Here is a 72,089-nt window from a genome sequence, read left to right on the forward strand (position 1 = left end):
CTAAGAGGTAGGAATTCAAATCTATCCTTTTAATTTCTTGTGGGATTAAAAAAAAAAATAGGTTGTTCTTTGATCAAAAAGTTTGGTTGTAAAGGATTATGGGTTTTTTTTTAGACTAGCTGAGAAAATGGTTTCCCATACAGCTGTTTTGGAGCAAAATGGAAATTTATTTTATGACTCTAAAAATGGGGTATGGGGGATTTTGCACTCTTGTGGCCATTTCATTTAGTTTTAATAAAAAATTTAGAAGAAGAAAAAAAAAAACATATTATATTATATTTGACCTGTGCGTAGCTTCGTGTTAACCCTGCGTTTGGGGTTATCGTTTGTTTTTTTTTATTAAACTAGGCGAGTTTGTTTTTGAATAGAAACGGAGCTGTTGTTTGGGGTTGGAGGGCGGGGAGCGGAGCTCCACCCGCTCCTCCTCCCCTCCCCCGCTAGCTCCCCTCTCCCCCGCTCGCGTCCCCGTTGATTCCCCCGCTCGCGTCCCCATAGATTTCCCCGCTCGCATGCGAATTGCAACCGGCGGCCGCGGCACTGCGGTGGCCGCAGGGGCCGCGGTGGCCCTGCGGGCACCGCAGTGGCGCTGCCGCACGGGAGAGTCCCTGCGGCTTGGGGCTCGCTAGGGTTCGGCTGTTATTTTTTAAAATGTTTTTTTTGACATGTTTGCGTAGTGTTTAAAGTATGTTTAAAACTCGTCGTTTTTTATGGGGTTTTCTTGGCATCAAAAACAAATATATATATATTATGGTTTATGCCATGGGAAAGGTATTAAAAAAAAAAGATTTTGGTAGAAAGGTTCATTTTAATGGAAATTAGTTTTATTTAATTTTTATTTCGCTAGATATTGTTTATTTATATATATATATATATATATGTATATATATATATATATATATATGTATATATATATATATATATATATATGTATATATATATTATATACGAAGTTTGTGTATATATAATTTAGTGGATTTATTTAAGAAAATAACACTTAATTAGTCATGTATTGTTAAATTTATTTTGATCACGTTTAATTTTGGAACCAAATCTAATAGGGAAGTATACTTGTAGAAGAGACCAAATATTGTCTGTATTTGAAGACCCTTGAAATAAAACCCCATTGCTAACGTCATGAAATATGTTTTAACAAGAAGTTGTCCTTCTTTTAAATAAGCATTGTCTATCGAAGTTAATGATTAAGATCTCCCGATAATTTTACAAATGAAAACTAAAGTATAGGAGAGTATGAAATTTGAATCAAAATTATCCTTGCATATTTTGTTATTACATTATCGGTATGTTAGTAGTATGCATGTAAATGGGATATCGTATCGATATAAAAGGAAAATGTTGTAAGTATAAGTTCCATATTTGCCTTGTTTGGGGTGGCAACATACATTGGTGTTTTTGTTTTCAGACCTTGTTATCTAGATAATTGTGTCGGTCAAAGCCGAAGTATGCCCCTAGTCAAATTATCGACAGTCATTAGAACCTGTATTTACCTTGAAGTGTCAGTTGAAATCCGCTCCAGGAGGGACCCATTATGTGAATTCTTACCAAGGTGTCTGTTGTTTATTGGTTGTAATTCACCTAAGTGGCAAGCATGTAAAAGACTTATAAATCATGTAATTCTAACGATATAATACCAAAAGGGTCTTGCAGTTGAGCAGACCCGGAGATGTAGCCCATCCGGGGTGAACTCCGAGATCATATCTGTGTTATGCGATGTTTATAGCATGCATTGTTTTATGTTTTAAATTATCATGAATGGTTGTATTCTTGCATAAGTGTATGGTGGAAATTTAATGAATTCAAATTTAAGTGCATAACATTATTCATATGGATAAATGTAGTTATTTAAGTTCATAAAACGTTGTGAATTATGAATATGGCAAAGTATTTAAAATATTGTAATTAAAGTTGTAAAAAGAAAAAAAAGTAATTTGATAATGTTAATTTAAATTGTAATAGTGGAAGAAATCTAGTTAGAATTACTTCATTGGATTAATTTGTTAGTAAGTATGTTAATGGATTGAATGTAAAAGGGAAAAACAAAGTTAAAACTTATGTCACAATTCCCAGATTGAGATTAAAAGGATGAACATCATATAAACATCTATCTTATTACCTTAGTGAATGAATTCTCGCCATGTTAATTATGCTTCATTACATTGGATGATTTGTTAAGTTAATTCACGCTTTAACCTTAACTATAATCCTCACCAGAGTAATTTGATAATCGTGTGGGCTCAATTAGGCAATTCATGTTGTATATTGGATGAATATACTTTGTAATTTATGTTGTAATTACAATCAATAACCCTCACCAGATTACTTCTATAACTGGGTGAACTCAACTAGAGAACCCATATGTTATCCTTATAAAAGGAATCCCTCATGTTTGCTAAAATTGAACTAGCATGGGAAATAATTGATTAGTTGTTTATACATTAAATCTTAGTAAAAGTATCTCTCTCCTATTAATTTCATTTAACAAAAAAAGAGATATGCAATAAGATATTTGTATTTTAATCCTAATAGAAGAACGTCATTATGATCTTATTATGCTAATCTTGAAATGACAAATGTCATCTAGTTAACGATACTTTAATGTAAAGGATGCTTCCGTTTGTCCTAAGGCATATCCATCTTAATGAAGTTAGTCCATCTCTTTGTATTATTAAAACTTCAAATGTATTCTATGACTACTCACATTATACCTTTCATAAAAGAACTTCAACTCATCAGTTGGCTATGCACGAAATCAAAAGAAGGGATCTCACTCTTTTAGCTGTAGTTAATCCTTAAGGAACGAACTTTTCTTGTTAACCATACTTTTTAATATTTAAGAAAGATATCAAATGTGGGTGAATATTTTATAATCAAATGTAGAAATCCTCGCTTTACTATTCGTAGTTTAACCTTAAATGAATGGATCTCAATAGGCATATTTTTAAACATTAAAGGATGAAATCAATTGTGAATGGATACCACAAACCCAAGAAATGGACTTCATTATACTAAACACATGAACCCTTTTGGGGGCCTCTTAATGTAATTATGAAATTAAGTGCATCGAACAAATAACCTATCAAAGGCCTCCAATCCACCCAAAGTAGATGGATGCTTCCTAAAGATTTAAGGTGTTAAACCATTGAACACATATGTAATCAAGACCTTTGCGTAATCTCATAATTAAGATATCTTGTTTAATGGATCTATTGACGCATGTTGAGTTAGGTGTAAGGTTATGTAATCACGTTGGGAAACTCCTTAGGATCGTTTTAGCCTTCTGCTGTGATATCTAAGTTGTCAGATAACTCCAATGTATTTTAATGTCGTGTCTAATTATGAACTGAGTTGACTTCAAACTATCTTAGTGTTGTAACTTATAATTAACTACTCTTAATATTATAAAAAAAAAAAAAAATTTACACTCTATTTGAGTGTTTTTAACTTAAACCCTTAGGGGTTTCCTGGCGAGGCATTACATGTAGGATATGTTGGAGTAGGGATGGATTAGAATTAACTTTGATGGGGCATCGAGAGGTAACCCGAGCATCGCAAGTGCTAGATGTGTTGCTCGGGATGATGAGGAGAAGGTCAATTTTAAAGGGGCACAAAGGTTGCAAGATGGACGAACAATAAAGTTGAGGTGCAGGTTGCCTTATTAGCAATGGAATTGGCCAATAACATGAATATCTTGAGAGTGCATTTAGAAGGTGATTCTAAAGTGGTGGTGGATGCAATTGTGAAAGGAATGTCTCCAAGCTAGCAGATTAATAAACTCATTTCAATTATTTCTTCAAAACTCAACGCTTTCCAGGATTTTTTGTATTTCTCATATTCATAGGGGGGAATGAGGTGGTGGAATCATTTTCCAATGTGGCATGTGAATTGGATAGATGTATGACAAGATGGTGGGGGGTGATCACGCAGTTGTCCAATGGCATTCTTATGTGGCCTGAATGTCTTTCATCCTTGATTGTTTAATGTGATGTGTGTGATGAGGATATTTAGTTCTCTTACCGTGTGCATCAGTTGGCTTGACTGAAGTGGGCAATTAATGTTTTTTGTTGCAATGACGGTGAAGCTTGATGTGAGTGCATTTATGGAGAGAGTGGGGATGTGTGTGACATTCTTTGCGTCTTCAGCAACATATGTGATTTTCTCATGGAATAATTTGAGGTTGGCACTCTAGATTTGCAGTCTGCAATGGAGGCTAATTTCACATTGAAGACCTCCAAACTTCTCACAACATTTTGGGGAACAATCACGATGCGCACGCTGAAGAGCCTATTCCTCTCTAAGGACCCTTTGTTGATTAGGAGTGTGTAGTTTGTCCTTAGTGAAGAAGTGGGTATGATTGGGCACCGATACCAGACTTATATGGATATGTATTCCTTATTATAGTATGGGGACTTGATTTGGATTCCTCATGTGAGCAGGTTCATAGGGTAATGAAGGCTATAATTCCAAAGGAGTTCCTTGACAACATGGAGTCGCTCCTAGAGTGGGCTATACCGGGTGTTGGCTTTGATTCTTATGGGGTGCTGGAGGTCCACCAAGATTTGAGAAGCAAGTTTATCCCCTTTCTCAAGTGGCGAGAGGCAATGAAGGTAAGATTCAGAGCAGTGGTAAGGAGAGGGTGGGAGGCACTGAATGTTAGGATTCCCAAAGATACTGAGAGGGGGGTGAATCAGTATCTAACCGGTTAATGGATTTTCTTAACTTATTAAATGAATTGCATGCCAAAAGAGTGTACCAGTAAACCAAAAATAATGCAGTAAATAAGATTAATAACCACAACATAGAAAGCACACCATAACACAATATTTTTAACAAGGAAACCCAGTGTGGGAAAAACCTCGGTGGGATTTGTGACCCACAATATTCGCTCACTGGCCACTAAGTGAACATTACTTACAATAGGGGCCTACACATGTAGGAAGGCCAACTGCCTAAATCTCACTGCTTAAATACAAAAGGGAAGTCTCATTGACTTACAAAAATGGATTATGTAAATCTAATATCATGTACTGCTTCGGTTCAGCATCTTCTATGCCAGGTTCAATACCGGTTTAAGCTCATACAACTTCCATAAACCTTATTCCACAATCTGCCTTAATATTCGCATTTGCCTATTCCATACATCCATTACATTCTTAAATGATCTACAAGATCTCATACTTATATGAGTCCTTTTACAATTCGCCTTGTCAGCTTTACAAAAAATATTTTACAATTAAATACAAAATAAAATCCTGTCGGCTGGGGTGCCGGTAAACATCTTTACCGCTACCAGTGCCTATTGGTGCCATAGGATTGTAAGGTTGCCATCAATGACAATACCTTCAATCACCTACAATCTCTCATCGGAGTGTGCATTTGCCAACAATCTCCCCCTTTGGCATTGATGGCAACTCTCATGAGAAAAAGCCAAAATTGTATCCAAAAAGTGTTGTCCAAAAATCTTACCAAAACTATGTGCTCCCCCTGAGCAAATGATCTCTTATGTCAATCATTTTTCTCATCCTCTACTACTCCTCCTTTGGCATCAATGAAAAAGGCTGTCATTCAATGTCACTTGAGTGTAGTTCTTGTCTGGATCCCTGTAACTGGTTGGATACAATCTGATACAGATCTGCTAATGCAAAATTTAGGCTGTTATAGAACCTCTCACTATCTTTTAGTGCTACTTCTGTCCTTTGGATTGTACCGATGAGTATGCGCATTTTCTCTTCCGCTGTCTTAAGTCCTAGAACAAGAGCCTCAGAAATCTCTTTTCTCAAAGAGATGACGATATCTAGTTTAGGACCTAGTCTGCATTTCAGTTCTTTTGCCTTAAACTTTAATCTCTCCTTATCTTTTTCAAGTTTCTCAATTTTCTCTTCATAGCCAGTAATTTCCTGTTCTACTACCGATATGGAGTATGATGAACCTATTAAATTATTAGCAATATTATTGATTTCCTTCTGTGCTTTGCTAATCTCTATATCTATATCCTCTGTTAAAATGTTTGTCTTACATGTGTCTCTGTAAAATTTCTTGAAGCCCAAAATTGTCTTTCCTAGTGCAGGTAATATTGTATCAATATGTTCCTTACTCTTCTTTACTATCTCCTGAAAGAATTTTTCCTTCTCTTTATTTATTTTCTCTCTGAAAGTCTCCTTATTGATCTGATCAATTGTTAGTAGGTTGTCAGTTATGTACTTAGACAATGTGTCTAATTGACTTAAAGAAACTTTGTTTTCTATGTTACACTTGGGTGCAATCATCTTCAAAATTGATATGATGTTCATGCAAATTAGGGAGTTGGAGGAGGTTATTTGTCAAGCTCGAGTGGAGGCTAAGGATGGGGAAGTGGTAGGACAAAGGCTAAGGCCAAGAACTAGAAGCATGAGGGTCGAGTTGGCGGGCAGGGACCATACCCTGGCAATCTCTTCGGGTAGTTGTATGTGAATTGCATTTTTTATGTTGGTTATGTTTGGGAGTTTATTCCATGTCTTTGTGATTTTTGGATTATGCCATAAAATTTTTATTTAATCATGCTCTGTATCGACTAAATACAATTTTGTGCGAAGAGATACTATAGAAACTTTGTGGATTGGCGGTCTGTAATGATGGTTTTGGGTGGGTGGTTCGACTGGTTGGTGGTTTGGTGGTACTTTTTAGCAGAAATCGTTTCCATATTTTCAAGATGTAATTTTCCTTTTACTATATTAATAAAAACTAATATTATCAATCAAAAAATAATAATTAAATTTGAGATTAATATATAATTATATAATTATATAATTACATATTATATAATTATATAATTATATAATTATATAATTACATATTATATAATTATATAATTATATAATTATATATTATATAATTATATAAAATTTTTAACTTAAATTAGGACTATGCTTTTAAGAAAAATATATATTTTCATTATAAAATTTGTACTATATTATAATTATTATGCTGACTTTCAGGCATTCCCTACATGAAGTGAACCACCTACGTATTTAAATCAATGGTTCAAAATTAAGAAGAAGAATACAAGACTATAGAATCAATTTGAACCACTTATATTTATATTAATTATAAAAAGGAGAAATTTTATAAGAAAAAAATAAAAAATATACATTTTAATATTATTTATTAGAAAAAGAATATGCATAAAAGAAAAAATCTATATTTTATTATTATCTACTTTTAATCAAAATATCTCTTAATATTATTCTCTTTATTAGGATATTCTATCTTTTTCAAGTTTCTTAAAAAATAGGGTTGACCCCACAGTGTGACGGTTGTCACAAGCCCTATTGATAAGGCAGTCCCATGTTTGATTCATATCCCCTATATGGTGAATGTAGGTTGGAGGTGGAATGTAACAGTGTGTTGGGCAAGCTACAAGGTGGATCTCATGTTGCAGAAGGCAATGAAGGTGAGGAGACATGGTGACATGCCACACAAGTTGACGCTAGACATGGGACAACAATGATTGGTGTAGACATAGGATAGGTGGCAAGGAAGGTGACAAGCCCATAGTGGAGGCTTCAAATTAGTGGTTAGGGTATGAAGGAAGAGTAGAGTAGCCACATAAGTATGGAGGAATGATGGTGGCTGGAGGTGGAAGGGAGGATGATGGGTGGCGAAAGTGTTAAGGAGGTTGGTGGGTGGAAACAGATGGAAGTGGAAGAATGGAGATGAAAAGAATAAGGGAAATAAGGTGACAAAGAGGAAGAAGGAGAGAAGGGCCGAGATAGGAGGCACAACAGGGGTTGAGGAATAAGAGCATAGGAGAAGGATCTTGAAGTCATAAGGAGAATGAGTTGAGTGATAAGGGTGTATGAAGTGATAATGAGCAAAAAGAGACAAAATATGGAGGTGTTAATACCTTGAACTCAAATATATTCAATGTGGAGTCCCCCTCTATTTCCCCATTGGTTCAAAGCTCCAGTCAAAAGCCTTCAACGACCAAAAAAAAAAGTTTCTTAAAAAATAAAAGAAAAAATATTGAAAAAGAAATAATCGGCTTTATTTAATTTTAATTCTTCTTCTTCTTTTCTTTTTCTCTTAGGAGTTAATTTTTCCTTAATTTTAATTATTTTTGTCTTTTTATGAAATTACAAATAATAATTTAAAATTATTATAATTAATTTAATCTATAATTATCTGTCTTATTAAAATTTTAATTATGACTAAATAATTATATTTTGAATTAAAATCTTTCTTTTATTACTATTTTATTTTGTGAAAGTACCAAGCTTATGAGCCCAATGGCCCAACGAGAATTTGAACCTTGGTGGCGGTTTCACCAAGCAAGTGTTCTAATTGTTGTACTACATGGGTCACCCCAATATTATCTTATTTTATTAGATGTTCTATTATTTATTTATTTATTCTAATTCTTCCACTTCTTCTTTTAAGGATTATTTTTTTATTAAGTAAAAATTGTATTTTAATTATTTGTGTTTTTTTATGAAATTTTAAATAATAATTAAAAAATATTAGAATTTATATATTTTGTCTTATTAAAATTTTTATTTATTATAGAGTAATTATATTTGAATTTTAGTCTAATTTATATAATAAAATAAATTTCAACTTAACACCTAAATTAAATGTTTGGAGCGAGAGAGCAAGAAAGAGCAACTAACTTTTGATTACTCATTTCATGCCAATAATTTAAGGATAACATGTGTCCTTGGGGAGTTATGTTGATGGTAGAATGTCATTTGATTATTATCTCCATCTCTCTCCTTTATATATATCTCCTTACCTCTCCCTATATCTCTCTCTTTTTCCCTTCTATCCTTCTCACTCTATTTGTCTCTCTATCTCTCCCTCTCTCTATCTCTCTCTCGCTCCCTATTTTTATATCTCTCTACTTCTATATCATCTCTCTCCCTATCCCCCCTCTATATATTTGTACATATTTCTCCCTCTTTATATCTATCTCTATATCTCTTTTACTCACACACGTTCCCTCTTTCTTCCTCCTTATCTCTATATCTATATCTCTCTAACACACACTCCAACCTATTTCTCCCTCCCTATCTTTATTTTATCTCACTATCTATAGATCTTATACACTCATCTTCCTTCATCTCTCTTACTCTCTCCATATCCCTATCTACCTCTCCATATATCACTTCATATATCTTTATCTTTCTATCTCCCCCTCTCTAATTCTCACCCTCTTTCTATCTCTTCTTCTCTCCTTCCATCTCTCCCTCTTTTTCACCCCCTTTATAATTTACAAGTTATATTTACTCTCTAGATCCTTTCTATCCCTATAGATCTCTTCTCTCCCTCTTTCTATCTTATCTCTCCCTATCTCCCTGTCACTCCATCTTTTTACATCTCTCTACTTTTTCTCTCTCTAATGTACTCTCTCTCTCTCTCTCTATATATATATATATATATGTGTATATATATATATATACATTCCCACTCTTTCTCTCCCTCTCTCTAAAGTGTAAACCCTTCTCTCTATTGCTTGTCTTTGTCAGCTCCTTTCTCTCACTCTTTCTCCCCTCTCTCTCTCATTTACTCCATATCCTCTCTATATCTTCCTCTATCGATATCAATTCCCCCCACTCTCTCTCGGGGGAATCCCTCTCTTTATCTTACCCTCCTCTCTATTTATCCCCATCTATCCCTCCCTCATTCCCTCCCTATCCCCCTATCTATCTCTTTGTCTCAACCTCTTCATTTCTCTTCATGTATATTTGTATGTCTCTCTCTCTTTCTCTTCCAATATATATCTATCTCCCCTATTTCTCTCACCATCTCTCCATCTCTATTTTTCCATTTATTTATCTCTCTCCCTTTTCTTCTCTCTATATCTCTAACTCTCTGGCTCTATCTCACCATCTATACATATCTATCATCTCTCCTTGTTCCTTTATATCTCTCATTGCTACCTCTTCCTTTATATATCTCTCTATCTCTTCCTCTTTTTCTCTCCCTCTCTATCTCCTCTCTTTCTATCTTTATCTCCTCCTCTTTTTCTCTATCTTCATCTCTCTCCCTAATCTCTAAACATGCCTTCTTCTATCCATCTATCTCTCTCATTCTACCTCATTATGGACCTCTATATCCATATCTCTTTTCCTCTCTATATTTATATCTCCCTATCACTTATTTCAAATATCCCTCTATCGACATCTCTCTCTATCACTATATCTCTCCCTCTCTATATATATCACTTCCTATCTCTATCTTTATCTTTTTATATATTCATCTCCCTCCAACTATTTTTTTTCTCTTCCATGATATCTATGTATTCCTCTCCCCTCTCTTTGTTTCTCTCATATCTCTCTCCTCTCCATTTTCCTCTCCCCATTCTCCATCTCTATCTTTGACTCCATCTATATCTCCATCTTCTTCATCTCTATATTTATCTCTTTAGCCATCTCTCTCTCACTCTTACCCCTCTATATATCCCTCTTTCTATCCCTATCTCAACCTCTCTCTCACGCTCACCCTAGTGCAAACATAACATGAGCTTGTTTCTAATTAAACTTGATTATCTTGTCGATTCAAAGGTTTCATTTTAGTTATGATTAAATCGTTGTAAGTGGATACATAGTTGTTTTTAAGCTATCACCTCTTAATTAAGTCCTTTGTTGCACAAACAACATCATGGCCACAAATTGACCTCATGCACTACACAAATTTATCCAAAAAATAGACCTTTTTTTTCCCAATTGACCTTCCACACCTCTTCGACATACCCATTGTACACCAAAGTGCAATTGCTAGTTTATATTATTTTATTAAAATAAGACTTGTAGTTAATATTACATAAATATAATTATTCTAATATAATTTTAAAATAACAATAAATCAAAATTAAAACAAATATTTTTATTACAATTCAAAAAATTTAAATAAATTTTTTTATTACAATACTATGATGACAAGTACTCGCCACTACGTGGCATTTGTTTTCTAACAAATAGTTGAAATTGTTTTAGTTTATCTAAGTTTATTTAAGAATCTTAAAATATATTATTTTATTTATTTATTTTATTCATAAAACTTTTGGTACATACAAAATTATTCTATTTTACCTGAAAACTACTTGAGACTTGTTTGATTTTTATTTACTTAAAGATTATTTTAATTAATTTGAGAATTATTTTATTTTAAACATTTTTTTTTTTTTTGTATTACTCATATTTGAATATATCTAACTAAAAATCATAAAATACTTTATTTACTTACAAATCACTATATTTTATTAATAAAACATTTTACATTCTTTACTTTATTAAATTTAAAGAAGTTTTTTTTAATTTTTTAATGAAGTTGTTTTTTAATTGTATAGATTTGGTTAAATTTATCAAAACTATGCTTTAAGATATCAAGAATTATCATCACATTCCTATACGTTTTGTAATGCCCCGCCAGGAACCCTAAAGGATAGCAACACAACAAGGCAACTAAAAGGCGCAATAAATTTTTTTTTTAAAGATTAAGGGAAATAATCATAACCTTGCTCAATAATTAACATAAGCGGAAGACTAACATTACATCCTAAAGGGTTACCAACGAAGATTACTTCCAAATAAAAACCACATCACAATATTAATCCAATCTTCCATTTAAATTAAGGAAAGCCAATTACGATAAAATAATTCATATTCATAAATTGATCTTCAAAAGATAGGCTTACAGAACTACAACATACATACTTCCAAAGATTCATTTATACAAATAGGAAAGATAACTGAAACAATATACATCCCATGACTTAAATTACAATATTCCATAAAATTACATGGCTTCCATAGAACAATAAATTTCAAATTTTACAAGTTGTTGATACAATGACCACACGGCCTCAAGGTACAAAATCAGGAACATAAGTGCTACATGAAGCAAGAACCAAGATGCACCGGCGAAGCCAATCCTCGCGTGAAGGTAGGAACAAGGTATCCGATGGGAAGTGGCACTACCACCCGACCATGTGATCCCAAAATGGAACCACCCCACCGTGCTAGGAGATAGCAGACGACCCTCAAGCAAGCAAGAAAAGTACAACAGTACACATGACTCCGCAGTACACAAGTGACTCGACTCGCAAAACACTAGCGACCCTATAGAGAGAGTGTCATCACATGGCTTAACATGGTTACCCTAGGAAGGTCTCCATAGGTCCCGGCCCCCATCATGGGTTATCCTGGTAACCTCTCCCGAACCCCCAGCTCCATCTAAGCATCATACGGACCCTACCATCCTTTCGTGAAGACAAGGTGGTAGGTTTGCCATTCCAGGCCTTCCCAAACACCTTGAGCCTATACAAGCACTCAACCGTGTACGGGGTGCATTATCTTAATTAAATTAATAACTACCCACCCCCTAAACAAATTATTAGGTTATCACTTAATAGCTGACTTTCGAGGGGTTATCCTTCCATCCACTTTGGGTGCGGCCCCCGCCCGAAAGCCACTCTCTCTACTGGTCACTATCTGGATAAGACTATCTATGAGAACTCTATGGTGGACTAACAACCATAAATTATCCAGACATAACACAGGTGTAGGACTCACAGTCACAAACCCAGAGTTAACCATAAGGGACATAACACATAAAAGCCCACTTCCTCAAGGTTTGAACAATGACACCTGACCAAGGGCAAACATCGACAACATAATGACCATTTTAAACATAATGCGACGACATTAAAACGACTAGACTGCAATGATAAAAACACTACAAACAATCTTTCTTTGAGCAGTCAACATTTAAATCAAATTGAACAAATGTATACAAGCTATTATAAAATAATTCCAAAATAACATCTATTTGACGAATACAATCCTCATACAACTATTTTATAATACTTGGATAACAAACACCAATATTAAATTTAATCCGACTTTCCTTAATTCCAACATTACTACTAACCTCTAAATCATTTTATTTATTTTCACGATACCAAGCAATTAATCCTCATTACTAAATCAAAAGAATTACTAATTAATCTTAACATCATCATAAACTACATTTAACACGTTATTATTATTTAATATTAAATAATAACATATTGTCATTATTATCAAAATAACAATATATTATTACTTAATACTAACACAAAATAACGCTTATTGAATTTATTAAAAATCGTTAACATAATATTGTTATTTAATATTAAATGATAACATATTATTATTTTTATTAAAATAACAATATCTTATCACCTAGTATTAAATATACAATAACACTAATCATCTTACTTACCACTAACATAATAATTATCATTTTCGTTTTTTTTTAAAACTAACAAAAAAAACATTAAAAATAAACAATTTTAAAACACCCCGTGGGCCCCCACGCACCCACAGGCAGCAAGCGCTGCCTTTCCCAAACTGGGAAATGCAGCGAGCTGCATTCCCAGCTTGGGGAAAGCAGCGCTGCTGCTACCCACGCTGGTGATGCAGCGAACACAGGGAAAAGGGAAGGGGGGTGTGTGGCTGGGTCGAGCCCAGCTCCCCGCCACCGCCCCCAATGCAATTTGGTTTTAAATTTAACCAATTTAATTTTATTAAATTTAACAATTTAAACCCTGTTCAAATAAAAAACGACAGAGGCTTAAAAGAAACAGTAACTCAAGACACAGACAGAGGTGAAAACTTCTGTCAAACACAATTAAAAATTAATCTCCCAGCCATCGAATTTTATCAACATACAAACAAACAAAATTAATTTAAAAGGAGTCACAATTTTACCAGCAATAACCAATCTTCTGAGACAAAACAGGGGCATTAATGTTTCATTCAAATCAGCCCAGTTTGCTTTAAAAGTTTAATTAAATGGGAATAGACTAAATCCCCAAACCCCAATTGAATCTATTTGCTCCCAATCAAGCATGAACAAGGGAATTTAACTCATAACCATCATTTTTAAAACTGGAAATTTCTAGGGAGAGATATTTTATGAATGCTTGGCAAAATTTTGCCAGCATAACACTACCAAAACCCATCAAAATTCCTAATTACAAACAGCATGATAAACCAAGAGATTTCTTGCATAGCAAAGATGAAACAATATAAATTCAGTTAAGGAAACTACATGGGAAGAAATTAAGTTTAAATTTGATAACCAAATAGTAGAATTCTTCTTCCATAACCCATAACAAACAAACAATTCAAGATTTTAAACAATTAACAGCAAGTGGAAGGAAAGCAATGATTTTTTTATTGCAATAAGCAAGGATTCAACCAACCTTTTTGATTTCCAAGCAAGAATGGTATGCTTCAGCAAGAATCCCAGCTGGTTCACACCCAAATCCACCCTTCAAGCAAATTTTCCAAAATTTCTTTCTCCTCCTCCAAAATAAGCATAACCCCCAAAATCTCCTCCAAAAAGGTTTAGTAAGAAAAATCTCTTAACCTAATTTTCTAGGTTGCCCAAAATTTCTATTTAAAAAAAAAAAACATTAAAATTTCCCATTGACTTTCTTTTCTTTTTCTATTTTTCCTTTTTCATATTTCTCAAAACAACAAATGAAAAATTCCCTCTTTTTTTGAAAATTACATTTTCATAAGTAGCAATTCAATCAATTTTTCTACTAAATAGGAAAGCAATGAGTTAACTTAATTTGCATATATTTAAAAGCAATTAACTAATCTATTTTATTTCTTTCGTTGGATCTAAACACGATTTCTTTTCCAAATAAGCAACTAACAGTTAAAATTTAATAACTAATCAATTTCGCTTGATTCAAAACATAAGGCATAATAAGGAATGAATCGCTCAAGTCAACAATAATGACAACTTAAACTTAAATAATTAACCGGACCACCAAGGCACGCAAATCGAGGAAAAGTAAAAAGACTCAAAATTCAGACAAAAGGGATGAACGACCGACTGACGGCACTCACAATAACAGACTGAGGTAAGGACTAGGGTCAAAAGCTATCTCCTCCACTCCCATCGGACATATAAGGCACGCTCAGACCTGTGAAGCCAGGTGGAGACGATACCCCGTACCTACCCGGTACTTGTACCTGCAATAGCCTGCATCACCAAAGCACACATACATGCATATAGATATAGAATACACGGCACGCACACCGATGAAGGAGAATCGTGACGTTCCCTGTCTCATCGAAACGAGTGAAGGAAAATCGTCCCCTTGCATCCAATACAATAGCAAACACGCAACATATATATGACACATCACCTAGATAAATTAAGATGTCAGTACGAGCAATAATCCATGAAACACTAGAAATCACCAATACTGAAGTACTGAAAGTAACTCATGCATCCAATATCCAGATAAACATGATATAATATCAAATACGTCTGCAAAATGACGAGAAACCAAGTGCCAACTGAATAGTAAACTGAAACACAAAATCAGTCTAATAAGTCCGATCAAAACGGGGTACTACATTCTCCCCCACAAAACTAGGCTTACTCCTGGAAGCCTAAAACAGATAAGGATAGAGCTCTCTCATCTTCGCTGCATCCTCCCATGTCGCCGAGGTCTCATCATTTGGGTCCCATAGGACCCTTACCTGGTCGATGGTGCGTCCCCTGAGGGTCAAATCCCGACGCTGAAGAATGCGCACGGGCTCCATAGAAAGCTGCCCGTCCTCGACCTGCAAAGCGTTCCAATCAAGAACATGAGTCACATCTGGGTGATAAGGCCGAAGAACTGAAACATGAAAGACATCGTGGATGCGGGATAGACTCGGTGGCAAAGCAAGACGGTAGGCAACAGGCCCTATCCTCTCAAGGATCTCAAACGGGCCAACAAAATGAGGCGCCAACTTAGAACCCTTTCCATAATGGATCGGACTCTTACGCGGGCACACTCTCAAGAATACACGGTCGCCAACAGAAAACTGACGATCTACCCTGTGAGCATCTGCATACTTCTTCTGCCTATCCTGTGCAGCTACCAAATGCTCACGAATCCGCTCTACCTGCTGCTCCATCTCTCGAAGGATATCCGGGCCTATGAGCACCCTGTCCTCTAACCGATCCCAACTCAACGGAGTACGGCAAGGACGGCCATACAAAGCCTGAAAGGGAGACATACCTATGGAGCTATGATATCCGTTGTTATAAGCAAACTCCACAAGATAAATATAATCCTCCCATCGCGACTGCTGGTCCATAACATACATGCGAAGCATGTCCTCTAAAACCTGATTCACACGCTCCGTCTGACCATACGTCTCTGGGTGATAAGCTAAACTGAAGTTCAACTGAGTTCCCAAAGCATGCTGAAGTGAGGTCCACAATGCTGAGGTAAAGACTGGATCTCTATCAGAGATTATCCGCCTCGGAATCCCATGCAATCTCACCACATCTTCCAAGAAGACACGAGCCACCACTGCTGCTGTATAGGAAGCTCGGATAGGAACAAAATGAGCAACCTTTGTCAACCTGTCAACAATGACCATGATGGCATCATGACGACGTGAAGAAACAGGCAACCCAACAATGAAATCCATGGAAATGATGTCCCATTTCCAATCCGGTACTAAATTAGGCTGTAAAAGCCCGGCTGGGTGCTGATGCTCGGCCTTCACTCGCTGACATTCCAAACACTTCGACACAAAATCGGCAATGTCACGCTTCATACCAGCCCAATGATAAATCTGTCTAAGATCTGCATGCATCTTCTTGACACCTGGATGTGCCGAATAAGGTGCACGATGGGCTTCAATCATGATCAAAGTGCGAAGACCCTCCAAAGGAGGTACATAGATCCGACCAAGATGACGTAGAATGCCATCTGCCTCAAGACTATACCCAGCGAATCTACCCTCTAAGGGCCTTCCGGACTCCAACACGGGTCTAACATCCTGATACCAAGAGTCCTGAGGAAGAACTCCAAGAATTCTCTGTCTCAAGTCCACTCCAAGGGACAAAGCTGAAACTTCATGCTACCTACGACTCAAGGCATCAGCCACTACATTCTCCTTCCCCTGAATATATCGAACCTCAAAATCATACTTGCAGAGGAATTCCATCCACCTTCGCTGTCGAGCATTCAAGTTCGGCTGCGTGAAGATATATTGCAAACTGCGGTGATCACTATGTAGCTCAAACCGACGCCCTAACAGAAAGTGACGCCACCTAACCAACGCATGCACTACAGCTGCCAACTCCAGATCATGAACTGGATAGTTCAACTCGTGGTCCTTGAGTTTGCGAGACTCATAGGCAACCACACGTCCATACTGCATAAGCACCACACCTATACCTTCTAAAGAGGCATCTGTGCATACCATAAACTCTCTGGATGGATCAGGGACTGCCAAAATCGGAGCACTGACAAGGAGTTCCTTCAAGGCACGAAACGCTGACTCACACTACTCTGACCAAACAAACTTCTTCCCTTTCCTCTGAAGAGAAGTAATCGGGTGACCTATACGGGAAAAATCCTTAACAAAGCGGCGGTAATATCCGGCCAATCCCATAAAGCTCCGAACCTCTGAAACATTGGTCGGTGCTGGCCAATCCACTATGGCTTGGATCTTTGAAGGATCCACAGATACACCCTCTCCTGAAACCACATGACCAAGATATTTCACCTCAGTCTAGAAGAAATCACACTTCGCCAAATTGGCATAAAGATGATTCTCCCTCAAACACTGCAAAACTAGACGCAGGTGACCCTCATGCTCTTCCATAGATCTGGAATAAATCAATATATCATCCAAGAACACAAGGACAAAATGATCCAGGTATGCACGGAAAACTCCATTCATGAGGCACATGAAAACTGAAGGCGCGTTTGTCAACCCAAATGGTACTACTGTGAACTCATAGTGGCCATAACGAGTGCAAAATGTTGTCTTATGAATGTCTGCATCATGAATGCGCAACTGATGGTACCCAGATTTCAGATCAATCTTAGAGAACACCATGGCTCCCTTCACCTGATCGAAAAGATCGTCAATACGAGGCAATGGATATCGATTCCGGATGGTTACCTTATTCAGCTGTCGGTAATCAATGCATAACCGAAGAGAACCATCTTTCTTCTTTACGAAGATAACAGGCGCACCCCAAGGAGAGACACTAGGACGAATGAATCCCTTGGCCAACAATTCTTCCACCTGCAACTTCAACTCACTCAACTCCTGAGTAGTCATCCGATATGGAGCTCTCGAAATAGGTTCTGCACCAGGAACCAAATCAATGCGGAAATCTATGTCTCGCTTCGGAGGCATACCAGGAATCTCCAAAGGAAACACATCAGCAAACTCTCGAAGAATAGGGTGACCATCAAGAGCGATTTCTCGACTCTCTCCCTCATCCATATCCTCAAGAGTTACTACAAAAAGCTGACATCCTCTATGCATACACCGCTTAAGTTGCATAGCGGAAATCATACGTAAGGATATCGATCTCTGAACTCCAACGATCCCCACTTTCCTGCCATGGTCATCTAAACACTCTACTGTCTTCTGACGACAGTCCACACGAGCACTGTGAGATGATAACCAATCCATCCCCAACACTACTCCATAGGATCCCAAAGGAATGACACGAAGGTCAACAGAAGTCACAAAGGGACCTAGATCCAACTCACAACTAGGAACAAAGGCATCTACGACCACGCACACCCCGGTAGCCAACTCTACCTGCCACCTATCCGCCTGCTTAGCAGACGTGAGTCCACACCGCTCCACAATGGACGAAGAAATAAAAGAATCCGATGCACCGGAGTCAAAAAGTACTGAGATAGGGATACCACACAACACACCTGCGGCCTCAATAACTGTCCCCTGATGCTCAGCCTGGCGGTTATCAACCGCTGCAAACACTCTGTGGGTCCTACCGGCATCCCCTACTGTAGGCTCTGATGCAACTGGCCCCTGATTCCCTGACTGGTGGATACGCTGAGGACACCGCACGGCTATATGACCATACTGCCAACAAGAGTAGCAAGCTCCTCTACCAGGTCCTCTACCTCCAGTCGGCCCACTGGACTGCTAAAAGCTTCCCCTACTAGGGGCCTGTGATGCACTCTGAGAAGACTGTCCTGGAAAACCCTGTTTGCTCCTCCGCCAGTTCCTGTTTCTTCTATGAGGAGGGTTGCCACCCTGCTGGCCCTGAGACTGTTTCGGTTTCTGCTGCTACGGTTGCTGTTGCGGCTGCTGCTGCTGCTGCTGTCCACCCTTAGCGGGTGCCTGAGGAGTCCTGAATGGTGCCGCTGACTGGGACTGATTCCCACGAGCTCTGTTCCCACTGGAAGGAACACTCCCTATCTGAACTCCTGCCTGTCCACCATGTGCACGGATAAGGTTCTGCTCAACCAATCTGGCTTTCGCCACCGCTGCCTCCACTGAAACTGGCTCAAAAACTCTAACCCCTCCACTAATGCGGTCGTTAAGACCTCTTAAGAAATGTTGTACGAGCATAGTCTCATCGTTGCCAATCCCGGCATACTGCTTCAGCTCATAGAATCTATACTCGAACTAGTCAACTGACATACCAAACTGTCGCAATGAATAGAACTCATCTGCCCGAGTCTGTCTCCACTGCGGTGAGAGAAACCGTGCTCTGAACCTCTCTAAGAAGATCTCCCAAGAAACAGTATTGATATTCAGACCAATCTTCTCTTCCTCTAACTTCCACCATATAGAAGCAAAATCATCGAGACGCATGATCGCACATCTCGCTCGGGTGTTGCTACTGTATGGAAACATAGCGAAACACCTATCCAAACTAATCAACCAAGTCTTTGCCTCGAGACCTGTGCCTCGACCATCGAAGAAAGGAGGGTTGGTCCTCAAAAGATCCTTGATGTGACTCGAGGGAGCTGAATCATGACCAACTGGAACCTCTCTCCTCCTAGGAGACCTCTCTCTCTCTCTCTCTCCTCTGAAACATGCTGATACGACTCCCCAACCTGAGCATGGATGGGCTGCTCGCCTTCAGGCCTGGGGCCTAGCCTAGCTAGAACTTCCTGAAACATCTGCCTCAGCTCTTCCCTTTTGAGAACCGGCTCTTCTACATGCAGTAACTCCTGATGCACTGACTGTTCCTGATCCACACTCACATGAGCAGGAGGTGGTGAAGGACTATGGTGGTCTGAACCTCGGCCCCGTCTCCCACCTCTACCTCTATTGCGGCCACCAACACGGCCAACACCCCTAGCTTTCCTAACCATGACCAAAACTGCAAAAGAGAAAATAGTTCAGATCAATGACAAGGATATAGCAAGGGAAATCCAAACACTAAGATCTACACACAAGGTCAAACTGAATGGGCTCACTACAATCCCAGAGTACCCAATGTTGAAACATGGGCTCTGATACCAAATGTAATGCCCCGCCAGGAACCCTAAAGGATAGCAACACAACAAGGCAACTAAAAGGCGCAATAAATTTTTTTTTTAAAGATTAAGGGAAATAATCATAACCTTGCTCAATAATTAACGTAAGCGGAAGACTAACATTACATCCTAAAGGGTTACCAATGAAGATTACTTCAAAATAAAAACCACATCATAATATTAATCCAATCTTCCATTTAAATTAAGGAAAGCCAATTACGATAAAATAATTCATATTCATAAATTGATCTTCAAAAGATAGGCTTACAGAACTTCAACATACATACTTCCAAAGATTCATTTATACAAATAGGAAAGATAACTGAAACAATATACATCCCATGACTTAAATTACAATATTCCATAAAATTACATGGCTTCCATAGAACAATAAATTTCAAATTTTACAAGTTGTTGATACAATGACCACACGGCCTCAAGGTACAAAATCAGGAACATAAGTGCTACATGAAGCAAGAACCAAGATGCACCGGCGAAGCCAATCCTCGCATGAAGGTAGGAACAAGGTATCCGATGGGAAGTGGCACTACCACCCGACCATGTGATCCCAAAATGGAACCACCCCACCATGCTAGGAGATAGCAAACGACCCTCAAGCAAGCAAGAAAAGTACAACAGTACACATGACTCCGCAGTACACAAGTGACTCGACTCGCAAAACACTAGCGACCCTATAGAGAGAGTGTCATCACATGGCTTAACATGGTTACCCTAGGAAGGTCTCCATAGGTCCCGGCCCCCATCATGGGTTATCCTGGTAACCTCTCCCGAACCCCCGGCTCCATCTAAGCATCATGCGGACCCTACCATCCTTTCGTGAAGACAAGGTGGTAGGTTTGCCATTCCAGGCCTTCCCAAACACCTTGAGCCTATACAAGCACTCAACCGTGTACGGGGTGCATTATCTTAATTAAATTAATAACTACCCACCCCCTAAACAAATTATTAGGTTATCACTTAATAGCTGACTTTCGAGGGGTTATCCTTCCATCCACTTTGGGTGCAGCCCCCGCCCGAAAGCCACTCTCTCTACTGGTCACTATCTGGATAAGACTATCTATGAGAACTCTATGGTGGACTAACAACCATAAATTATCCAGACATAACACAGGTGTAGGACTCACAGTCACAAACCCAGAGTTAACCATAAGGGACATAACACATAAAAGCCCACTTCCTCAAGGTTTGAACAACGACACCTGACCAAGGGCAAACATTGACAACATAATGACCATTTTAAACATAATGCGACGACATTAAAACGACTAGATTGCAATGATAAAAACACTACAAACAATCTTTCTTTGAGCAGTCAACATTTAAATCAAATTGAACAAATGTATACAAGCTATTATAAAATAATTCCAAAATAACATCTATTTGACGAATACAATCCTCATACAACTATTTTATAATACTTGGATAACAAACACCAATATTAAATTTAATCCGACTTTCCTTAATTCCAACATTACTACTAACCTCTAAATCATTTTATTTATTTTCACGATACCAAGCAATTAATCCTCATTACTAAATCAAAAGAATTACTAATTAATCTTAACATCATCATAAACTACATTTAACACGTTATTATTGTTTAATATTAAATAATAACATATTGTCATTATTATCAAAATAACAATATATTATTACTTAATACTAACACAAAATAACGCTTATTGAATTTATTAAAAATCGTTAACATAATATTGTTATTTAATATTAAATGATAACATATTATTATTTTTATTAAAATAACAATATCTTATCACCTAGTATTAAATATACAATAACACTAATCATCTTACTTACCACTAACATAATAATTATCATTTTCGTTTTTTTTTTAAACTAAGAAAAAAAACATTAAAAATAAACAATTTTAAAACACCCCGTGGGCCCCCACGCACCCACAGGCAGCAAGCGCTGCCTTTCCCAAACTGGGAAATGCAGCGAGCTGCATTCCCAGCTTGGGGAAAGCAGCGCTGCTGCTACCCACGCTGGTGATGCAGCGAACACAGGGAAAAGGGAAGGGGGGTGCGTGGCTAGGTCGAGCCCAGCTCCCCGCCACCGCCCCCAATGCAATTTGGTTTTAAATTTAACCAATTTAATTTTATTAAATTTAACAATTTAAACCCTGTTCAAATAAAAAACGACAGAGGCTTAAAAGAAACAGTAACTCAAGACACAGATAGAGGTGAAAACTTCTGTCAAACACAATTAAAAATTAATCTCCCAGCCATCGAATTTTATCAACATACAAACAAACAAAATTAATTTAAAAGGAGTCACAATTTTACCAGCAATAACCAATCTTCTGAGACAAAACAGGGGCATTAATGTTTCATTCAAATCAGCCCAGTTTGCTTTAAAAGTTTAATTAAATGGGAATAGACTAAATCCCCAAACCCCAATTGAATCTATTTGCTCCCAATCAAGCATGAACAAGGGAATTTAACTCATAACCATCATTTTTAAAACTGGAAATTTCTAGGGAGAGATATTTTATGAATGCTTGGTAAAATTTTGCCAGCATAACACTACCAAAACCCATCAAAATTCCTAATTACAAATAGCATGATAAACCAAGAGATTTCTTGCATAGCAAAGATGAAACAATATAAATTCAGTTAAGGAAACTACATGGGAAGAAATTAAGTTTAAATTTGATAACCAAATAGTAGAATTCTTCTTCCATAACCCATAACAAACAAACAATTCAAGATTTTAAACAATTAACAGCAAGTGGAAGGAAAGCAATGATTTTTTTGTTGCAATAAGCAAGGATTCAACCAACCTTTTTGATTTCCAAGCAAGAATGGTATGCTTCAGCAAGAATCCCAGCTGGTTCACACCCAAATCCACCCTTCAAGCAAATTTTCCAAAATTTCTTTCTCCTCCTCCAAAATAAGCATAACCCCCAAAATCTCCTCCAAAAAGGTTTAGTAAGAAAAATCTCTTAACCTAATTTTCTAGGTTGCCCAAAATTTCTATTTAAAAAAAAAAAACATTAAAATTTCCCATTGACTTTCTTTTCTTTTTCTATTTTTCCTTTTTCATATTTCTCAAAACAACAAATGAAAAATTCCCTCTTTTTTTGAAAATTACATTTTCATAAGTAGCAATTCAATCAATTTTTCTACTAAATAGGAAAGCAATGAGTTAACTTAATTTGCATATATTTAAAAGCAATTAACTAATCTATTCTATTTCTTTCGTTGGATCTAAACACGATTTCTTTTCCAAATAAGCAACTAACAGTTAAAATTTAATAACTAATCAATTTCACTTGATTCAAAACATAAGGCATAATAAGGAATGAATCGCTCAAGTCAACAATAATGACAACTTAAACTTAAATAATTAACCGAACCACCAAGGCACGCAAATCGAGGAAAAGTAAAAAGACTCGAAATTCAGACAAAAGGGATGAACGACCGACTGACGGCACTCACAATAACAGACTGAGGTAAGGACTAGGGTCAAAAGCTATCTCCTCCACTCCCATCGGACATATAAGGCACGCTCAGACCTGTGAAGCCAGGTGGAGACGATACCCCGTACCTACCCGGTACTTGTACCTGCAATAGCCTGCATCACCGAAGCACACATACATGCATATAGATATAGAATACACAGCACGCACACCGATGAAGGAGAATCGCGACGTTCCCTGTCTCATCGAAACGAGTGAAGGAAAATCGTCCCCTTGCATCCAATACAATAGCAAACACGCAACATATATATGACACATCACCTAGATAAATTAAGATGTCAGTACGAGCAATAATCCATGAAACACTAGAAATCACCAATACTGAAGTACTGAAAGTAACTCATGCATCCAATATCCAGATAAACATGATATAATATCAAATACGTCTGCAAAATGACGAGCAACCAAGTGCCAACTGAATAGTAAACTGAAACACAAAATCAGTCTAATAAGTCCGATCAAAACGGGGTACTACACGTTTGACTTTTGTACAAGCACGAAATTTAAACATTTGAGTAATTCATTCACCATTTGTAAGATCAAGGTTTGTTGCTTTTTTGGCCAATTAGCATTATTAGCTACAACAAGTCATTCATAGAAATTTTTTAAGTATGATAGTCCATGGATTCAAAATATAGACATGGATGATATTTAACCAAAACGATGATTGCAGGTTTTTGTCAGCAAACTGACTTTCTTCAATCTTTAAATTTTTTAATCCTCTTTTCATTTTAGATTTCAAATTTATAGTGGTTTCAAATAAATAAGGCGCTCAATGTCATAGATCAAAAGAAAAATCTGCAGGTGAGAATTGAAGGTACATATAAATTTTCAACGTGTAAAAATTTAAAATCTTTAAATTTCATACTACAAAGACATGAATCGTGATTCGCACCTGCAATGATAGACCAAGTGGATCACTTATAAATCTATATTAAAAGAATGTGTTGGTTACCAAATCAACAGATTGGAAAGTTCTAAAAGTATGCCAAGCTTTATATTCAAACTTCCCAACTAACTTGGCCAACTGAGAGAGTCATCCCTTAAGATTATTCACTCCCTATGCTTTAGGCTCTGCATGAACTAGGCGGGTATACCTATTCACCAACTGACTTCTTACGGCTTACGCTTTTTATAGTAGATTATACTTTACACTGTATTATAATTCTAATGTTTGTATCCAAGTGGCAATTGCTTCCGAGATTAAATTATCTACTCTTTTGCTTCATACTTCCTACTTTTGTTTCCTACTTATATCTTCAAACTAAAACTGAAAATGTAAAAGTTTTGAATAGGATTAATTATAATTTGATAGCTAATCAGTTCCTTCCCACCTCTTAGGCTACAGAGTCGCCACTTTCTAGAATCTCATGTATAACCCCTGTGAGACCATTTTTAAACCCACCGCTTGGATGGATCTGTCAACTTATCTAACCTCCAATACTACTCCACTATTGCTTGTCACAATAATCAGTCTAACTGATTTTAACTTTTTCTTGAAAAGACCAGTAAGACAAGAATCATAAGGATAAGAAGGCCTCAAATGAATCTTGTTTGTCAGACTGCTATAACAATGAATAATTTGTTCATAAGGAAGTTTAAGACAACAATCACTTTCTTGAAGTGAAAATAACAAGAGAACTGATATCTACAATTGAAGATCTTCTTTAGCACAATTTAATTGAAAAAGACTGGATAATTTATTCAAAATGAAGGTTGCAGAGAGAAAAATGACTATCTTTTATTGATTCTCCTTTTGAAAATGATTACATTACATATTTGTAATAAAGTGAGGGGTCAAGCCCCTTCAAAGAGTCTTTTGAAACTAAACTAATTATAGAATTACATGATAACTAAGTTCTCTAATATTTGATTAGGCACATATGTACTTTAGTCAAATGGTCTGCATACTTCTGGCTCATATGGGTGTCACAATCTTCAACAGAGCTTTTAGCCATGCTCTTTGCAGCGAACATTTCTTCCATATGAATACCAACTGTATCTAGATCTCCCTTCTGGGTCACTTTCATTGCATCACGTAGGTTCTTCCGACACTCTTGGACCCATTTGAATTGTTCTTTCAATCTCTCATCCTTATTTATCATTAAAGGGTATCCCTTTTCCTTCCTCAAAGATAAACTATCCTTTAGTTAACTGTTCTATATATCGATCGTGATCCTTCATCAAACTTTCAATCTCCTTTATCTAGATTATTCTTCATTTGTACTTCATCAATATTTTCTTCTAATCAATTCTTCAATCTCTTATGTTATGAAATGGCAAGACAATTCTTTAAACAGGTGGTTCAGCACTTATCCATCCATGTCATCATGGTATTGAACCTTTTTTCTGAATGAACACTAACATGACATAAAATTTAGCGTTGGCCAATTGGTTTTTCAATTATTCATTCTCTTCTTTAAGCTTATTATTTTTGTCTCTTGGATACAATCTCTCTCCTGGTATAAGCATGGGTGTCCACCTTGCTGTATTTATCATGTGCTTTAAGATTTCAATTTCTTTAACCATTCTTTCATTCCTGAGCCTGTAAGCATCATTCTCTTGCATGACCAATTGGACTTGAGCTTTATTTAATTTGGCTATGTTAATGCCCAAATCAACAAGGACTACAGGTTTTGTTCTCCTACTTTAAAAGTCATCACATGCCCAAAGGCTTTCTCGATGTCTACAATCATGGGCTTCTTGTGTGGGGGATATAGTGCCCGAATCCGGAGTGAGTGTCCATCTAGGTTATATCCTAATCCAACAAAGATTTGAGTCAATCTTGGAGGACTCAGCTTATGTTTTGCACCACTATTGTTGCAAGAAACTATCAAACACTAGGGCAGATTCCAAGTCCCATCCCAGAAATATTAGTACACCTACATCTTCCAAGAGCTTTCTCCCCTTTTCACAAGTCATTATTGCCATTTCTTTCTCTTTGTCCATCCTCAAAGTCTCAAAAAGATGTCCTTCATTGCTATCAATGATGTCATCAACTATTTCTCTTATTGCCTTTCCTTTTAACTTGTATAAAAAAAATTTAAATTCATGTGTCTTGGTGAATTGATCATTAGAAATAAAAAGATTGCAAGCTAGCTATCTAGAATACTCCTCAATAGAATCTCCAACTTTTGATTCTCTATTTATTGTTTGATATGATTCAATCCTAGTGATTGGAATCCTATTAGACTCTGGAGGTGGACCCTCATCATCAGATGACTCCTCACTGGTAGAGGAAAGGAATTATACACTTTGCAGTTCTCTCATCCTAGCCTCCATGTCCATATTATATTTTTCAATAGCTCTAATGGTATCACTCTCATCGAGGTTTCTCATTACATCTTCTTGTGGGTGTACCCACTTAGCTTTTGTGCTCTCTTGGCACTATCAATGAATCCTTTTGGGTAAAAGTACTTCCTTGATGTAGCCATGTTCATGTTGTAATGCATTAGCTTGCCCAATATCTGATTATATCCTCTTTGGCAAGCACAGTGAAATCACCAAAACACAAAGTTGCTTGCATGAAAGACTATTTTTCATAGGATCTTAAATGTATGACATTAGAATAGTGCAATTTCCTTACTATCTCCAAGTAAGCTATTTTGTCTGGTACAATTCTAGGCAATATAAATGGTGTATCCTAAAAGCCATAAACCCTTATTATAGTAGCATCCGAGTAGCAGTACCAATCTCCCCAATTGTGTTTCACTATCTCTAGGCCACCATAGTCCTTTGGCCTCAAGAACCTCTTGATCTCATCTGACAAAGATTGGTCACATGGATGGTTGAACATCCTGAAAATGGCTTTTACAAAATATTCTTCAAAATAAGTATAATTGGACTTGGCAAACTTGTTGTCCCAAATGGATGTCCATGATTGAAGTAGTAATGGTTTGCCTTCTTGATCTAGTTGTTGTATTTTCAACTCCTCTGGCCACATACCCTTTCATATCCAAAGTATAGGATCATATGCATCAGAACAGAGTAATGCTTAAGTGATATCTAAGAAGGGTTCTTCTTGGTTGTTGTGAGGGCTAGGTCAATCAATCAGTGAACTAATGCTGCATAGTCAAAGTTTCTAGGGTTGTGGATCTGGGTATCCACAGCTATCACAATAGGCTCAATTAACATGAGCCCAGGGACTTCAACCCCTAGCACTTGTCCAACAGTATAGTATATGTATTTTAAATAATTTTCAAATAGGTCTACACTAAATGGTGGCCCATCATCATCCACCAATGGCACTAGATTCCCATCCACTCTTGGTATATATAAGGGCAATCTCAAACCCTTGTAGGTGATTTCCAACCTCCAATATTCATTTTTCAAATCCTCATAAACAATTTGATGGTCACATACATCCTCAAAACCAAAAATCTCCTCAATTGCATTTTTGGACAAATACACAAATGGTTCTCCTTGCAAAACACAAATAGCCTTCAGGTTTGAACTATAGTGTTTCGCTAAAAGCTTGACCAGGTCTATGTTTACAAATACATTTGGGACATATATTTTCCCTAAATTCATCCTCCATGGGTTGCAAATAGGCTCATGTCTGGTTCTTCTTCAATAGTGGAAGAGGAACAATTTGAATCCCTGAATATCAATCCATATATCCCCCACATTATGGTATTTGTCTTCAAATTTGTTAACATTAGGGTTCAATTGAACTGCTCTCCTAGCCCTATCCCCTGAGCCAGGTAATTGGTCAATTAATTCTTGATTCAACTTCATCTCTTCTATTTTTTCTTTCAACTCAATTATCTCTAGTTGTTTTGGAGGTTTCTCTTTTTGTGTTTTCTCTTTTTTCCTTTAGTTTCACTAGTTTTCCCCTTTCTTCTCTTCCCTTTTGATGTTGTGGGACTATCCATTTTGTGAATGACAGAGCACAATTTGAAGATGAATTTTACAAAGTTAATAAAAGGCTTCAACTGCTTACTTGTTATTGCCCGAATGCTCTAACTCAATCCCTTGCTTCCACTATTAGCAATGCTTTATCAATTTTCTCTGTCTGAAGTGTCTGCAATTATCCTTCTCAGAGAACTCTGACTGTGTAGCATTAATGTTTCCTTTAAAAATTTATGCTCAATAAATTTTTAATTTTGAATGATCTAGTTGATGTGACAAGTTCCTTTTCTGGACGTGACTTTATATGCGAAGACCTAAGTGATATGTTGCCTATGGGGGAGGTGAATCGGTCACCTCGTTCGATTCGGTTTGACAACTATTAGTCTTACCGATCCAATTGGTAACCTTTCATCTTGTCATGTTTTGTTCATCAGGTAGACTTTCCCTGATCTCTCTTATCTCCTAGATTTCCTTTCTCTGTGGTCATCGCTGGGAGTCACCATGATTAAGCATCATTGGCAGAATCATTAATGTCGGGGTTACAAAGGAAGTTTTTGGTCGATGGTTATTTTCTTACGGGTGTACATTGTCCCAGACATATGGTTGTTTGTTACTTTTATGTTATCAATGTGAATCTCAAAGTTGGGTTGTCTCTAACTATTTCATCTTGATCTAGACAGGTCTGACCGATGAAATAGATCTTCATTATTATCTTTTTGGGGGAACAAATTGTTTTCAAGCCGATACATTGTTGGAATTTGACTGAAGTGGTAAATGATTGATTGGTGAATGTGATGAAGAGATTGAGATTCATGTTTGATGACTAAGTCTTGTGTTTTCATTGATGGCAACAATGTTTTTGTGGCCATCTAAGTTTTGGAAGCCAACTGGTAAGGTATAACCGGTATAGAAGATAATTTACCAGTGAACCGACAAATAGGCTCTTAACCGGTAAACAAAGATAGAGTTGCATTCATGCAGTCAGTACATGTGATTGATGAAGAGTTGAATGATGTGGTTTTACAAAAGTGATGGAGACAGGTATTTGGAGCTATGTTCATGATCGCATTAGCAGATTCAATCAGACAAGCGAGATTTGATGTACAAAGCAAGTATTCTGATGAACACTTAACCGATAGTGATAAAGTCACTTAAATCGGTAAAACAACATAGATTTTAGTTTGCTATGTCGGTGACCGACATAGTTCTGGCATGCAATGTTATTTTGTCTAGATTCATTGAACCTAGGAAATTGTTCCAAGGTTGTAGCTGACTAAGTCAATGTCTATAAAAAGTGTGATGAGTTATGAGATAGACATGCATATGCAAAAGAGATCAAAGGCAAATATTATGATTCTGATTGTGCGGTGATTTGTGAAGCTATGTATTGATGTGTTGTTGAAATTTTCAGGATCTAAAGAAAATCTTATTAGACACATAAGTGTTACATGAAGATCATTTGAACTATTGTTTTCCTAACAGTTTGTAGTAGTAAAATCCCCTAACTGGGCAGGTCCTGATAGGCCTTAATCTGTAAATCCCCTAACAGGGTAGCTCTACATCAGAGTGTTAAATCCTCTTGTGAGGTTGATCCTAATAGTTTAAAGCTCCTAACAGAGCTCATCATTTAAATCCCTTAACCAGGTGACTCCTAATCAAGTCTGCTCCTAATAGTGTATATTTGTAAGACCTTAACCGATCAATATTTCTATTCTGCAAATAGTGAATCTTGTGGGTATTAACTCCCACCGTGGTTTTTCCCTTTTGGGTTTCCACGTATAAATCTCTTGTGTTATGTGGAATTTATTTTATTGGGCCTTAGCTTATGTGGTGATATTCCTCTTATGCTTGTTAATTTTTAAGCTATTTAAGTTGGTGATCAAATTGATATTGTTTTTGCTTGCACTGATTCACCCCCCCCTCTCAGTGCCTTATAAGTTTATCATACATTCTATGTATTCTGTTGTTGAGATGACTTATCTAGTCAGCATGCCTTTTTTCATCTTCTCCCGATAGTATTTAGTCTTTTCAATCATTATATTTTTCCTTATGACTCACATTAGAGTGACTTGGACCGATATATTTTGTATAATTTCATCGACGTGTCTCTTATCATTGGGTTGACCATTGCTATGTCACTCCAGCTTCACAATTCATGTCGGTGTTGAATCTGTTGGTTATAATCTCACTGATATCCTTTCCTTATGTCTAACATTGGGATGACCTATGAAATTGATGTGGTCCTCATGGTCTTATCTTGACGGTGTTAGTCTCTCTAATGCTTCATAGTTTCCTTCATTGTTCATGTTGGGTTGGGTCATCCCGCCATGTTCGCTTTTATTATCCATCAGTGTGACTCTTGTGATCGAGTTGATTTTGTGGGCTCTCTCTGACCTCATGACTCTTCTTGATGCTGCATCCATCAGGCAGACCTCCCCGATAATCTTTTCCCATGGACGTATCTCAAAATGACATGAAAAATCGGTCTGATCGCTTTACGCTTGCTCCAAAGAAGGTTTTCACAATGATAGTATGTTTGTCCTTTTGTCAGTATGTTTCTTTCCAATAGAAGTGTTGGTTTTTTTTCCATGAGTGGATCTCTCATCGGTATGATATAAACATGTCCCCTCGAAGAGTTCCTACGTTGCTACTTTGAGAGACTATAATGTGATCATTATGACTTCAACAAGGTCTTGCCGATTTACTTGTCTTTGAGGTTTTTTGTCAAAATGAAATGTTGGGCTTATATATAATACAAATTGCTTTTATTTTGACAACTTTAGGTATGTCTAGGCAGTACTATTGAGGTCTATGGGGACCAAAGTGCATGATAATGGATATTCTAGGCCTATAATCTTCACACAGGGAGATTACTTCATTTTTATAGGTGTTCATAGTCCCCTCATGGCTATATGTTGGGCTTTACCCTTGTAAGAGCCCATTTTACCCTGCATATAGCATATTTATTATTCATTTATTTCATTAATGGACTTGCACCAATAATAACTCCATCTGACAAGTAAATGAACCATTCTTCTCAAACAAGTGTCATGAATTCAAGGATAATTGTTAGCAATGTGAGGGATGTTTTCAAGGTTGTTGGAATATAAGGATTTGATTGATGGTAAGGGTCAGGAAAAATGACTACTTGAAAGTCCTAAGGAAAACTTTAATTCCACCAGAATTAATGGTTCCAATAGTGGCTCTGTCTGGGGATGCATACCCCTAGTGGGTATAACAAGAATTCAGTAATGTCTCTAGAAAGTAGACCATCTCTAAGGTGGGGAATGAAATGGCTAAATGTATAGATGGAATGGTGAAAGTGAAATCTGTTCTACTATACATGGAGGATATATTCTTTAAGAAAAGAAGTATTTCAATAATTGTCCATGCACTGGCAATTCTTGAATTTCTCCTGATGTGTTTTGTAAATAGTATGATTCCTCTCCTCCTTTGTCTACAATCACAAATGGTCTGATCCAAAGCACTTCAAACTTGCCATGTTTTCCCTTATCCTGATTCCTTGCATTCCACATAAGGATCCAATCTCCTTCCTCAAACTTTCTGTCACTAGATCTTTTATCATGTAGGGTCTTTACCTACTGCTGAATTTTGAAGTTGTTTTTCCAGTCTTCTCTTCTAACTTCATCAAGTTCAACCAACTGCACAAGTCTCTCTTCCATGGGATCTAGAAACTCTATTTCTTCATCAATTATAAATTTATGAATTGGTATTAGATTCCCTAATAGTAACTTTACTTGTTTTCCATACACCAATTCAAATGGAGACTTACCAGTATATTTCTTAGTAGTAATTCGATCTACTCATACTGCTAAGTTTAACTTAGAATCCCAAGCCCTTTTGTTCTTGTCAAGAATTCTCCTTACAATTTTCAAGAGGTTTTTGTTACTGGATTATGCTTGTCCATTTCCTTGTGGGTGATAAGGTGATGCGTATGACACAGTGATGCCATAATCCTTGCAAAAAGTAGTAAACTCTTTTAGAGGGTACTCCAAACCTAGTCAGGATATTCTCCATTAAAAACTTTTATCACTATTTTACTAGCTTCTTTCTTAGTAGGAATGGCTTCCACCCATTTAGTGAATTATTACGTGATAACTAGTATCCATCAATGACCCCCATGACTTATCAGATATCTCCTCTATTAAATCCAAGCCCCACTACTGAAAGGGTTCATCAACTTGCATTGGCTTCAATGGCAGTGCTCCCTGATATTTTATCTTCCCTAAGAACTTCTGACAGGCTTCACACTTCCTAACATGTTTGTATGTATCATTAAAGACATTTAAGGCCAATAATAACCCACCTTAAGTATTCTATGAGTCATGGTCTTAGCAGAAAAGTGACCACCACACACACCATTATGGACTTCTTTTAGTACTTTTTTTCTGCCTGATCTTCATTCAAATAAAACAATAGAACTCCATCTTAATTTTTCCAATACAAGTCCCCTTCAATGAGAACATTCTGGAAGCCTGTAACTTTAGAGATCTATTCTAATTATCCTTCATGCCTTCTAGACACTTCGTGTTTTTTAAGAAGTACACAATGTCATTATACCAACGGACTATTTCAATACTCATAATAGCATCTTCCCATGTCACATTGTTAGCTTGTGCAGCATCTAAGTTGGTTTCAGTCGTTAATTTTGCCAGTCCTTGTCCTTTGACAAGATTAGTTATCTGAATGTCAATATTGAACTCCTGTATCTGGTTGATCCAACTATAACTTTCCCTTGTCACCTTAGTTTGTCTGAAGATGTCTTTTATAGTGGCATTGTGTACATATGCTACAATGTCTGCCCCAACTAGGTATGCCCTAGAATATTTGGCTGCCTTGGCAAGTGCATAAGCCTACTTCTCATTTATGTTGTATTTTAGTTCTACATCATGTAGAGATTTATTGAAGAAGGCAATTGATTGTTCATTCCCCTCATCATTATTTTGCAACATGACAACAACAATTGGATGGAAATATGCAAATGAGAAAATTTGAAATGGTTTAGAAAAATCTGGTGACTTTAGTATGGAGGCTTCTTTGATTGCTCTTTTAATATCAACAAAGGCATCAAGGGCCTCTACTGTCCAATCTAATTTTTCTCCTTTCTTCAACATTTTGGATATTAGCTTAACTATTTCTGCAAAATTTTAAATGAATTTTCTTACAAAATTGATTTGTCCAAAAAAGGACTGGATTGCCTTCATAGTTTTGGGGATAGAAATCTTGTCTATGGAAGAAACTCTCTCAAGGTCAATCTTAAGTCCATCCTTAGATACTATGTGCCTTAGTATTTTTCCTTCTATGACTCCAAACTGACATATTTTTGGATTTAGGGATATTCCATATTCTAATGCCCTGGTGAATATTTTTTCTAGGTGTAGGCAGTGCTCTTCCTCCTTTTTTGAATAGGAAGTTAAGTCTGTTGGCAGTGGGCCAGTGTCCCTCATGGGGATTCATGACATGGTTTAACATCCTCATGTGGATTCTATAAGTCTAGTGGTTATATCGAGCATTGATAGGTTGATCTTTTGGTGCAATGGCAACCCTAGCTTGTAACAAGTGGTATCAGATCTTGGTCATAGGTTAGAATTACGTAGGTCATGGTGAGTGATGTTGGGAGGGGGATTGTTCATAGTGGGTCAATGTCCCTCATGAGGATTTGTGACATGGTTTAATAGCCTCCTATGGATTCTATAAGTCTAGTGGTTATATCGGGCATTGATGGTGCAGGGGCACCTGGCCATGGAGATGTATCATGAGGTCAAATTTCATTTGTCTTTATTTATAATGTTTTCTTAATGATTTTTAAGTTCTTAAGGACCATTGGTATCCAAATGATTCACATTGTGGCTTGATGAGCCAATTTGTTCCAAGAGACCTAAAAGGTCCTGATAGGGTCAACTATGGTCAAACTGTGAAGAACATCCAAAAAAGTTTAAAATATTGTAATTGGTAAAATTTAATCCATTATAACATGTTAGGGGTGTCCATGAAGGCTAGGGTGAAGTGTAGTGGTAATTTGTCAAAAATTGTAAAAATTTCAAAGTTGCAACATTGGCAAAAGGTCTAAAAGTTTTGTTTATTTCATAAACGCCCCAAAGAGAAGACGGACAAAGATCAGTAATATTTTGGGTAGCCAAATTGAGAATCTCCCTACTACCTTTCTTGGACTCCCTTTATGTTAGGTTCCTCCTGATACCTTCTGGGGTGCTCTGGTGGATAAATTTCATAAGAAGTTAGCTAGATGGAAAGGCTATTTGCTCAGTCAAGCAGGAAAGGTCCAGCTTCTGCAATCCACTATCCAAAGTATCCCTCTTTATGACATCAGTCTTTTTACAATTCCTGTTAAGTTTGCAGAGGCTATTGAAAAAATTCAAAAAACCTTTCTATGGACTGGGGTTGAGGAAAAGAAGAGAATGAATTTGATTGCATGGGACAAGGTATGCAAACCTATAAGAAAAGGAGGACTTGGTCTTAGAAGAATTAGAGATATGAATGAGTTTCTCATGGCTAAGTAGATATGGAGAGGTTATAAAACTAAGGGAGAATGGAAACTGATATGGGATAATAAGTATAAAAGATAGCTCCCGACCCTTCATAGTTTCCTCAAGGCTAAAGATATTTTGATTGGCTCTAACATCTGGAAAAATGTCACTAGAACTAGAGACATAATACTCAAAGGAGTGAAATTGAAGGTGGGGAAGGGTAATTTTATTAAATTTTGGGAAGACACTTGGTTGTTAGACTCTCCCATTAGTGACAATCCTGATTGGGGAAAGTTTCAGGATTAGTGTAAGGAAAAATCTGGTACTACTGTGGCTGACTACTAGAATTTAGGTCAATGGAAGGACCTATCCATTGTTGATCCTTCTCTCAAGTATCTGAATAAAATTATGAACTCTATGGTGGTGGTTGATGATGAGGACCAGCTTATCTGGAAACTTACTCCTGATGGTAAATTTTTAGTCTTCTCTCTTTATTTTCAGCAATATTATAGTCAGGATAGTCCATGTTGGGCCAAGGCTTGGGTGAAAGGTCTTATCCCCTAAATTAATATTTTTTTCTGGACTGTTCTTCAAAACAATATTCTGATGACTGACAATCTCAAAACAAGAGGCTTTTGTTTGCCTAGTATTTGTCATCTTTGTATACAGAATGAGGAAACCATTAATCACATGTTTATCCATTGCCCTTTCTCTACAGATATTTGGGCTAGATGCTTGGACAACTTTAATGTCAGATGGGTCTTCCCTAAAGCAGTCCAAGATGTCTTCAATTCCTAGTTTCACCCTTCAAAGAACAATTTAGTTAATCTGCTATGGAAATTTTCTTTACCTCATATTTGTTGGGGAATCTGGAAAGAGAGAAATGATAGAGTGTTCAGAGATAAGGTGTCAAAAGCTCAAATTTTTTTTGAGAAAATCAAAAGACATATGGTGGAGAACCTCTACATCACCAGTGGAATAATGAATCCCAAAGATGAAGGTGATAACATCATTTTTAAAAATTGGAGAATAAAGGGGAGTGAAATCATACATGCTAATCCTAGAGAAGAGGTGAGATGGGAATGTCCCCCCCAGGGATGGATGAAAATCAATTTCGATGGTGCTTCCAAGGGTAATCCTAGTAATGTAGGGTGTGGTATGGTATTAAGAGATGAAGGGGGAGTATGTAAAGCTATCAAATGTATTCCAATAGGTCACCAAACCAATCATGTTGTTGAGGCCATTGCTGCTTATCAGGGGTTGGTTCTAGCTAAAGACTCAAATTGCACTAAAGTGTGCGTTGAAGGCAATTCTTTGAACATTATTAACTGCTTGATAATTTTTTCCCTCCCTCTTGCTCTATACACAATTCCATTGAAACTACGAAGGATATAAGTAAAACCTTTGAAATATATATTTTCACACATGCATATAGAGAAGCCAACAAATGTGTTGACTGGGCTGCCAACCTGGCTTGCCGCTCTGACAAAATTATTACCCTTTATGGTGAGAGTAATCTCAAGTGTGAGGTGAAATCTATGATTGAATTGGACAGGATCCAGATGAAGAAATGTGTCTTAGCTAGTCATAACCTCTAATACCTTTTCCTCATTTGTCTATGATTGTTCACAATAGTGGCAAGGCTTGTTTTATTTGTCATATCATATTTATTTGGCACAGATTCTGGGCAGCTCTGCATAACAGCAATAAAATTGTTAGGTTTTTTCACAGAGCTCGCAGAAAAAATAACAGAGTTGTGATAAGGAAGAATTGGGAATTTAAGGATAAAATGGGGGGCAATAAAAAGAGGTTTGAATGCTTCTTGCTCAGATTGGAAGAAAAACAATGAAGTATGGGAGATTCTTCAAGAAGGAGGTTTGAATGTTTTTATGGAAAGGCTTTGTGGCAAAGACCCTACTGTCACTAAGCATTTCATAAAAACCTGGAAGAGTGGTAAGATTCTTGTTGGCACCCAGATGATGCAAGTGGATGAGTATGTCATTGTGGAAGCTACAGGTATGGTGAAAGAAGGTATGAAATTTTATAGAGATCGAAGCATTTCTGACAAGGCTACGGAAAGGTTTCTTGACATAGATGGTTAAAAAAGGAAATTGGTGAAGGCGGATAATCACTACTATTCTCCTAAGCGTATTTGCAGGTCGTGGAGGTTTATGTTGTTTTCCACCATTAGCTACATTACTCTGGATGAGAGATTCACAAGGGCTTATGGGCATCACTTCATCCTGCTCAACCACTTTCACCATGGTGATAAGGTTAGTTTGCCTTACTATCTTGCTTGTTCTATGGATCATACTATTCATGAAATGCAGAAAGATTCTCAAAGAGATCACGCCCTTCACCAGGGTTGAATGGTTTTAGTTTACAAGATGTTGAAAGGGAAAATTATTGAGAAACCTATTAGTAAAGGCAAACAAATTAGGGATGATGATACTAAAAGTGAGGATAGTGGGTTCAGCCTCTATTATGAAACTGAGGGTGAGTCTGAATATTTTAGCAACAAGGGGAAGACCAAGGGAAAGAGCAAGGGGACTATTGTGGACTCTGATCTTTTAGACTCTGAGGAGGAGTCTTTTGATGATAAAATCATAAAAAGTAAGAAGAGAAAGGGAATGGGTAAGCAAACCCAAAGGATCAAGAAGACTAGTAAGGGGATAAATAAGATGAAAAGGAAGATTATTATTTCTTCTGATGAGGATTCTAAGGCTGAAAAAATGGACAAGAACAAGGGTAAGGAAGAAGATGAAATGTTGGATGCTGACCATGGGGAGAACCTGAACACATAGAGAATGCAAAATGAGGGTCAGGAGACCAACATGGGCAATCAAAATGTCTGCCAAGGTGCCTTAGGTAGTGATAGCATCAAGGGTTTATGTGAGGTCATTAGAAAAATGGTGAAAGAGATTAGTGATTTGAAGACTGATCTCAATATGATCAAAAGGGAAACCATGGGTGAGAAGCCTCTATCTACGAATGCCAAATAATTAATGGTTTCTATTAACAAGGTTGAGGCCATTGAAGCAATGGTTAGTAAAATTCTGGAAACGGAAAAGAAGGTGAAGGAGCTGGAAGGAATCATAGATGATAAAGGTCTGGAAATTAACCTGAACAACCTCATCAATAGAGTGGATAAGATGGAGCTTACTGTGAAGAGAATTGCTGAGAAAAATTTCCAGATCCTTAAGGCCATTGTCGACCATGTTGACATGCTAATAAATAAATTTGAACAAATTAAAGGCAAGGAAGATGAGAAGGATCAGACAGAGAAGATGGGTCATGAAAAAAGAACAAGGGCCAATACCTGGAAGTAGGTGGGCATCAAGAAAAAAGAGCTTGATGATATGAAGAACTCTGCAGTCAATATGAAGCAGATGGTGGTTCATGCAAAAGATCTCATAAGAAACATCTAGTTGTCCTTGTCTTTATGTTGTCTCGGTGTTGTCTTTGTGTTGTTCTTAGGTTGTCTTGTGATGTTCTCTTTGTCTTTTGATCCCTTTTTGTTTTTCTAGGATCTGATATTTGTATGGGTGTCTAGGCACTATTATTTCTTGTTTCTTTAATGCTTTATCTTCCTCCTGATATGTAATCAAGGTTATGGGTTCCTTCCAAAAACCTATTTTTAATTGATCAAAACATTGCCAAAAGGTGCAACAAAAGTGTAAGAATGCAATCCATTGGTCATGAGGTGGTTAGAGTAGTTATGAGGATTTGTAAATGTTTTATAAAACCATTTTTGGTTGAGATCAAGGGGGGGAGAGCAGTTTGGAGGGGATTTGACAAAGATTATCCATCAAACCCTCAAACTGTCATAAAGTTTTAAGGAATCTGTGACTGTCATAGATCCATAGAGGATCACATTTGGTGTAATTTTTATATTTAGATGTTTTTGAATGATATATTAATGAAATATCTTTCATATGAATCCTTTCTTATGCATTTTTGTGGAGTATTTGGCAAGATATGTTTGTTTTTTCAAAAATTGTCAAAACCCTACCAAGGGTTACCTGTTTTGGAAAAATCCTCATAACTATTGATTTAAGCGTCGGATCTAGCTATAAATTTGAGATAATTTTTGTAACTAGGCAATCTAAAGTTTGACTAAAGTGATTTTCTTTATGATCAGTATTTCAAAAGTTATTAATGACTGTTTGTTACACTTCATGGTGAAAAGTAGATTGGTGAAGGCAACAACAGTCCTGTTGTAGCATTTGGTATGGTAACATGAGGAATAATAATGAAGAGAGGATATATTTTTTGGAAATTTATCTAAATCCTCTTTCCAGTGCTTTTTGTTTGACTTAATTTCGTTAAGAATTGAAGAATTTGTGATTATTTTTATGAAAACAGTTTTTAAAGGATGAAACCCTAAACTAGGGTATTCCATGGCAATAAAGAATTTGTTCTCTCATGTTGTGGTGAATGTTATGATCTGAAATATTGAATTAAGGTATGTGGGGATGGAATATAACCTTTGAAAGTGGTTTTGGGTTGATTGGTGGTATATGGTGGAAGTACTTGATAGACTGTCCTTGTGTAAAGATTATGTTGTGATTGCCTTGTAGAATGGATGAATATCATTTGTATTGCCACTTAATGATCAAATTCTAAGTTTTGGAGTTGAGAAGAGTGGTTGATCTTTTTATATGCCTATTGATTCAATTTTAAGGTCTTGTATTAGTTTTTAGTCAGTAATACCCTTGAATATTTTATGGTTTGTGATAGATGCTCTACATCAAATTGGTATCAGAGCTAGAAGAGTTTGAGTGTGTGGGTAGAGCACCGAAGGAGGAAATCCACACTAGGACCTATCCCAAGAAGATTTGAAATTTTGTGTTGCTAGTGTATTTGGTTGCAGGTGCTTGTTTCATCTAAGCTATAGGAAGAAGATTTTTGAGAAGTGTGTGTGGGCAGACAATAGGAGGTCTATCATTACCATCCTCCAATAGAGATTAAGTTGGGTAGAAGGTGCAAGGCAAAGAGAGAGAGAGGCATCTGCTAGGATATTCTATTGGGTAAGATATATGGTTTGGAGAGTTGGTGTGGTGAATCAATGAGAGAGATGGACATCTGACTAGTGAAGCACTTGAATTTGCAGCCATTGAAGTACTCCAGTGATGGGAGTAATGGAGAAGGTAGATGCAAGGACAATCTTGTGTCCTTTTGAAGGTGAACCTGATGACAAGAGAAAAGGGAATGGTAAGAGGAAAATTTGAAGGTAGAGAATGACACCAAGGCAAGGATAAGGAAATTTTAAGAGAGAGGACCACTCCAAGGCAAAATATTTATTGCAAGTTGTTGTTTTATGTTTCCAAGGGACTTGGAAAAATTTTTAGGTCGGTTGTATGGTGTAGGGGCACCTGGCCATGGAGATGTATCATGAGGTAAAATTTCATTTTTCTTTATTTTTAATGTTTTCTTAATGATTTTAAGGTCTTAAGGACCATTGCTATCCAAATGATTCACTTTGTAAGGCTTGATGAGCCGATTTGTTACAAGAGACCTAAAAGGTACTGATAGGGTCAACTATGGTCAAAGTGTGAAGAACATCCAAAGAAGTTTGAAATGTTGTAATTGGTCAAGTTTAATCCATTATAACATGTTAGGGGTTTCCATGAAGGCTAGGGTGAAGTGTAGTGGTAATTTGCCAAAAATTGTGAAAATTGCAAAGCTGCAACATTGCCAAAAAGTGCAACAAAAGTGTAAGAATGCAATCCATTGGTCATGAGGTGGTCAGAGTAGTTAGGAGGAGTTGGAAATTTTTTATAAAACCATGTTTGGTAGAGATCAATGGGGTAGAGCATTTTGGAGGGGATTTGACAAAGATTATCCATCAAACCCTCAAAGTGTCATAAGGTTTTAAGGAATTTATGATTGTCATAGATCCAGGGAGGATCACATTTGGTGTAAATTTTATATTTAGATTTTTTAGAATGATATATTAATGAAATTTATTTTATATTAATCCTTTCTTATGCATTTTTGTGGAGTATTTGGATAGATATGTTTGTTTTTTCAAAAATTGGCAAAACCCTGCCAAGGGTTACCTGTTTTGAAAAAAACCTCATAACTTTTGATTTAACCATTGGCTATAGCTATAAATTTGAGAGAAATTTTTAAACTAGGCAATCTAAAGTCTGACAAGAGCGATTTGTTTTATGATTAGTATTTAAAAAGTTATTAATGACTGTTTGTTACAGTTCATGGTGAAAAGAAGATTGGTGCAACAGTCCTGGTGCAACGTTTGGTATGGTCACATGAGGAATAATAATGAAGAAAGGATATATGTGTTGGAAAGGACTCTAAATCGTCTTTCTAGTGATTTTTTTTGGACTTAATTTAGTTAAGAATTGAAGAATTTGTGATTATTTTTGTGAAAACAGTTTTTTAAGGATGAAACCCTAAACTAGGGTATTCCATGGCAATAAAGAATTTGTTCTCTCATGTTGTGGTGAATGTTTGTTGGCCATTTGGTGGAATTGATTATGTGTTCCATTGATGTTTTGTCATTGATGCCAACAATAATTGTTTGGATGCTTTACCGACATCCTTTTGGTCCTAGTAGATTGAGTGGTTTCTAGTTGATCTGGATCCGACATGATCTGGTAGACTCTGATATAGTTTGGAGATGGAATTGGATTGTTCATGATACTCATGCTCATATTTGGTCAATTGGTTTTGGTCTGGTGATCAGATGCTAACCTGTTTGTTTAGAAGCTTAGTTTTTAGTTTTGGTGAGGGTTTCACCAGCAGAGCTTTTGATGAAGATCTTTGATATATTGCATAAGTGGTATTGGTGCAACTTTTGGTGGAGTTTCAGGATGTTTTTGGTGATCATATTTGAGATTTGGCGGATGGAGATCATTTCTATAGCATGTGAACCTATACTAGGTCCCGGTTGATCTAGGTTATGGATCGACTTTAATGTAACGTGTGGATTGGGCCTCTCGATGTATTTCCGAGATGCCTTATGTGTTGGATATTATTTGTTTGGTCCAAGGCCGACATGGTTTATAATTATTTAATCAGTTTATTTTCTGGTGGCCGACCTAATTGTTTATGGTCGAGGGTTTCTATATATAGATGTAAGATCTCATTGTAGATCATCATGGCTATGTTAGAGGTCATGGTCAAGGGAATGTAATGTGCGAATAATGTAATATCATTCAGGTAGAGGATTTGGTCGGTCATTGGAGATCAAATTGGGTTTATGTAAGAGGATTTAGTCCTCTGGTATTGAGTTTAACAAGAACTGTACTCGGGCATAGGAGATGCTATCTTTTGCAGTTCAACACTTCTCTGGATTGTAGTCTAGATTTATATGTAGTCAGTGAGGATCCTTTTGTGATGAATAGTGCACTCTAGGTTGTTGGCCTTCCTGCAAGTGCAGGCCCCTCAATTGTAATTCATATACTTACTACAAAAGTATTATCTAACTGTGGGTAGGCTTCCCACCATGGTTTTTCCCTTTACCAGGTTTTCCACTTACAAATCTTGGTGTCATGTGGATGGTATTTATTCTATGATTATTGTTTATGCTTAATTGGTTTAATTTCTATTCCAGTATTAATGTTTTGGGTTTTGGTATTAAAGTTTAAATTGCTAATGGTTCTGGTAATCTGTGACAACCAATTCACCCCCCCCCCCTCTCGGTTGTCTTCTGGTTATTTGAACTATCTAACAATTGGTATCAGAGATTTGGTCATCTCTGTAGAAAGCTTAACCACTTGAGGAAGATCCTATGGCAACTAATAGTTCAAGTTCATCCAGTTCTTCTGGAGCTATCTTTAGAAGGGATATTATGAGGCTTGATGGAACAAATTATACAGTATGGAAGATTTAGATAGAAACTCATCTAAGATGTCTCAGAAAGGAGATTCGAGAGATCACACAGAATGGTGTCACAACTTATAACCAAGGATCTGGCAATCCTCCTCTCAAAAACCTAGACAAGGATCTTGAGAATGATTATAGAGAAAGCGAAGCCCTCTTGTGTGCACTTTCTGATCAACAAATAATGGGATTAACCGACAAATCATCTGGAAAGACTATATGGGATAAATTGGAGACTCTTAATGAAGGTGACCCTATAGTGAAGATTGCTAAACTTGATGGTTACCGAGTGAGATATGAAAACCTAAAGATGGAAGAAGATGAAAGGATTACTACATTCATGGAAAGGGTAAATTCGATTGTTATGGGAATTCAATGTTGTGGTGGAACTCTGAGTGAAGATGAAATTGTTTCTAAAGTTATGAGAGCCTTACCACCAACTTACAAAATGAAGGCTACTACTATTAATGAGTTGATAATAATGGCTAATACATTTGTCAACAAAGACACTTTGGTTGGGAAACTATCTTCTTTTGAGCTTGAAGAATTTGGACCTTTTGGAGCTGTGAAGAGTGGACCTTCTTTTCATGCATCTACATCTACACCTAGTAAGCAAGACTGCAAAGCTTTGTATTCAAAGGAATTAGAAGATACGAGGAAAGAAGATGATGAGTTTGAGAAACTTGAAGCACTATTTGCTAGAAGAGTGCCTAAAGGACCGATAGGAAGTAAGTATGAAGGAAAATCACCTTTTCAATGTTTTGCATGTAATAAGATTGGTCATTTTGCATCTAGATGTCCTTAAAGAAATTAAAGATTTGAAGAAAGAGTTAGAAGATCATTTAAGCCTAACCCTAGATATCAGAACAAGTATAAATACAAGAAAATAGCATGATGAGGAAGGCATTATTGATTCTGATGATGAACCAGCAGAAGACTCTACTAGTAGTTCTGGCAATGGGAAGGAATGGGTGTTCTTGGCTATCAAAGAAGATGATCTGGCATTGGAAGAAGATGTACTTGAAGAGAAGGCACTTGCTACAAAAATTAAAGACAAATATGAATGGGTAATTGACAGTGATTGTTCACATCATATGACTGGAGATAAAGGGAAGCTTTTGTCTTTGCAAGAATTTTATGGCGGTCTAGTTATATTTGGAGATGAAAAAGTAGGTATGATCAAAGGAAAAGGAACTATATCATTGGATGGTAAGAACAATACTGAAAATGTTAATTATGTTGAAGGCTTCAGGCATTATCTTTTGAGTGTAGGATAATTGGTAGATAAGGGATTTCAATTACAATTCAAGGATGGAAAATGCAAAATCATTAACAGATCTAGATTGGAGATTGCAACCAGTACACAGACAAAAAGTAATATATTTCATTTTAACTCTGGTGAGAAGACATGTTTGATTTCATAGATTGATGAGAGTTGGCTATGGCATAAAAGGTTGTCTGATGTGAATTTTGATTGCATTGTGAAGATCATTTCAACTAAGGTAGTTAGGGATATACCTAAGATTATGAAGCCCTATAATCCGGTATGTAAAGAATATCAAATGGGTAAACATGTCAGAACCTCTTTTAGGAGTATACAAGATAAATCAAATGATATTCTTAATCTTTCTCATACTGATTTGTGTGGCCCTACTAGAGTTAAAAGTTTTCATGGTGATAGATATTTCATGCTAATCATTGATGATTATTCTAGAATGATGTGGGTTACTTTTCTAAAAGAAAAATCTAAAGCATTTGAAAACTTTAAAATAATTAACGCTAAAGTGGAAACTGAGATAGGGTTGAAGATTAAATGTTTGAGGTCAGATCATGGTGGAGAATTCACATCTGGTGAGTTTAATAACTTGTGTGAGAAGCATGGTATAAGAAGACAATTTTTCAGCTCCCCGGACACTTCAGCAAAATGGAGTTGTGGAAAGGAAGAGCAGAACTATCTTGGATGCTACTAGAACAATGATGATGGAAGCTAGTCTACCTCATATCTACTAGAGAGAAGTAGTGAGCAGAACGGTTTATACATTCAACAGAGTACATATCAAAGGAGAAACCGGTAAGACACTGTTGGTGTAATTAATTATACATGTTGGATATTATTACACCTTACTTAAGTTTACTTAGGTACATGCATATCATAGTAGTTTGGGTATGAGACACTTGGGTGTTTGTGCCACATTGGGATAGTGTGTTGTAGGAGATTTCCACCTTTTATGGTGTGATCTTGTTGTTACTTTATCTTATCCACTTATTGTGGGATGATAATTCCACCTTCGATGGGTGAACCACCTCATGTGGAATATTATATTGTTTCTCCTATCTACCACACCTATTTCCTACCTACCCTTGTTTCTTATTGAGCCACATGTCATGTTTGTGTGCTCGCATATCCATATAGCCTTGCCTATATAAGTAGGCTCATATTCATTGTATGTAACTCTTGATGATCCAATTGATCAGTATTTTGCATCATTGATAGGAATACAATTTATTCTTATCACATTTTATTATCTCTTATTTATGCTTTCCATTGCCTCTAGATCTTGGCAAATTCTCACATGGTATCAAAGCCATTAGAGCATCTTTGATTAGTCATTTTGAAGGCTTCAATTTTTGGATCTGGGGAGGTGCTATTTGTGGGGGTGTCCTAGAGTGATTTGGACATCATGATTGCATCCGGGAGGTCGTTTCCATAAATTTTGACTTTAAAGTTGGCCTATTCTGGAGGAAGAAAATATTTCGCCTATTTTGGTATATTTGTACAGATTTTGTAAAAAAAATAATTTTTTAAATTTCTGTGACTTTTATTTTCGAACCTATTTTTCTAAATTTGCAAAAAGAAAATTTAAAAATCGGGCTTATTGTAAATTTTATTTATTAAGGAAAATATATTTATTTGTTTTTTTTGGGGGGGGGGGGGGGGGGGGGTCGCAGACCCCACCACCCATTGTACCCTGCATTAACCTTTTGTAGGGATTGTACGTTTGCTAAGCCGCCCAGCCCATATTGGTGCTACTCCTCGGATCCCTCTGCAACATACACTACTCCCATCATGCCAATCACTAGTCTTCATGATCGTTGCTCCCCATGGCTACAACCTCCGTTCATGACGTTGACCCCCGCCTGCGACCCGTACTGCTCATGCTTTGTGCATTCACTATTGTCCAACCGTGCCGCCGAAGTGTTTTAGGTGACCATGCTCCTGCTGCAGGTCCCATCCTGCCACTAGTCATGTGCTTGTCTCCCCGGGTGCCTTCTCCACTAGACTGTCAGCCTCGACGCTACAACTCGACCGCCACTTGGTGCCGTCGACATTTTCTCCCCGAGCGGCTCCCTGTTCGTCGGTCAACTCCCCACCACTCCATCATCATCTTTGGTGCCACGTGGAAACTCAATGTTTGACTGCTCTACTCAATTAGTCGGCCACATGGTGTACAAGCTAGTGCTTTGTCACCTACAACCTATACTTGCCACATGGACAGCCAAGTCATATCCGTACCGCCACGTTAGAAGTTCATACAGTACGGACAACCATGCAGGAGGGTGGCGAAATTTTTTCGACGACTAAACGGTCATCAATTTTAACCTCATGATTTTTTGATGTCAGCCCCTACATCAGCATTTTTTGAAAAAAAATTTACCGCCTCTCATTGAGCTTTTCAGTTTTGTAGTTCAACTTTGGAAGGCCATATCTTGCTTATTTTTGCTCCTTTTTTGGTGCAATTTTTTTTTGAAATGGGCTACAATTTTTTGCTCTTCACAGTGGTGGAGGAATTCTCTGATTTTGATGGATGCATTGTTCATAATTTTCAGATCTTCATGACTGTACCTATCAAATCCCAGAGTTTGCAACTTCAGAGGCTTCATTTGGGGTCATACGACCTCCTTTTTAGGTGCCATTTTTTTTTAAAGTGCATAATTTTTCATCTACTTTCATAATCTGGCATTTTTTGCAGTGATTTTGAGTAGAAATTGTACTTTCAGTATTTGGTCATTTTTGGCCTATTTGGTACTTGTATTTTGCTTGGATCTCAATTTAGATCACTTGCAGTATTTGTTGGAGTCTCTTATAGCCTATTTGAGGCATTTGTAAGATTGAGATCAGAATTCCACCTTGCCTTGTTTTGCAAGTGGCCCATTGTATATGCACTAAGTATAAATTGCCAAATCACCATTTTTTTTTGGGGGGGGGGGTTCTTGATTGAGTAATTTGGGGGGGTGTCTTGTGTGATTGTGCCTCTCTCTATCTTGTGTTTTTTTCATTTTGGTGCTATGGGTTCTCCTAAATTTCCACTTTTAACTCCTCATAATTATATATCATGGAAGATTAAGGCATGGAGAAACTAATGGAAAAAGGACTCATTCATTATGTAAATGGAATTATAATAGCACCACCTGATCCTAAGGCTGATCTGAATGCTCAAATTGAATGGCTCACTAAGAATGCTATGACACTTGGAACTCTTAGAAAGTATGTTTCTAATGACCTCATTCTTCACATTGATAAGTGTACTACAATGAAAGAGGCATGGGATATTTATGAGAAATTGTATTGACAATTTGATGCGATTAAGGGCTACAAGCTTGATAGTGAACTCACAACTTTGGATCCCAAGGATTTTGATAGAATCCAAGATTATTTCACAAAAGCAATTGAGTTAAGAGCAAAGCTAAATGATTCTGGAAATGACAAAAAGAATGCTCAATTGGCTTACAACTTGTTGGACAAGCTTCCTTCAGAGTATGCAGCCTTTGTATCTAGCTTTCACACCCATAGGTTAGCTCAAGGTTCCTCATACACTTCTCCCTTATTTGTTTCATTCACGAAGATGTTGATACTTGAGCAATCTAAGTTGACCAAGATGGGGATTCTCAAATCTTCAAACTCACAAGCTTTGGTGGCTAATAAAGGGAATCAAAGAAATCAAGGAAAAGGTGAGAATGAAAAGTAACTTAAGTCTAAACCACAACAAGATGGAGCACAATCATCCTCTCCACAACAAGGTGATTCTACATCCTCACCTAAGAGGAAATCATATAAGGACAACCTTTTTTGTGCATATTGCAAGAAGTCAGGACATGATGAACAACATTGTTACAAGAAGGATATTGATGAGTTGAAGAATCTTCTTGAGAAGAACAAAACTAACCTACCTTCTAGAATGTCTACATCGGCTTTTTCTTCCAAGGATAAAAGAAAGGATCACTCTTTTTGTACAGATAAAGGAAAGGGACAATCTCTTTGTGCTACTACAAGTCATGATTTAGGGAGATGGCTTCTAGATTTTGGGGCTTATTATCATATGGCATCTTCACAATCTATGTTCTCTTCATTTGAGCCTTGCCACATGTCACAAATTTTGATGGGCAATCATGCATACATGGATGTGATTGGGAAAGGATCTATTACCATTGGGGATAACTCCTTCAATGATGTGTTGTGTGTACCCCACTTGACAAACAATCTTCTTTCCATCTATCAAATCACACATGGGGCAACAAGAAAAATTGTGGAGTTCACACCTGATTCCATTATCATTAGAGACTTGGAGAATAGAGCTATCATTATGACTGGGGTGGTTGATCATGCATCTTGGTTGTACTCTTTTTCCCATTTTGGTCCTATTGATGAGGTTGATTCTTCACTTGATGATTCAGATTTTGAGAACTTTGGGTACTTGCACTTGGGGATTCTCACATCTGACCCTATTCTTGAGCCTTGCATTTCATCTCCTCCTACTGATATCACATCAACTATTGCACCTGATGATGCAACTAATGTGATAGTTTTTCCTTCTTGTGATTCAATGCAGCAAGATAGTTCATGTCTTCCAGCTTCAGTTCATTTGGATGACTACTTGACAGACATTGCAGGTTTATTTGTGAAATCCTACATTGTAGATTTGGGAGACATCATTGATGACATTAATCTTCTCTTTGATGAAGTTGATCCTTCTTCAATTGTTGTGAGGGAACACTCTGACCCTCTTGTACATTCTCTACATGATCCTCCTTTCGAGGTTGACATGATTGTTGATACTTTTGTACAACAGTTGGAGGAGATCTATTTATGCTTAGAGGAGACATATGAGTCTTTGGAACTTGTTCTACATTCATCTCCACTAGATCTTGGAGTGCCTTTTTCAGTAGTGTGGAATAGTTTACCACCTTTGGAGGGGGTAACTTTCAGCATTGACATGGAGACACTAGAGCAATTTTTAGAGACTTCATTCATCATGAGTATTTCCTTCATGATTGGGGAGACTTCATGGATACACCTTTGGTTTTGTTTCTTCTAAAGGGGAGAACGTTGTTCGATGTTCATTGAGAAGTTTCTTCATTCATCTTTGAGCTTCTATCATTGGTGCAGATTCTACATTGAGGGGGGGCTACCTAGTCTCTCTTCTTTTTCTCTCATATGGGGGGACTTTTTCCTCACATGGAGTTTTGTTCCTCACATACTTCTTTGAGAGTTCTATGTATATAGTTTTCATCTCTCTTTTGGGGGAGGGTTTTTACCCATTGGGTTTTTCTCTCTTTCCCTGCTTTATGAGAGATTTCATTGCATTGGTTTGTGTGCATTTGCATTTGTACATGGGTACCTAACATGGCCTAGTAGTCGGGACCCATCTTGCATTGCTTAGTTTCATTGTAGACTTAAGTGCATTCCCCTGAGTTGCACTTAAGGGGGGGGGGGGGGGGGGGGTGTAATTAATTATTCATGTTGGATATTATTACCCCTTAATTAAGTTTACTTAGGTACATGCATATCATAGTAGTTTGGGTATGAGACACTTGGGTGTTTGTGCAACATTGGGATAGTGTGTTGTAGGAGATTTCCACCTTTTATGGTGTGATCTTGTTATTACTTTATCATATCCACTTATTGTGGGATGATAATTCCACCTTTGGTGGGTGATCCACTTCATATGGAATATTAAATTGTTTCTCCTATCTACCACACCTATTTCCTACCTGCCCTTATTTTTATTGAGCCACATGTCATGTTTGTGTGCTCACATATCCATATAGCCTTGCCTATATAAGCAGGCTCATATTCATTGTATGTAACTCTTGATGATCTAATTGATCAGTATTTTGCATCATTCATAGGAATATAGTTTATTCTTGTCATATTTTATTCTCTCTTATTTGTGATTTCCATTGCCTCTAGATCTTGGCGAATTCTCACAGACACCTTATGAATTATGGTTTGGCAATACACCTACAGTTAAGTATTTGAGAATTTTTGGTAGTAAATGTTATATCAAGAGAGATGATATCATTGGGAAATTTGATCCTAGATGTGATAAGGCATATTTCTTGGTTATTCTAATGAAAGCAAAGCATATAGATGTTATAACAGGATTGAAGAGAATTGTGGAGGGTGCTAATGTCAAAGTAGATAAGCTGAAAAGAAGTCAAATCAGAGTTTATGAGAAGGAACCGACAATGGAAATGATTATATTTGAACCAGTAGTACCTTTATCAGAACAAAGTTGAACCAGTTACTTCGGCGGTATCAGAGAATTCAACAATAAATGAAGAACAGGGAAGAGGAACAGAAAGTTATAAGACTCCTAGGTATGTGAGATTGAATCATTCAGAAGATCAGATCATTGGAGACAAGAACAATGGAGTGATGACAAGAAAAAGACTGGCAACTAATGAGGTATGTTTAATTTCACAAGTTGAACCAGTATCAGTAATTGAGGCATGTAAATATGAATATTGGTTGAAAGCTATGGAAGAATAATTAGATCAAATTGAGAAAAATAACACATGGACCTTGGTTCCCTGGCCTAAAAATAAAAAATGTTATTAGAACTAAATGGGTTTTTAGGAATAAATTGAATGGGGATGGTCAAGTTATAAGGAATAAGGCTAGATTGGTTTGTAAAGGATATTCTCAGAAGGAATTGATTATGGAGAGACTTTTGCACCTGTAGCTAGGATTGAAGCTGTAAGATTATTTCTTGCCTATGCTGCTTATAAAAACTATAAGATTTATCAGATGGATGTTAAATGTGCATTTTTAAATGGGGATCTTAATGAGGAAGTTTATATTGAGAAACCTGATGCTTTTTCACTATCAGATGATATAGATATGGTTTGCAGGCTAAGGAAACCTTTATATGGATTGAAACAAGCACCTAGAGCTTGGTATGCAAGATTGGATAAATATCTTTTGAAGCTTGGTTTTACTAAGGGCAGTACTAACAGTAATTTATATTATAAGATCATTGATGATGATATACTGATTATTGAAGTATTTGTTGATGATATTATTTTTGGAGGTGAAGATAAGTTATGCATAGAATTTTATAAGAATATGGAGAAATAATTTGAGATGTCTATGATTGGTGAGACGAAATTTTTATTAGGTTTGCAGATTACTCATACTAACAAAGGTATTTTCATCTGTCAAATTAAATATGCTAAGGAATTGTTGAAGAAATTTGGTATGGGAGATTCTAAACTGGTAAGTACTCCTATGGTTACAAGTGATAAATTGACAAGAAAAGATGTTTCTGCACCGGTAAATCCTACAAGATACAAATCTATGATTAGAGGTCTTCTTTATTTGACTTAGACTAGGCCTAACATTATGAATGTTGTTTATATTGTTTCAAGATTTTAGAGTGATCCTAGAGAAAATCATGAGATGGCAGTGAAAAGGATTTTTAGATACTTACAAGGTACATCAAAATATGGCTTGTGGTACCCTAAGGATGATAACTTTACTTTATGTGCATATACAGATGTTGATTGGGCTGGAGATGTTGATGACTGAAAAAGAACTTCTGGTGGAGCTTTCTTTCTTGGAAAGAAGTTGGTTTCATGTATCAGCAAGAAACAGTCATGTACTTCTTTATCTACTGCTGAAGCTGAGTATGTTGTTGTTGCTACTAACTGTACACAAGTTTTATGGATGAAGCAAATGTTGAAGGATATAAATGTAGATTGTGATGCACCGGTAGTTATTCACTATGATAACTCTGTTGCTATTGATATATCAAATAATCCAGTATTTCATTCTAAAACAAAGCACATATCTATAAAGTATAACTATTTGAAGGAAAATGTGGAAGCAAATGAACTTAGACTAGTTTATGTGAACACTAAAGAGGAGATTGTAGATATTTTCACAAAACCTTTGCCCAAGGAATCATTTGAGTACCTAAGAGACAGATTGGGATTTTTTGCCCCTTTGATAGAGACTTGATTGATGTGGTTTGGCATCAATCTGGCATGCACTATTAGAGATACTATACATTCTGGCACTAATGTGGGATGCTACTGCTCAGGGGGAGTAGATAGCTTTGTGATTCAGTGGTTTATGTTTTTGTGTTGATATTTTTGTCAGATTTCTGGCATTCATGTCAAAGGGGGATAGATATTGATGTGAAAAAGACAAAGAGAGAAAAATAAAAATTTAAAGGGGGAGAGATATGAATAAGAAAAATAAAAGGGAGAGATATTGACATTTAGAGCTATATGCAGGATATTGTTGGTTGTCTTCCATTTGGGGGAGACTTGTTTGGCATTTCTTGGTACTTAGAGGTTTTTCACATCTAGTGTTGTCATCAATGCCAAAGGGGGAGATTGTGTTAGGGTTCCCATAGATACTGAGAGGGGGGGTGAATCAGTATCTAACCGGTAATGTAATTTTCTTAAAACTGAATATGCAGAACATAAAGTAACAATATACTGGTATGCAAGAATTAATGTAAATAATAGAATCAAAAACATCCACATGAAAAGAACACCATAACACAAGATGTTTAACGAGGAAACCCGGTGTGGGAAAAACCTCGGTGGGATTTGTGACCCACAATATTCACTTACTGGCCAATAAGAGAATATTACTTACAATAGGGGCCTGCACATGCAGAAAGGCCAACTGCCTAGAGCTCACTACTCAATAAGAAGTCACACTGACTTACAATGAGGATTTACACAAATCCAATATTTTGTATTGCTTTACAATAGCATCTTCAATGCCAGATACAGTACTGGTTCTTGCTCTGTTCTTTACATATACCCTTGACCTACAATTCGCACATTAGGTCTGCCTTATAATTTATTTATGCTTCCTATCCATATCCTACAAATGTCTACAATGATCTCTTTTATATACAAGAGTCATTTTACAATTTGCCAAGTTGGATTACAATAATAAACATAATATTACATATCAAAAATCCTGTTGGCCTTTGTGCTGGTATACATGTTCTCTTCTGTGCCGGTGCTAGTGTAGATTGATCTTGCTGATGCCGGTGCACTGTCTTGTTTGAATAATGTTTTGTCGATATAATGTCTTGCCGATGCCATAGGATTGCAAGGTTTCCTATGTAATGCTTAGCCGGTATAATGTCTTGTCGGTGGCACAGGATTGCAAGGTTGCCTGTGTAATGCTTAGCCGGTATAATGTCTTGCCGGTGTCATAGGATTGCAAGGTTGCCATCAATGACAAAACCTTCAATCACACACAATGTCTCATTAGAGTGTCCATATGCCAACAATCTCCCCCTTTGGCATTGATGGCAACACTCATGAGAAATTTCAAAAAGATATCCAAAAATGTATAGACCAAAAATGTTACCAAAAATGTGAGAGCTCCCCCTGAGCATGTGATTGTTGTGCTTTGAATTTTCTCATCCTACTACTTCCCCTTTTGCATCAATGACAAAGATTAGTAGATTTTGTAGTTTTACCAATTCATAACCTCAACCTTGTAGTTGGGTGGTTATTATTTGAAGAATATCTCCCAAAATTAAGTTTATTCCATCCATAAACTTCTTACTATCTTTTATTGCTATCTCAGTTCTGTATACTGTATCGGTGAGATGCTGCAAGTGCTCTGCTGGTGTTCTGCTTCCCTGTGTTAGTGCCTCTGAGATTTCCTTCTGCAGAGATGCTAAATAGTCCAATCTTGGACTTAGTTTAGATCTCAAGAGTTTTGCCTTGTTTATTATTTTCTCTTTCTCTCTTTCTAATTTGAGCAATTCTTCCTCAAAATTTGTTATCTTTTCCTCAAAAATTGATAATGCATCGGGTGAGTTAACAAAATTATCTGCAAGTTTATTTATCTCTTCCTGCACCTTGCTCATCTTTTTGTCTACATCTATGGTTAAAAAGTTTATCTTACAGGTGTCTTTGTACAGAGTTTTGTGCTCTTTCAATAAATTGCACAGTTCCGGTAGAAGTGTGTCAAATTCCCTGTTACACTTCTTTATTCCTTCCTCAAAGAATTTTTGTTTCTTTTTTTCTACACTTTCCTTTACAGATTCTACCTTTGTTTGCTCAAAATTTCTAGAAATATATTTACAAAGTGTATCCAACTGGCCTAAAGAATCTTTGTTGGCTATATTACAATTGGGAGCTATTGATTTCAAAACTGGAATTGAATCATCTATCGCTTTATAAGCTTGTGAGCTATAATCAGTTATTTTCTTGATAGATTCAAGCAATACCTTTGTTACATTTGATGGTGATCCAACAAACTGAGTGCCGATGGAAGTGACCATGCTAGTATTGACCTCTGGTAGGTCTGTTTGTGTCTCCATCTCTTTAAGCATTGGTTTTCCTGCATCATTTCTTACTGGTGGCATCTGTTCTGGAGCCTTTAACTCTGTTGGTGTTCCAGATTCCATCTTTTTCTCTGAATCTACTGCCGGTTGCTCTATTTTTCCTGATTTATCTGGTGTATCCTTATCTACCACATTAATTTCTTGCCAGTAATGTATTAGCTTAACTTTATTTGCTGGTAATGAATGATTTTCAACTTCTTTTCTCTAACTGAGGGAATAATAGCACATGTGTCATTTGATTGCCAAACCCTCAAGATAATTTTCTTCAATTTGATGAAGAACATCCTACCGGTGGAGCATTGCTTTGTCCTGTCGGTGGAGCATCATATTATCCTGTCGATGGAGCATTGCTTTGTCCTGCCGGTGGAGCATTATATTGTCCTACCGGTGGAGCATTTGTTGGTTCTACCGGTGGAGGAGTATCCCCAATATTTAGATTACCTTTTCTAATCCATTTCTTTGAAAATTCTTTCTTAACTTCTTCAACCTTTTCTTTATCTTTCAAACTAGTGCTTTTGTTATCTACCGGTGTACCTTTACTTCTACAAAATTTAGCAATATGACCAATCTTGTTACATGCATAACAAGTTACATTATTTTTGTGAATAGCTTTCCCATAACCTATGCCGGTTTGTGTTCTGCATTTATTTGATAAATAACCAAATCTTCCACAAACATAACATCTTACATTCATTCTGCAATTTTCAGAGTTATGACTAATTTTGTTGCATTTGGAGCATTGACCGGTGGGAGGATTGATGTTTTGATAATTCCTAGATCTACATTCATTTGCCCTATGACCAAATTTATTGCAGTTAAAGAATTTTCCATTGAATTTTTAAGTATTAGAAGGTCTTACCGGTTTGCTATGATCCTGGGTATTTGTAGTACCAGAGCTTTCCCCAACTTCAAATCCAATTCCAGAAGTGTCACCTTTGGGTTTTTGATTCTTTAATAAGGTACCGAGTTCTTCTGAGCTTTTCTTGAATTTTTCTTTGTGTTGATTTGCAGTTTCCAATTCCCTTTCCAAGATTTCTTTTTGTCTCATTAGTTCATTTGAGTCATTCTGAGTATGCATCAGATCAGTTTTCAACATGTCATTTTCATAGCTAAGTCTTGTGTTCTCATTTGCTGCATCACTTAGTCTTCTGGTCAATTGTTCTTCATTCTTCTTTCTGTCCTCAATCTCTTTGCAAAATCTCATAGTCATATCCTGCATTTCATTTTTTGTTGTCATGATCTCTGTTTCAATTTGCTTATCATATCATTTAGTGATTCCTTTTCATCATTCTCATTTTGCAATTTTTCACAAAGTTCTCTTCTCTTATTTCTTGTAACAGTAAGATTTTCTTGAAGTGCCTGAATAATGTCCTGAGCTACTTTTAAATCATCTTCTAATTTAATATTTTTCAACTTCTCTGCATCATAGTCAGTAAGAGCTCCTTCAAGTTGCTTCATCAGATTTTCCATCTTTACTAGTGTCAAGATCTTCCTCAAGTTGTTAGGCTTTTGAAAATAGAGGACCAGGCTCTGATACCAATTGTTAGGGTTCCCATAAATACTGAGAGGGGGGGTGAATCAGTATCCGACCGGTAATGCAATTTTCTTAAAACTGAATATGCAGAACATAAAGTAACAGTATACCGGTATGCAAGAATTAATGTAAATAACAGAATCAAAAACATCCACATGAAAAGAACACCATAACACAAGATGTTTAACGAGGAAACCCGGTGTGGGAAAAACCTTGGTGGGATTTGTGACCCACAATATTCACTTACTGGCCAATAAGAGAATATTACTTACAATAGGGGCCTGCACATGCAGGAAGGCCAACTACCTAGAGCTCACTGCTCAATAAGAAGTCACACCGACTTACAATGAGGATTTACACAAATCCAATATTTTGTACTGCTTTACAATAGCATCTTCAATGCCAGATTCAGTACCTGTTCTTGCTCTGTTCTTTACATATACCCTTGACCTACAATTCGCACATTAGGTCTGCCTTATAATTTATTTATGCTTCCTATCCATATCCTACAAATGTCTACAATGATCTCTTTTATATACAAGAGTCATTTTTCAATTTGCCAAGTCAGCTTACAATAATAAACATAATATTACATATCAAAAATCCTGTCGGCCTCTATGCCGGTATACATGTTCTCTTCTGTGCCAATGTACATTATCTGTGTCGGTGCCGGTGTAGATTGATCTTGCTGATGTCGATGCACTATCTTGTTTGAATAATGCTTTGCTGGTATAATGTCTTGCCGGTGCCATAGGATTGCAAGGTTGCCTGTGTAATGCTTAGCCGGTATAATGTCTTGCTGGTGCAATAGGATTGCAAGGTTGCCTATGTAATGCTTAGCTGGTATAATGTCTTGCCGATGCCATAGGATTGCAAGGTTGCCATCAATGACAAAACCTTCAATCACACACAATGTCTCATTGGAGTGTCCATATGCCAACAGATTGTTGGCCATTTGGTGGAATTGATTATGTGTTGCATTGATGTTTTTTCATTGATGCCAATACTAGTTGTTTGGATGCTTTATCGGAACCCTTCTGGTCTCGTTAGGTTGAGTGGTTTTTGGTTGATCTAGATTCGGCATGATCTGGTAGGCTCCAGTATAGTTTGGTGATGGAATTGGCTCGTTCATGATACTCCTGCTCATATTTGGTTAGTTGGTTTTGGTCTGGTGATCGAATGCTATCCTATTTGTTTAGAAGCTTAGTTTTTGGTTTCGATGAGGGTTTCATCGACAGAGATTTTGATGAATATCTTTGATGAATTGCCTAAGTGGTGTTGGTACATCTTCTGGTGGAGTTTCAGGATGTTGTTGGTGATCATATTCAAGACTTGGTGGATGGAGATCATTTTTGTAGCGTGTGGACCTATACTAGGTCCCAATTGATCTAGGTTATGGACCGACTTTAATGTAACATGTGGATTGGGCTCTCAATGGATTTCCAAGATGTCTTATGTGTTGGATATTATTTGTTTGGTCTAAGGTTGACGTGGTTTGTAATTATGTAATTGGTTTATTGTCTGGTGGCCGACCTAATTGTTTATGGTTGAGAGTTTGTATATATAGATGTAAGATCTCATTGTAGATCATCTTGGTTATGTTAGAGGTCATGGTCAAGGAATGTAATGTGTGAATAATGTAATATCATTTAGGCAGAGGAGTTGGTTGATCATTGGAGATCGAATTGGGTTTATGTAAGAGGATTTAGTCCTCTGGTATTGAGCTTAATTGGAATTGTACTCAGGCATAGGAGATGTTATCTTTTGCAGTTCAACACTTCTCTAGATTGTAGTCTGGATTTATATGTAGTGAATGAGGCTCCTTTTGTGATGAGTGTGCTCTAGGCTGTTGGCCTTCCTGCAAGTGCAGGCCACTCAATTGTAATTCATACACTTACTACAGAAGTATTATCTGAATGTGGATAGGCTTCCCACTGTGGTTTTTTCCTTTACCAGGTTTTCCATGTATAAATCTTGGTGTCATGTGGATGGTATTTATTATGTAATTATTGTTTATGCTTAATTGGTTTAACTGTTATTTTGATATTAATGTTATGGGTTCGATTATTAAAGTTTAAATTGCTAATGGTTCTGGTAATATGTGACAACTGATTCACCCCCCCTCTCAGTTGTCTTCCGGTTATTTGAACTGTCTAACAATGTTATGTTTTTAAATATTGAATGAAGGTTTGTAGGGATGGAATCTGTCATGCCCAAACTTTTGGGCACGAACGGAATAATTTTTTTTTTTAAAATACTCTACTAAGTAGGATTAACTTAATTAAAATAATGCATCTTGGTTTGGTCTTAACTACATTTGTGTGATTCAGGCAATTAAATTCATTTAGGGATAAAGTTAACTAAGTCTTCAACGAGCGAATATTTCTCCAAAGAGGTTATCACTAAATCTCCATTAAAATTTAATTAAAATCTCAAACATGACGATTAATCTCAAACTTAAATGATTCCAAATTTATCTTATGGTTCTTAGCCACCTAGGGTCTAAATTTAATTGTCCTAGTTATTAAAACACCTTATTAAAATAAAATCCCCATGAATTAAAAATACTTTATAATCTTAGACTTAAATGGCCCTCTTGGCCCTACAACTAATATTGTGTTTATTTATTTATTTTTGAGTCTAATCCACCAAGTATAAAAATCTTCTTATAAAATTTCTGCTACATTTGCCCAATATTTAAAAAAAATGCAAAACTTAATTTTTCAACTAACAATTTTAATTCCAAATAAATACTAAAATTAATATATATATATATATATATATATATATATATATATATATATATATATATATATATATATATATACTTACTTATGAATTTTATACAATAGTTTATAATTGTATTCTAAGGAAGGGGTGGAGCTTTTAAATTTGTTATATTAAGTTGTCCTTAAAAATAATTCCCACCACTCATCTACTCTCTTTTTTTTTAAAAGAAACTAAACATGTTTGCCCTAACCCGAAAATAGGGTTAGGGCTTGTGTGAGAAAACATCATTCTCATATTTCTTTATTTCTTTTGAGTGTGCGAGTTGTGTGTGTTTGTTTGTTTTTTTGTTTGTGAGTGGTGTGTGTGTGCGTGTGCAGGTTCGGACGCAGTGGCCCGAACTCGACCCTTGGTCGGGCCGAAGAGAGGAGGGCGGAGAGAGGAGGAGCCGAGCGGAGTAAACCAAAAACCCGAGGGCCGTTCTTTTTTTGTTGTTACCACGGCATGGGGAGGGAGGCAGGCGGGGCTCTGCGGACTGCGGATGGCGCCGCCCGCAGGCTGCGGACGTCGCCGCCGCAGGCTGCGGGTTCCGCAGTCTGTGGATGGTGCCGCCCACAGTCTGCGGCACTGTAGGCTGCGAGCGCCGCCACCCAAGGCCGCGCCTTCCGCCGTTTCAAAGCATAGTTTTTTTTTTTTATTAAACGTTTTTATTTGTTTTAAAACAAAGTTAAAACATTCGAAAATTTATAATATGGTTTTGTTTTTTTTTCCTCTTCTGTTTACATCTATTTATATATATATATATATATATATATATATATGTATATATATATATATATAAATATATGTATATATATATTTTGGTAAAAAAAAGTTACATATAGATTTATTTCTGAAACTGGGCAGATTTCTCATAAAAAGAATATATATATATATATATATATACATATATATATATACATATATACATACATATATATATATATATACATATATATATACATATATACATATATATATATATATATATATATATATATATATTTTGAAAGACTTAGCATAATATCAGTTTTCTCCTTTTTTTTTATTTTGTAGTAATCTTAGATCTGTAAATGTATCATTTTTTTTTAAAGGAACAGATTTTTTCACACTAATATATATGTATATATATATTTATATATATATATATGTATATATATATTTATATATATATATATATATATATATATATATATATATATATATATGTTTTTAAATGACTTATTTAACAAGTCTATTAGATCTCTTTTCTTTTATTTAGTATTAATAGAGCTGTAAATATTCTTTTTTTTTGTATAAACAGATTATCAAAATAACATTTAAGGAGCTAAAAATATTTATATATATATATATATATATATTTTTTTTTTTTTTTTTTTTGCTATCATTTACTATTTTATCTATAACCCATATAGGCTTTCCTTTTGAGTTTATTATTATTTTGTGTATCTCTAAAATGCATGCAAGGGTTTTCCTAATGTGATTTGCAGAATTAATAATGAGGAAATATATCTTATTTTGTAAGCCAAATAACTAAGACTAAATGCTAAACCCCTTTTTTTTTTTACAAGAAATATTTTACTATAATAAATTTCATTTTCTGCAATAAATGGAAAAATAATTGACTGTTTTTAATTAAATTTACAGCAACATAGTATCATGAAGAACATGTAGTAATAAAATTTCATTTACTTGCAGAATTCATAAAAAAAAGCATTTACTTCTCTTTCTTTTTGTAAAACATGAAATTTTACATACAATCTAATACATTGCTTCTTTCATTTGCAACTAACTCAAATAGGGAAGACATTATGTATTTCATTATCAAGTAGATACAAAATAATTATGGATACAAATGGGATGAAAACCCAACAATGTTTTTCTTTTCAAGATAACATGAATGTAATACAACACTTTCTTTTCTTGAAGGTAAATACAACAAAAGCTCACATTTCTTCTTTTATACAAACTACAACATTGAATCTATCCCCTTTCTCCTTTTTTTTTTAAACACTTTTTCTGCAACACAAAATAGCAACATAGTTCTTTAATCCTTCTTTTCCCATCCCATGCAACCTGCAATAAAACACATCTTGACCATGGAGAGCTCACCTCCCAGCCTAGGCTTACTAGAAGCCACCCCCGAGCTTGGAGAACCAAGCACTAGACGGGTTACAAACAAGCAAACTCCACAACAAACATAGGAAGACACTCAACATATAGATTTCCCATCCCAAGCTACACTTTCACCACATTCATGATGATTCTTCCACGGGTGGAAGTGGACCAAGTACCAATGGGGAGATTGCAAGCCAAATACAACACAAGCCACCTCATGGCAATACAAATGCAACAAAATACTTCCACATTCCTTATGCCCCCCAAGAGGCTCAAGGCCATATTTACTCCCCTTATGACCCCCAAATGCATACACAAAGCTATGCAACAAGGGTCACAAAGGACACCCTTGAGATCACTCTCCATAAGGAGAGCCTCTCACCCAAGGCTGTCATACTCCTTCCACCCCAAGATCATCCTACTCTCCCAAGAGTAGGAGATCTTGGACACTCCCAAAAACAACAAGAACACAAACAAAACACATAGAAATGAAACTACACATTCTTTACTTCAACAAAAAACTTCATAAAACACTTTCTCACAAGCTTCTCTTTCCTTCAACAAAACAACATAAACTAACATAAACAACATAAACAAGAGGAGATAAAAGAAACCAACCTTATTCTGCCAATAGGTATGCTAAAATTAGTTGGGGATGAGCTGCCCAATTCCACACACACTTTTTTCTCCAAATTTCTATCAAAGTTCTATTCTCCTACAAATTTTCAAAATAAAAGCATAATCTCCAAAAATGGAGAGTGGGTGATTACTCACTAAGTCTCCAATTCTTGCCTAAGAAGGCCTCTCACACACTTCCCAACCCCTTGGGTGAGGTGAGAGTTTCCCATTGGTTGCTCTTCCCAAACTCTTACACATTACTAAATCCGGAAAGGGAAAAGGTGAGAGAAGATGGGGAAGAGAGTTTGACATCAAAAGGGAAGGTTGTCTATCCTAGGAGGAACTTTCTAAGTTGAATTTTCGTTCACCTTGGAAACACCACTTTTTGAGGTGACTAAACAGTCACATGGGAGAAGTCACATGTTTCAAAATACCCCTAACCCATAGGTATACCCTTTGGACCTTTGGAAAAGCCTTAAAACTGACCCTAGGAGTCCATTTAACCCTTTAGAAACCCAACTGAAGTTTACCTACGGGTCAAACTTGAGTTGACTACTCCCAAGACTCCCTACCCAAGGCAAATTTGGGACCACACTCATGTTTTTGAATGGCTTTGGTAGAAACAAAACTCCCTCCAAGAGACAAGTCAAAATCAATGACACTAATCAGCACATGTGTCAAGTGACACAATAAAAAATACAATATAAAAATCACACATGGAATTTGTCTCTTGTAGGATTACACATATACATAAAAATTAATTTTAACACTCAAGCATCATACACTTCACAAATAAAATACATTACAAATGGGGTGTTGTCTCTCCAAATAGACAACTCCCAGCTTACATTGGTCTAGGTTTGGTTCTCCATATAAATTCCATGGTCACATGGACAATTTTCCTGCGCATCTCAATTAACACATTAGTAATTCCAAATAATCACAATTATACATAATCAAATACATGGATTTCATTGCACATAAACACTCATACATTTGACAACAAAAATTCAATATCTCATTCGTTCAAATTCGATTTCACATAAGCAATTAACATAATTTTCCAAAATTGAACCATTCATAAATAAGCATCATTTTTCTATCATCAAAAAGAAGTCCTGCAATTCCAATAATGATATTCACCATTTCAAAATAATTCTATTCTAGCAACATATATATAGTTTCATAATCATCATGCATAAAATAAAGCATCAACATATGTCAATGTGATCCAAATCATGGAATCATATAAGTTCTAAGTCCATAAAACATAAAATAAAGCATCCATAATAGTCTCAATATGCAAATAACTGAAAATGTCAATCTGAGTCAGGGTAGGGCCTCACAGAATCTAACCTTTGAAGATAGTTTTGGGTTGATTGGTGGCATATGGTGGAAGTACTTGATAGATAGTCCTTGTGTAAAGATTATGTTGTGATTGCCTTGTAGAATGGATGAATATTATTTGTATTATCACTTAATGATCAGATTGTGAGTTTTGGAGTTGAGAAGAATGGTTGATCTTTTTATATGCCTATTGATTCAATTTTAAGGTCTTGTATTAGTTTGGGTCAATAATACCCTTGAAGGTTTTATGGTTTTTGATAGATGATATGCATCAATTGATAGGTCGATGTTTTGGTGCAATGGAAACCCTAGCTTTTAACAAATTCATCTTGATAAACCACCATGATCGTGTTAATTAGATCTGCAAATGCCAGATCCATGGCCTACTGAAAATTTGCCCCTACATTGGTTAATCCAAAAGGATTTCTAACATAGACATAGGTGTTGGAAAATTGGAGGAATTGATTATATGTTGCATTGATGTTTTGTCATTGATGGCAATACCGGTTGTTTTTGTTGTTTACCGATTTTCGGTATGTTCCGGTAGAGCGATTGGATTATGATATTGATTTGGTATGCTTCGGTATGCTTTTGTTTGTGGAATTGGTTTGGATTTGTCATTCATGCTATTTAGATGCATATCAAGATAAGTTGGTTTAGGGTTTGATCACTCAGGAGCTATCATTTGTTCTAGTAAGCCTTTTGGTCATTGGTAAGGTTTTTACGAGTAGAGCTTTGATGAAGATCTTTTAATGCACTTGATAAGTGGTGTTGGTGTGGCTTCTAGATGGTTTTCGGGATGTTGTTGGTTATCTTGTTTGTGTTCATGTTGATCGATGGTGTTGCATTTAGGACCGGACCTAATTCTATCTTATTCTACTAGTTTATGGATCGGTTTATGTAATGTGTTCATGGATGATCCTGATGTGTTACTGGTTGGATCTATTGATTGGATTATGTTGTTTTAGTCTTAGGCTGACTTGGTTGATCATTGGATTACGGTTTTATGTTACAAATTTATTGTATTATCTTTTAGGTGGCTAACCTAATTGTTTAGGTCTCGGGTTGGTATAAATATGATATAAGATCTCTTTGTAGATCGTGGGTTTTTTTGGGATATAGGATTATCTATGTGCGAATAAGGTTGTAATCATATGTAGAGGTTTTGGTCAATCACAGGTGATCGAATTGGGTTGGTGAAAGAGTTTTAAGACCTCCGATATTGAGCTTGTCTAGAACTATACTCAGGCATAGGAGATGGTATTCTTGTAGTTCACTCTTCTTTCTGGATTATAGTATAGATTTATTTTGTAGTCAGTGAGGCTCCTTTTATGATGAGAAGTGAGCTCTAGGTTGTTTGCCTTCCTGCATGTGTAAACCCCTCTTTTTTTAATCACATACTGCAGAAGTATTATCTAACTTTGGGTAGGCTTCCCACCTTGGTTTTTCCCTTTACCATGTTTTCCATGTACAAATCTTGGTGTTATCTTTTGTGGATGGTTGGTAATTGTTTTGTGGCTTATATTTGTACTTAACTATTATATTTTCTATTCTAGTATTTGGTTTATGTATTCTAGTAATAAGGTTTTAATTCTTAAAGTTCTATAATCTGTTGATAAATGATTCACCCCCCCCTCTCAGTTGTCCATTGGTTATATGAGTTGTCTAACAATTGGTATCAGAGCTTGGTCCTCTCTGTAGAAGCTTAACCACTTGAGGAAGATCCTATAGCATCTAATAGTTCAAGTTCATCAAGTTCATCTATAGTTTTTTCTAGAGAGAAGTACCTAGGCTTGATGGAACAAATTATAGAGTATGGAAGATTCGGATTGAGACTCATCTGAGATGTCTTGGCAAGGAGATTTGGGAGATCACTGAGAAAGGATATACACATTATAATCTGGCATCTGGCAATACTCCTCTGGTAGGCTTGGATAAGGACATTGAAAATGATTGTAGAGATAGAGAAACCCTTTTGTGTGCACACTTTGATCAACAAGTTATGGGACTAACTAATAAATCAACTGCAAAGGCTATATGGGCTAAATTGGAGATTTTGAATGAAGGTGAACCTACTGATAAAATTGCTAAACTTGATTGTTATCGGGTGAGATATGAGAACCTGAAGATGGAAGAAGATGTAAGAAGATGAAAGGATTACTACTTTTATGGAGAGAGTTAATGAAATTGTTTTGGGAATTTAGTGTTGTGGTGGATCTTTGAGCAAAGATGAAATAGTTTCTAAACTATTGAGAGCTTTGCCACCGGCTTATAAGATGAAGGCTACTACAACAAATGAGTTGAGAATAATGGCAAACACCTCTGTTAATAGGGATACATGTTGGCATAACTAATGGTGTTGGCACAACCGGTTCATCAGTTAGTATTGTAATTGATGACTAACACATCGGTGAATAAGGCCAAGCTCATAGGCAAGGAGGTGTGGTAAACTCCAATGGTTTACTCATGGCTACAAATAGTATGGAGTAATCAGTGCTTCCCAAATATGCATTTTTGACACACTTAAGCAATATGCTGGTAGAAGACTAATCGGTTGAAGGATAAACAGACTAGCTGACCGATTAGTCAAGCACCCGATAGGTGTTGAGATCAATTTCTTAAAATTGGGAGATGAAATGATGATGCGGTCACAAGAGGTGACTCAAATTGTAGTTTAGTAGTCTTATGCATGACTGGAACACTCTGGACAAACAAGTAATCAGTTTGATTGATGATCAATGATTGGTGGCAAAAGATGAAGAGTTACACTGGTGAACCGGTGATACAGGTTGAATAATGCTATCCACCGATAATCTCAGAGGAGTGACTGGTAAGTTGGATGCAATTACCAAAGGTGATTCATTCATGGAAATATATCATCAAACAAACGGCTAGTGAAGTCTACAGCAATTAACAACCAGTTAAGGTGAGATTTGTGTGGATTTTTCGGTTCACATTAAAGAGACAAAACATGACCTAGAGGTTGGTGAAATTATGAGTTGTGGAGGTAGATAAGGATGAGTTGTTGGCAAGATTGATGGAGAGCACACAAAGAGAGTACGGGAAGATTTGGGAAGATTTGAATTTAAAATCTACTGAGTGTTAGGTGTAAAATCATTGAGGAATCAGCGGGTATGTGTTGGTAGAATATGGTATAAAGGTTTTTCGCGAAAACCAAAAAGATTGGTCGTAAAAATTGCAAAATGTAATTTTGAAGAGAAGCGATCTAGCAAGGTGAGAAGAGGGTAGAACTGCTAAGTGAATAGAAGAGTGGTGAAGAGAGTGTCCAGAGCTTGGATAGTGTGAAGAGTAGAGAAAGAATGCAGAGCACTAGTAGAGTTTAGAGCAAGTGTAACCGGTGGTCAAACCAAAGAGCTTCATTTGGATCTGATTAAGCTAAGAGTATCTATTACATCAGATCATTCTCTCTATTGTTTTTTAATAACTACAATAGTAAAATCCCTTAACCAGGTGAACTTTAACAAGTCCCTTTGTAAAATCCCTTAACCGGGTGACATCTTAAATGATGATCCTAAGTCCTTTAATAAGGCTACCTCTAACAAGGTAAAGGTTCTAGCAGACCTTAAAGAAAATACCTTAACTGGGTGGCACCTAATAGTGTCTTTGTAATCTCGTAACAGGGATGGCTCCTCACTGGGCATACTTTGGAAGAGTGCAGATTTTGTGAGTTTCTACTCACACTGTGGTTTTCTCCCATTTGGGTTTCCACGTGATAAATCTTGGTAGTCATGTGTGTTTGATTTTATGTGTGCATGTTTCTTATTAATGTTGTGTCATGACCCCTCCTTGTATCATGTCCCCTCTCTGATCATTATATATATAAAGCTTAATTGAAATAATTATTTGAAATTCATTCATTATTATTATTAATTACCAATGTATGATTATTTGGAATTTATTAAACATTATTATTAATATTTATTATTAATAATATTCTTATCAAAAAAAATTACATAAACATAATAAACAAATTATTAGTCACATTCACATTAACATTGCATATTCGTTAAATATTACATAATATTACTATTCTTATTTACACAATAATTATAAGGCAAAAATAATGTTAATAAGACAAAGATGATGTATGATAAAATATTAATAAACAATGATTTAGATTTGAAAGTAAACACATAGTGGCAGACTAGATCTAGTGCAATGTCAGATATGTCTACCTTTGCATCAATTACATAGACCACACATGAATGTAAAGACAACGATCTGCTAACAAGCTTGACAAAGGAAGAAAACAAGGAAACTAGGAATTTGTTTGTGTTAAATAAAGAACACTCGGGTTGAATCCACGTAATACATAGTAATTGATTAATATGCTTTGGTAAATGATATTCATGGTGACCAATGAACATTACGAAACTATTGATAATGATTACCATATTTATGCAGTAGTTAGTTGTTATTAAAAGGCAAAATCGATGCAAGGAAAGAGTGTGATCTTGAGGAGTAAATTAATAACTCCCAACATATGTGATTTGGTTATAGTTAGCCTTCTAAAAAGGGCGATTTAGAAGGAATACCGTAAGCAAATAGGAAGGTATGTCTTTTCAAATTAAGTGTCTATTCAAAATAATGTGATCTTTCAATGTAAAAGTATATATAAGAGAAAATAAAGGAATTCAATAGGAGGGGGAATTTAGAATGGAATGATAAGAATGGTTATTATAATTGGTGATCACCCAAGAAGATGAATCGTATTATATTGTTGGCAACATTTATGAACTAAATACTAATTTATAGAATATTAGATCTGAACTCATTTAGGAATAAGGAAACCTTATATGTTCTAATGTGAGTATATATATATATATATATATAATGTTTTGATCAAAAAAATAATAATATTAGATTGAAAAATCAGAAAGAATTCTTAAATAAACATTAAAGAGAATACGTATATACTATTCATTCTTGTCACTACTATCTATATTTAAGAAGATGGGATTGAGTTGTTTCCAAAGAGAGGCAGTCTAAATCCAAGCAATAGGTTAAGTCCCAAGATAAGGTGGAGGACACATAGGATAGGAAAAAGATCGGAGTTACAACTGCGTAGACAGAGGAAAGAATAAAGGGAGGAAATAGCAGAGGTGCCACAGGTACATATATGTGTGTGGATGTGTGTGCCACACACACACATATAAATATGTGTAGTTTTTAATAGTTATATCACTATTATTAAAATGTGTAGCTACATAATTATGACATGATTATTATAATATGTATGTACAGAATTATGTCATCATTATTACAATGTTGTATGTTACAGAATTTTAGCATAATGTTGTATGTCACAAGATTATAATTTAAGTAATAATGATAATATGGATTATAATGATATTGATAATATGAATTGTTATGAAATATTGTATATCAATGAATGGAAATAATATTATTATATGATGGAGGCTATTGGGAGGAAATCCGCGTAGCCTAATTCAAGGATTATGATAATCCCTGGTAGGCAGTATATACTGAGTATCTATATGCGTATATGTTATGGCATGGTTGACAAAGTTCATCAAAGAAGAGACAGATTTGGTCGGTCCTCTCTAGTAGACTTGGATGATGAGATGCACCATCCAAGGCAAGGAATTGATCATATATGATGGTCTTCCTCGATATGGCTTGGGTGTAAGAAATTGCATCCAAGATAGGAATCGAATTAACCTTCGATTTCCTAGATGGCTTTTTTGTAAGAAATTACATCCAAGACAGGAATCAAATTAACCTTCGATTTCCTAGTATGGCTTGGGTGTAAGAAAGTACATCCAAGACAAGAATTGAATTAACTTTCAATTTCCTGGTATGGCTTGGAACCAAGATGGGTTCCAAGAAGGCAAGTTTCACAACTGCCCAAGGACATGTCCCAGTACTGCACTCGTATCCATTTTATTAAATAAGTATTGAGATTAGTGTTAATTAAGTAATTGAAGTTTAATTGAAAATTAGAATAGTTATATATATATTTGTTGTATTCCAACAATCTATTTTGTAGGGCATTGATCTCTAACTACTAGGGACATTACATGTTGCTTATACTAATAAGTGTTAAGTTTGAATAGAATTTTTGACTAAGGTTAAATCTGGAACAAACCGATATAGTGTTAATTCACCCCTCCCCTCTCAGCACCGGTTGGGACTAACGGTTGGTATTAGAGCCCTAGTCCTTAGATTCAAAAGAGCTTAATAGCATAAGGAAAGATCCAAGATGATACGAAAGGAAGGCCCCAAGTTCTCTAAGGAGAACTACACATTATGGTGTGGTAGAATGAAGCTCTACCTAAGAACCCTAGGAGATCAATTCTAGAATCATGTAAGCATAGAGTATAATGAACCTATAGGGGTTCTCACTATAGATCAGATCAAAGAGAAATAAGATAACATCACAACTATGGAGGTGATTTCTAGTACTCTATCTGATAACGAGTATGCTGAGATTCAATACCTGAAAATAGCCTATGAGATATGGAATAAGCTTAAGACTATTTATGGAGGAGATCCTCATGTACAAAAGGCTAAGGTGGATAGTTGGAGAGGCAAATTTGATGAGATGAAGATGCAAGAAGTAGAGAATATAGAACAATATAGAAAAAGAATAAATGATGTGGTAAATTTCATCAGAAATGCTGGAGGAAAACTTGAGGAAGATGATGTGCTTAGCAAAATCCTGAGAACCTTTACCACAATATTCCATAAGGGTTTATACAATTCAAGAACTCGGATCTTTGGGAACAAGTAATGATATACTTGACTCCTTGATCGGTAAGTTGACTACCTTTGAACTGAGCAACTATGATAACAGTATGCCTAAGATTGATGCTACCCTCAAATCTTCCATGACACTTGCACCAACAATGAGAAGAAAAGAAATTGGAAGTAGTTCTACAGCAAGAACTGGTCATTCTCATGAACATGACAACTTGTTATCTAAAGAATAGGAACAAGATGAGCTTGAATCTCTAATAGCAAGAAGGCCACCAAGAGGCAAAGGGAAGTACAGAGGTAAACTACTTGTAATTCACCTTTTCTCCCAATGTAAATAGTTTTAAAAGTAAGGTAATTTATTAATCATTTAATTTACTTAATGTAATAATAGATAAGTTACTCACAAATTATATTAAATAAACATTAAAAAAAATAGCAATATATCTATGCAAAAAAATATATTGAAGAAGGAACTTTTATAAACATCAATTATATCAATAATTTAAATAGTAAAACATTAATAATAATAACAGTGAAACATTAGGGAAATGACTATAAACAAAATTGATAAATAAATATCTGTAAATCAAGAAGAAGCTGATTTTTGGCACCTAAAGGATTAGTTACAAGCCTAGGGTTTTCAGGCAAGGGAGCACTCCAAGAGGACACGGTTCTTACACAAAACCCCACATGCCTTCACAACATGAAATACAAACAGCCCTGGCTAGGACACTCCCAGGTGTATGTTGTACCCTGAGTTGGACACACACTGTATGCCCCTTCTCCAATGCCCAATGCCCAACCACTAGACCTTAACTATCCCCTCTCTTGTGCTCCTTTCAATTTATCCTTCTGTGTATTGTATTCTTCTCTTGTTCCTCCTCCCCCATTCTCTAGTAATTTATGGGTTTTTAATAATACCCCAAGGGTGGTTACAAAAGTCACACCCTTTCATTAAAATAATGTTTCTTAATTACTTTGAAATTTATATATTCCTTTATTACAAATTCTTTCACGGGAAAAAGTCCCATAACACTACCCCTGAAGTGTTTCTCATGCAATAAAATAGGTCATATTGCATCTAGATGTCCTGACAATGATAGGAAGGATAACTTTAGAAGATACAAAGAGAAGAGAAAGAAGAAGTGCTATCTTGCAGAAGGAGTTATCGATGAAGAATCAAAAGGATCTGATGGAGAATGGATTGCATTTGTAGTAGTAAAGGAAGACAGCATAGAGGAAAGTGATATGGCACTGATTTCTAGTTCAAACTGATGTGGAGACTGGGTAATTTATAGTGGCTACACTCACCACATAACTGGTAATAGGAAAAAATTCCTCAGCATGGAGGACTGGTGAGATTAGGCAATGATGCTCCTTGTGCAGTAAAAGGTAAGGGATCTATTGCCCTAAATGATAAAACCAATTGTGAAGATGTTTAGTGGGTAGAAGGGCTAAAGTATAGTCTATTAAGTGTTGCATATCTTAACAATAAGGGTTACTAGTTGGAGTTTAATGAAGGAATATGCAAAATAAGTGATAAATTAGGAGGTCAGATTGCTACTAGTAAATAAACTAAAGGTAATTTATTCTACCTAGACACCACTGTAGGAAGTTTCCTAATGGAAAAGGTAGAAGACAGTTGGTTGTGGCACAAAAAGATTGTGTCATGTTAATTTTGATAGCATAGAAAAGGTTAGTAAAATGAAGTCTGTCAGAGGTATGCCTGACATTATGAAACGTGAGAATTCTATGTGTAAAGATTGTCAGCTAGGAAATTTGACCGAATCTAGTTTCAATAGCAAATCTTATTCATCTAAGAATGTGTTGGACTTATTGCATACAAATTTGTGTGGTCCTATGAGGACTAAGAGTTTCTATGGGGACTGGTACTTCATGTTGTTTGTAGATGATTTCTCAAGAATGATGTGGGTTGTATTCTTGAAAGAAAAATATGAAGCCTTTCACATGTTCAAGGTCTTCAAGGCTCAAGTGGAGAGAGGAACTGGTAAGAGTCTAAAATGTTTGAGATTGGATAGAGGAGGAGATTTCACCTCTCAAGAGTTCATAAATTATTGTGAAGAACAGGGGATTATGAGGCAGATGTCTGCACCCAAAACACCTCAACAGAATGGGGTTGTTGAAAGAAGAAACAAAATTCTAATTGATTATGTGAGGACTCTAATGATTCAGAAGGATATTCCATATGTCTTCTGGAGAGAAGTAGTGAGTACTACTATGTATATCTTGAATCGGATATAGGTGAAGAAGGGGACAAATAAGACTCCCTATGAATTATGGTGTGGAT

Source organism: Cryptomeria japonica, chromosome 3 (genome assembly GCF_030272615.1).
Source record: "Cryptomeria japonica chromosome 3, Sugi_1.0, whole genome shotgun sequence".
NCBI lineage: Eukaryota > Viridiplantae > Streptophyta > Pinopsida > Cupressales > Cupressaceae > Cryptomeria > Cryptomeria japonica.